This window comes from Gobio gobio (assembly GCF_949357685.1).
Source record: "Gobio gobio genome assembly, chromosome: 17".
Classification (NCBI taxonomy): Eukaryota; Metazoa; Chordata; class Actinopteri; order Cypriniformes; family Gobionidae; genus Gobio; species Gobio gobio.
The window spans coordinates 41,230,916-41,292,381 of NC_137110.1; the positions used below are offsets into that span (position 1 = coordinate 41,230,916).

The following is a 61,466-nucleotide window of genomic DNA, read 5'->3' on the forward strand; positions in this document are numbered from 1 at the left end:
GGAAGCATTAAATTGACAATTAAATTGTCAAAAGTGAGAGTAACATTTATTATGTTATATAAGATTTCTATTTCAAATAAATGCTGTTCTTTTAATCTTTCTATTGATCAAAGAATCTTGAAACAAATGTAACAGTTTCTACAAAAATATCAAGCAGCACAACTTTTTTCAACACTGATAATAATATAACATGTTTCTCAAGCACCATATCAGCATATTAGAATGATTTCTGAAGGATTGTGTGACACTGAAGACTGAAGTAAAGATGCTTAAAATTCAGCTTTGCCATAACAAGAATAAATTATATTTTAAAATGTATTCAAATGGAAAACAGTTATTTTAAATTGTAATAATACTTCACAATATTACTGTTTTTACTCATCAAATAAATACAGCCTTGGTGAGTGTAAGAGACTTCTGTCAAAAACATTTTAAAAAACTCTTACCAACCGCAAACTTTTGAACGGTAGTGTAATAATTTTGAGCATGCAATAAGATAACAGACATCAGTAAACTGCACCTTTGTTACATGCATAATTTGTTCTACAATGATTTAAATCCATCACAAACCTTTCCACTTTGATTGTACAAGGTTTTGTGAACAATATCAAAAAGAATGCCAGAAAACCCAGCCTGAAATAATACTATACTCAACAAACTAAGATCTAAATTGCACACATCCTTGCATACTATTTAAGATAGATAGAATGTGAATTGTAATACATGTATGTCTCACACAATGCATGTGAAACAGGTCATTACTCTGAACACATACCTGTTTAACAGCTAATACTAGTACTCAGATGTTTAATAAGTCTGCAGCTAATCCACTGGCTTTAGACTGCATCCTTCATCCTCTTAGTACAATCACAACCATGCCAAGGCTGAACATGCTCTCGACATAAAGCCTTAATCCTGCGTTGTCATACAGTAAATAAATGCCTTGCACATTTTTGTTGTCGTTATTAACCTCCTCCTCTTGGTTCACCTCTAGGTCACATGTGTGATCAATAACTTCAAGCAGACCCAGTCTTTTCTGCCCCCCTTACCGCCCCCTGTGCACCCTCCGCGCCCGGAGCCCTCGCTCAACATGCCCATGGTGGCCATGCCCTGCGTAGAGAGTCCACTCGAAAAGTTAAGTGGCCCTCAGGTAAGGGGTGATGGGTGGGTGCATTGGACACCAGGATAGGGAGGGGAAGTGTTGGAAATCTAACTGCTAACTGTACTGTATAATAATGTGTCTATTCTTCAACTGAATCAGGTCTGCTGCCCACATACTTGTGGTTTTTAAATAGCCACGAATAATTGGATCATACACTTTAAAAAACACTGGGTTATTTTTTCAGCTTAAACGCTGGGTTGAGTGTGTTGTGTGAAGAAACTGGGTTGATTTGACCCAATTTAACCCTATTCGGAGCGGATTCGTTTTACATGGGTAGATGGAGTAATTTAATTTTACCACAGGACGTCTGTAATATTAATGGCCAATTCACACAGGATAAGAAATCTCAGTAAAACTAGCAGAAGTGGGAGGGATAACTTGATTTACGCACTGACGTCATCTCCCTGTCGCCATGTGCGTATTATGTTGCCTCCTGATATCACTTGCGAAAACACACATAATCTATATGCACCAATCAGGCATAACATTATGACCTAATAACTTCCTTGTGTTGGTCCCCCTTTTGCTGCCAAAACTGCCCTGACCCATCGAGGCATGGACTCCAATAGACCCCTGAAGGTGTGCTGTGGTTTCTCTGGCACCAAGATGTTAGCAGCAGATCCTTTAAGTCCTGTAATTTGTGAGGTGGGGCCTCCATGGATCGGACTTGTTTGTTCAGCACATCCCACAGATGCTCGACTGGATTGAGATCCGGGGAATTTGGAGGCCAAGTCAACACAATGTGCTCCTCAAACCATTTCTGAACCATTTTTGCTTTGTGGCACGGCGCATTATCCTGCTGAAAGTAGCCACAGCCACCAGGCAATACCGTTTCCATGAAAGGATGACATGGTCTGCAACAATGCTTAGGTAGATGGTCCATGTCAAAGTAACATCCACATGGATGGCAGGACCCAAGGTTTCTCAGCAGAACATTGCCTAAACTAAAGCATCACATAGTGCTGCATAGCATCACATAGCTTCCCATAGTACATCCTGGTGCCATGTGTTCCCCAGGTAAGTGACACACAAGCACCCAGCCATCCGCGTAATGTGAAAGAAAACGTGATTCATCAGGCCACCTTATTCCATTTCTCTGTGGACCCGTTCTTATGCTCATGTGCCCACTGTTGGCACTTTCGGCAGTGGACAGGGGTCAGCATGGGCACCCTGACTGGTCTGCAGCTATACATCCCCATATGCAACAACCTGCGATGCACTGTGTATTCTGACATCTTTCTATCAGAACCAGCATTAACTTCTTGAGCAATTTGAGCTACAGTTGCTTGTCTGTTTGATCGGACCACACAGGCCAGTCTTCACTCCTCATGTGCCTCAAAGAGCCTTGGCCGACCATGACCCTGTCGCTGGTTCACCACTGTTCCTTCCTTGGACCACTTTTGATAGATACTGATGACTAACTGCAGTTTTGGAGATGCTCTGACCCAGTCTTCTAACCTTGAGGACAAAATGTTCACTTGCTGCCTAATATATCCCACCCACTAACAGGTGGCATGATGAAGAGATAATCAGTGTTATTCACTTCATCATAATGTTATGCCTGATTGGTGTATAACCTATTGCACATCATGCAATTTCAAACGGTTCAAGTTAAACTTCGCCTATCTATATCCATGCGCTCATGAGAGGAATATAGAAGAAAACTAATCAAAGCGGAGAGAGATCTTCGAAACTGCCAGAGGAGTGTGTTCTTTTAAAACTGGAAGGTTTTGTCGGAGTGTCTTCTTTCACTTGAACGTTGACCAGTGACTGATGAGCGGTAGCTGATAAAGCCGGAAAGGGACTTGAGAGGAGTGATTGAAGTGCCACTGTTATGTTTTTTCGAATATTATGCAGTGTGTAATATAGCGGTTTGAGAATGTAAAAGGTCTGCAAAATTTCAAAGATCAAAATGCACGATTGTCTCTTAAAAGACAGAATCGATTCTGAACTGCCAAAACAAGTCATCAGCAATTCCAGTCTCATACATATCTATGTAGGTTTGTAACAAATGTGCATAATGCCAGCCTATGGTCTTCATTGGCTGCCTGTGAACAATGTCTACTTTGACCCTCAAACACTGTAGTTTTAGCTGAGAAGTGACATGTTGTAGCAACATGTCGTGTTGTCGACATGTCAAGAAGACGCTATTTTCTGCAATGCGAATCCACTTTGCATGCTCTTCCAAAGTATGAGGACATGCACTGGAATTGAGACAGTAAAACCGACTGTGATAAGGTTAAAGGATGAGAATACTTTTCACATGTATTTATTAAGCAACTCAAAAACTCATGCTTCCAGATCACATCAACTCAAAGAACTTTCATTCAGCTTGACTGAACACAGGTACGCCTATCTCTGTCCACCCAGTTCTGCTGGTGTCTTATATATTGTCTTTCCGCCAGTTACTAGAATCAGAGACAGGTGTTAGTTATCATGCACTAGACCCACTTCTTACCGGTCATCTCTGCACTCGCTCTCCCGTTGCAGACTCCGCTTTACCACTCCTCCCTCGCCACATCAATGCCATCGTTACTGTTAGTATCACTGTGTACTGAGGAAGACTCTAGACCATAGACTGTAAAATGATATGGACGTAGTGTCCGTGACGTCACCCATAGGATTCTGAGGAGTGGTTTTGAAGCCGTTGCCATCTTGGTGGCGCGTTATCACGCGTCACTCCTGGATAACAGAAAATGGGCAAAAAGGCGGGACGTGGCTGGAGCTGAGGTGACGTGAAGACTAACAGACAGCAGACAAGTGATAATCCACCCCTCAAAGTGGCCAAGCCCTTAATTATGCAGAACTTTTAAGGCTTTATATAATGTAAACGAATGAGTTGTAAAAAAAATTAACCCCCTCACAGTTGTCATGAAGGGCAAAATTATCCGTATAGACCAAAACCACAATTTGTACCAGGCTGTAAACATGTTTTTTTCTGCTGTAAAGTTGGCCATTTTAACATGGAGCTCAATGAGATTCTGCTCCCTTCTGGAGCCTGTCCCTAGCGGCCAGTCGATGAATTGCAGTTTAAGTCACTTCCGTATAGAGACAGAGCGACACGTCATAATCTGAAGACCACGCCCACCGGAGGGGAAAACAATCAAACGCTCTCCATTGACTTTGCATTGTGTGAGGCTGCCTTCTTGTCATTTCGGACTTATAACAAAAAACAGAACAATGTCTAAAAGCGCATATGTGACAAAGTGTACAGCAAACAAGCTAAACATAACCCAGAACCAAAAACCAAAAACAGAACCAAAAAAAGTTTTTATAAGCTGTTGCCCCAAAAAACGAGCTTGGAAAGGACACAAAAGTGGATACAGGCCATTGAGACAGAGCACGACACGTTATATTACATTGAGAACTACGCCCACTGGAGGGGAACGTAATCGGCGACAGGAAATATAATATATAAAACTGACATTTGGATATTTGACTAAATGTTTACTGCACACATAGGCATACTGAGTGTCAGGATCCCAACATGTTCCCATTCTTCCTGCTGAAGCTTCACGTTTTATTGCCTTTATCCACTTTTGTCTCCTTAAACGCTCGTTTTTTTGGGTTGACAGCTTATAAAAACTTATTTCTGTGTTTTTTAGCTTGTTTGCTGTACACTTTGTCACATATTCGCTTTTAGACATTGTTCTGTTTTTGTTATAAGTCCGAAATGACAAGGAGGCAGCCTCAAGCAATGCAAAGTCAATGAAGAGCGTTGGATTGGATCCCCCCGGTGTGGGCGTGACCTAAATACGCTCTGTCTCTATTGGCTTCAAGAGAAACTGGGGGAGGTTGCCACTTGCTCTAGACTAGAGTTGAAATTCAGATATGGTAATGTATCTTTCGTTTCTGAAACGCGCTGTTAGCAGTAGACCAATCACAATAGACTGGGCCGTCTGACCAATCAGAGCAGAGTAGGCTCTCAGAAAGGAGGAGTTTTGAGAGACTGGATCCTTGATTGAACCGTTTCAGACTTTGTGAGAAAAAGGATGATGCTGCAATGTATGAGAAAATTAAAGTTTTTTTTTATTTATTCTTTTTTTTTTTTACATTGGATGCGTGTAAACCTATTGTAAAAGACCTCTAAAACAAAATTAGGAACCTTTAAAATAGCATAATAGGGGCACTTTAAAAACACTTTAATCCTATTGATTCAGTATAATACACCGTTTATGCTCACTGTTTAGTGTTTATTACAAGTTTTCAGTGTTTCTTGGTAGCACTCAAAGCCTGAGGCTTTGGCCATAGTTGGACTATTTTACATTAAAAGCATTAAAAAATTATAACTGGTCACATTTAGTCTTAAAGTCAGCATGAAGCAGAAGTTACGTTTGTATTTTCTTCCTGTGAAAGGGCCTCTTAATCCAGAAAAAAATGTAGGGCGGGACTTGATTTTTATCCATGGGGAATTGATTGGATTGTTGGATGGTTGTGGTTAGCTATTGCTGTGATGTCATGTGAATGACAGGTTGTCCTGCCCTCATGTCCCACCAGAGGGAGGGGAAGTCATTTTGATTAAAGATTACGCGGGCACATAAATTAAAACAATAATGTGCACCGATAAATCATTTATAATAAATGCTGCAACATTCCATAAAAAAAACAAGAATTGTATAAAGTATAGTTTAATAGTATAAATTGCAACTTTATTTAACTGTATAAGCTATATATTTTTCTTTGCCATTTTCTCACACACTACCCATTGTACACATTGTTTTTACTTTTGCCTATATTTTTGTCCTGTTCTAGGTGTTCTTACTTAATACAATTCCCCTTTTGATTATTACTGTTGCTTGTGTTGTTCCTGTAGTCATTTCACATGTTAAAATGATTTTAATGTGCAACCCATTTTAACCCAACAGTAGTTATTTTTAAACAATAGTTTGAGTTGGGTCAGACGTTTATCGGAACCCAGCTGGGTCAAAACAATCTAGCTGGGTTCGTCCCATTTTTGACCCAGTATTGCCAAAATGACCCTGTTCTCTCCCTCTCACACTCTTTCAGAAACGCTTTGTTTTCTATGCTCCACAGGTTCCAGGGGTTTTGTACACAGGCATCACATGACCATCAGCCATACCTGGCCCCCGCCCCTCCCGATGTCCTTATCCACTCACGTCGCTCCATCTCCAGCGCAGTCTAGACATGCCTTCAGAATATTCTACCTGCGCTCGCCCTAGACCCTCTCTCACAAGATCATACTCCACTCAGGTCTAGAGGCTCCTGTACTCACCTCTACTGCCCCCTACCAGCTGACAGAGACAATGACAGCAATATCCTCACATTTCAATCCGGAATATTGTTTTTTAATGAAAGCGTTTCATGTTTGCCTGAATCCTTTTGGTTTCCGTCTCTTGTCTTTTGGGTGTTTTCGTTTAAGGAAAGTGTTCCAACTGATAATAATCTTCCACCTCTGTATTACCATTATTAATGGAAGACATTGACATATGAACATTTTATGTACATTCTAAAAAGATTTCCTCATCTAACAGCCATACAGAAACTGAATATCAACTGTGAAATTTAAGATTTAAATGAACATTTAAGAGTGAAAAGTGGAAAAAACAATTCTATTTTTGGAAATATAGATTGGTAGAATGTAGCAATCTACTAGTAAGCGTATTTGAAAGATAATAAATAGATTATTAGCACTATTTTTATGGCTAAGTATTTCGGTTAAGTATCCATGGAAAAAAATATACTATTCAGAAATAGGGTCAAATGAATCAAAACTATAGCTGTACAGAGACAGTTTTCAAGATTATAATATATTTAAGTAAATTTCAGCACCAGTAAGCTGGGATGTAAAGGAGAAAAATATGTACAGGATGTAGCAAATGTTTTATATCTTACATTGTATAAAATGTGAATGTTTTTCCCTTGGAAATTTCCTGTTAGAATTATTGACGTGTTGAGTCAATTTAGTGATATAATCCAGAACCAAAAATCCAGAGACTAAGGAATTACCTCAGGTTTCATCCTAAGGTTAATGGGCTACATCTGCCGACTGTCTCACCATAAGATTATATCATTTTTGTAAATAACTGTATTTTTCACATAATTTTTTGGCATTTTACATACAAATTGCTGTTATCATTAGAATTTATTTATTTGTTTTTTGTTTTTTTTAGAGAGAGAGAGATTGTGAAAACTGACATTGTGAAACCGAAAACAGAGGGAAATATTCTGTTAAGCTTGTTATCAGACATTTTGTCTATTGATGTTATTGGCTATTTCGTAAGCCAGCATTTTCTACATAGTCTGTTCTGAAGAAAGTGAGATAAAGCCTCTGTATGTAACATGGTGCTTGAATGTGACTGTTCAGGTATAGCTCCCCTTTCATTTTGTAAAAAAAAAATTACAAAAATGTTCAATATGACGACAGATGATTCTTGCAAAACTGATTGTTAATTAAACATTTAATTCAAAGGAAATGCCTTGAACTTTTAATGGCAGATCGCCCTCTGGCAGTGCTGGGTAGTAACTGTAACTGGATTATGTAATCAGATTCCAAAAATGAAGTACTTGTAATTAGAATATATTACATTTTAAAATACTCGTACTGTTACTTTTCGATTGATTACATGATTACATATTATTCACACGATGGCAATAAATTATTCAGAATTGATTGATTCTCTCTTTCATCTTTTTAAATGCTCATTTCTAAAAAAAATATCCTACTGCTTATATATGTTCAAGGTCTTCCAGGTTTGTGGAATTGCACACTGAAAACTGAGACCCACACAGCATTTGATCACTGGATTTACAGAAATCATTTCACTTTTAAGAAGTTTTTTTCCCCCAACATAGAATCTACTAGAAACATAAAAACTACTGACGGACACATTATTGATTATCTCTCAATAATTAAATTATCACTGAAATGTAATTGTATTAACATGCACAAATTCGCTAAATGTATTGTTTTCATGTAATCCAGGGATTTGCGTCAGTCACTTTTTGACCTAATATATTTACTTGATATATTTTAAGGTAATAAAGTCAATAATCTAACAATACATTTGCATGTTCACATTTCTCTGAAGTCAGGTAATGGTCACATGACATGCAGTTAACCAAATAAAAGGGTAAGGGTTTTATTTTGATTGGTTTTATTTGAACAGGATTTACTTTAATTTAACATTTTTGTGATTTAATTCCTTATTAGCTTTTCATTAAACTCACAAACCCCCTACAGTTCCTTCATGAACACCAGGCTGAACCCCTGACATAATGTTTAATGCACTTTGTTGATAAAGAATGGAATTTCTCTCTCTTTGTATTTTTATATCAATGGTACAAGGTTATCCTATTCAAATCAATGTGATAAACGAGTTAGGTCGAAAGTAGTCATGTGTAAACCTAGATGTGTAATGTAATGGATTACTAACTAAAGGTTTTGTCATGTATACTTGGAATCAGTAGGCTAACTGACTACAATTTGTAAGTAATATAGCTACCCAGCACTGCCCCTGAAGAACGTGATCACATCACCCATATAGGCTGAATCCGAGATCGCCCCCTAAACCCTCAATCACTATTCCCTACTTAGTCCACTAATTCAGTTCACTTGAAGGAGTGAATGAAAACAAGTTAGCTAATTCGGACAGCCGCTGTGTGTAGGCCTACATCAGCTGTACACTCGTTATTGCGGTGCAATGTGGGATAGAATGAGTGCATTCAATAACGTCCACTATGAGTTCGGACACCACTACAAATGGCTGTCCCCTCAAATAGTGCCCTATTTAAGGGTATAGGGGGCGATCTCGGATTCAGTTTATGTCATCTTTCTCAGGGATTACAGATTACAGGATTACAGATTCTAGATTACAAATTACTGAGGCCTCAATTGGCCTCTCATGTGAACGTGCGTAAATATTTTACACTAAAAGTTTAAAAGTTTGGAACCTTAAAAATGTAACGTTTTTGAAACATTATGAAACATTACAAATTAAAAGTTATTTTTTTATATTATAAAATGTAATTTATTCCTGACATGATAAATGTGGTGATAAAGTTGAATTTTCAGCAGCCCCAGTGTCACATGATCCTTCAGAAATTATTCGAATATGTAGGGTGACTAGACGTCCCCGTTTTTTGGTGTCGTTACTCGGGTCATTCCTAGCATTTGGTGCCATTTGAGTCCCCGTGACATAATGTGGTATATTTTGAGTAAAAATGGGCTAATAGTTGTATAGGGGGAAAAAAATACTATAGTAGTCAATGGTTGCTCTGCTTGGTTACAAACATTCTTCAAAATATCTTCTTTTGTGTTCAGCCAAACAAAGAAACTCATACAAGTTTGGAACAACTTGAGGGAGAGTAAATGATGACAGAATCTTCATTTTAGGGGTGAACTAACCCTTTAAGATGGGGACAAAATTCCAATGAAATGTATTTTTATTCTAAAAGAAATATGTTGAAATTACCATTGTGCCTTAAAAAAACTTTTCTCAAGATAATGCTTGTTTATGAACACTTTGTTAAAACATTTCTATAATATGTAAGTATTACAATAATTAAGCATTTAAAACACGTATTAATTGAGATGAGAATGTCCGGCAACAGGATGGACATTTGGCCTTTGCATGTGTGAGGAATATTTAAGAAGTATGGTATTTCTTACCACCTGTATGCAGATGACACTCAAGTGTACCTGCCGTTGAGGTCTGGTGGTAATGATTCAAATGCCATACTCCTTACATGTCTGGAGGAAGTAAAGCTGTGGATGGCTGAAAATCTTGTTCAATTGAATGAAAACAAAACTGAAATTATTATTGTTGGTCGCACATCTGGTAGCCAAACAGTAAGCGATTACTTAGGCCCATGGAAGGGGTACCTACAGGAACAAGTAAAAAACTTGGGAGTCATTTTTGACTCATCCATCGTTTTCGATCGGCAGATAAAGACAGTGGTTCGTAATTGCTTCTTTTATTTAAGAGCAATAGCCAAATTGAAACCAATACTTTCAGCCAGCGACCTGGAAAAAGTTGTCCATGCTTATATTTTCTCTCGTTTAGACTAGTGTAGTGCACTGTTGGGACCTGTCAAACACACATTGCCCGCTTGCAGCATGTACAAAATGCTGCTGCAAGATTGTTGATGAATGGTGGGGAAAAGGACCATGTTACTCCCTTATTAGCATCTCTAGGTTGGCTACCAATATATTTTAGGATACAGTACAAGATTTTGGTTTATGTTTTTAAAGCACTTCATGGAATGGCGCCAGAATACTTAGCTGAGCTTATTAAGCCCTACAGTGCAGGCGTAAGTCTAAGGTCAGCAAACTTTTCTTTTAACCGTTCCTCATGCACGTCTCAAAATGAAAGGTGATCGTGCTTTCTCTGTAGCTGGTCCTAGATTGTGGAAAAATCTGCCGTTGGATGTTAGATCTTCCATAAATCTAAATGTTTTTAAGGACAGCTTAAAATTGTATTTGTACTCTCTGGCATTTTAGTACATCAGTACATGGATGTTTTTATGTGTTTTTGTCTTGTTGTACTGTTGGTTTCTTTTATACTGCAATGTACAGCACTTTGGAACTATGGTGGTAGTTTGAAAAGTGCTATATAAATAAATAAATAAATAAAGGAACGAACGAACGAAGAATTTGGTCAAAATTATTAAACAATAATATCCTGAGCTGGACCAATATATTTTTACTGTAGTCTAACAAGCCATTCTTCAGATAAAATTATAAAATCATAGAATTTTTTTAATAGAAAGTTACCAAGCTGAAATGGCACCGAATAGTAAGAATGACCGACTCCTGTCCCCAACTGAAAGAGACCCAAAGCATTTGGGCTGCTGGTTAGAGCAGTCATGTAGTGATTATTTTCACCATCAGAGGGGGCTGCAACCTACACTGATTAGGCCTACTTGGTCACGCTCTGCTACTTCAGCCATGAAGAACCTAGCAGAGCACACATCCATCCATGTATTTTGTTTTATGTTTGGTTACCGGCATTCTTCAAAAAGATCTTTTTTTTGGGAAGAAAGAAATTCATACTGGTTTAGAACAACTTGAGGGCGAGTAAATGAGAGAATTTTAATATTGGGTGAACTATCCCTTTAAGAGGCTTTTTAAAAAATAACATTTTGCTAAAATAAATGTAGCCGTTTGAGGATTATGATGAATAGAAAGTTAAAAAGAACAACATTTATTTAGCTGTTATAATACCAGAATTTTTTTTCTGTCTGTCACATTTGAATACTTTAATGCATCCTTACTGAATAAAAGTATGTATATACACTCACCTAAAGGATTATTAGGAACACCTGTTCAATTTCTCATTAATGCAATTATCTAATCAACCAATCACATGGCAGTTGCTTCAATGCATTTAGGGGTGTGGTCCTGGTCAAGACAATCTCCTGAACTCCAAACTGAATTTCAGAATGGGAAAGAAAGGTGATTTAAGCAATTTTGAGTGTGGCATGGTTGTTGGTGCCAGACGGGCCGGTCTGAGTATTTCACAATCTGCTCAGTTACTGGGATTTTCACGCACAACCATTTCTAGGGTTTACAAAGAATGGTGTGAAAAGGGAAAAACATTCAGTATGCGGCAGTCCTGTGGGCGAAAATGTCTTGTTGATGCTAGAGGTCAGAGGACAATGGGCCGACTGATTCAAGCTGATAGAAGAGCAACTTTGACTGAAATAACCACTCGTTACAACCGAGGTATGCAGCAAAGCATTTGTGAAGCCACAACACGCCTTGAGGCAGATGGGCTACAACAGCAGAAGACATTTTTCCAGTTTTCAACAGTTGAAAACTGGAAAAATTTTGCCTGGTCTGATGAGTCTCGATTTCTGTTGAGACATTGAGATGGTAGAGTCAGAATTTGGCGTAAACAGAATGAGAACATGGATCCATCATGCCTTGTTACCACTGTGCAGGCTGGTGGTGGTGGTGTAATGGTGTGGGGGATGTTTTCTTGGCACCATGTTTTCTTTTTCTTTTTCTTAGTGCCAATTGGGCATTGTTTAAATGCCACGGCCTACCTGAGCATTGTTTCTGACCATGTCCATCCCTTTATGACCACCATGTACCCATCCTCTGATGGCTACTTCCAGCAGGATAATGCACCATTTCACAAAGCTCGAATCATTTCAAATTGGTTTCTTGAACATGACAGTGGGTTCACTGTACTAAAAGGGCCCCCACAGTCACGAGATCTCAACCCAATAGAGCATCTTTGGGATGTGGTGGAACGGGAGCTTCGTGCCCTGGATGTGCATCCCACAAATCTCCATCAACTGCAAGATGCTATCCTATCAATATGGGCCAACATTTCTTAAGAATGCTTTCAGCACCTTGTTGAATCAATGCCACGTAGAATTCACGTAGTTCTGAAGGCAACCACAGTATTAGTATGGTGTTCCTAATAATCCTTTAGGTGAGTGTATATACACACACACACACACACACACACACACACACACACTCACCAACCACTTTGGTACATTATGCTACTGGGTTGGACCCCGTTTTGCCTTCATGGCAAAACTCATTGAACTCTTCATGGCATAGTTCCAACAAGGTGCTGGAAACATTCCTCAGAGATTTTGATCCATATTGACATGATAGCATCACACAGTTGCTGCAGATTTGACGACTTACGCAAATCTCCCATTCACATCCCAAAAGTGCTCTACTGGATTGAGATCTGGTGCCTGTGGAGGCCATTTGAGTTTAGTGAACTCATTGTCGTGTTCAGGAAACCAGTTTGAGATTATTTGACATGGTGAGTTATCCTGCTGGAAGTAGCCATCAGAAGATGTAGGGATAATAAAGGGAGGGACTTGTTCAGCAACAATCTCAGGTAGGCTGTGGCTTTAATTAAACCATGCTAAATTGGTACTAAGGAGCCCAAAGTGTGCCAAGAAAATATCCCCCACACCATTACACCAGCAGCAGCCTGAACCCTTGATACAAGGCAGAATGGATCCATGCTTTCATGTTGTTGACACCAAATTCTGACCCTACCATCTGAATATCGTCACCCGGTGTCTTCTGCTGCTGAAGTCCATCTGCTTCAAGGTTTGACATGTGCGGTTGTAACGAGTGGTTATTTGAGTTACTGTTGCCTCTCTATCAGCTCAAACCAGTCTAGCCATTCACCTCTGACCTCTGGCATCAACAAGGCATTTTCACCCACAGAACTGCCGCTCACAGCATATTTTCTCTTTCTCTGACCATTCTCTGTAAACCCTATGGTTGTGCGTGAACCCCAGTAAATCAGCAGGGTCTGAAATACTCAGCCCGTCTGGCACCGACAACCATGTCAAAGTCACTTAAATCACCTTTCTTGCTCATTCTGATGGTCAATTTTCTTCGGCAGATCGTCTTCTTCCTTCGTGTTTTATGGCATTTGGTATCCAAAAAGCAGACCGTCTTGACCATGTGTACATTAGTATTAGTATTTCGTATTTCCATTTTATTATCTCCCTTAGGAGAAATTTATCTTAGGCAATCAAGAGAGCAGATAAAGCATACAAACAACAATCAATGAAAAAAAAAAAAAAAAAACTGCCTAAATGCATGCCTAAATGCATTGAGTTGCTGCTATGTGATCGTCTGATGAGATATTTGTGTCAACATGCAGTTAAACAGGTGTACCTAATAAAGTGTCCGGTGAGTGTGCAGTATAGTAGCATGTCACATTGCAGGACACTGCTGTGTCGTGTCAATTCATCTGCTCAGTCTGCTCTCTTTCTCCCTCTGGCAGTAAAAACGACTGGATCAGGATGAGAAAAGCTGAGACAATAGACCAGCCACCTTTTTCACTTCATTATCCTCTCAAGTAACACACCCTATGTGCGCTTGGTATTCATACTCTGGATAAGATTACCAAGATGCCACAGTGTATATGAAGTAGAACACAGCCGAGCAATGTTCAAACACGAGCAGAGTTTAGAAATCTCATTCGCTGTCTGCTTATCTGGTGTGAGGTCATGTAGCAACAAGCCTATGTATCTCTTTATCGTTCATGCCACTGAGTATTTCAAGTGAAGAGGAAGAAGGAAGGTAGAGGAGAGGGTGGGCCAGTGGGATTATGGGTAATCCAAAACCTCTGCTGCTTAAACTACAGCCCATTCTTTCACTGTGTGTTTGCGTCGCTCTCATACCATATAAGGAAGAATCGACCCACCTGAGGCCTGGTAGACTCATACTTATGCTTATCAGTGTGCTCAGGGCCTCCTAAACTAGTTTTTTTTCTTCTGTTTTGCTGTGGGCATTCGTTTTGTTGCTTTCTTTTTCTTTTCAAATAAAACTTTCTTCCTTGAGAGCGAATTTATGTGTTGTCTGAGCTTCTCTGTGACCCTACATGAACTTTGCCTTTTTGATTTTTCTGCAGAGGAGGCCTGTTTACTTAGTTGACAATAACAGCAACATACAATGATCAATGCACATATCTTTCAACCCCTGATTGACACACAGAGAAAAATGCAATATCTATAAACGCCCATGAAGATAATCTGGCTGCAGTTTACAGGCCAGTTTATCATGGTGATCACCTGATCAATGTTTAATATTTATTTTATGGGTGACTCATGCCAATAGCAGTAGTATAAGTCCACTTTAGCCCCATGCTCTCTCTCTCTTTCTCTCTCTCTCTCTCTCTCTCTCTCTCTCTCTCTCTCTCTCTCTCTCTCTCTCTCTCTCTCTCTCTCCACCTTCACAGTATGACTCTTAAATATACAGAGGAAAACCACTGCAGGGTTGCAGGTACAGACAAATCTCTGCATTCCTACACCACTGACACCCTAGACCAGCCTTCCTGCACTCCAGTTCGGCTAATATTCTATAAACTCCCTCTGTACTACAAAAGATATAATCATTTTTGTATAATTATGGAAGTCATTTAAGTAATTATGCGTGTAAAGTCAATTGTATGATGTTTTTATGAACAGATGTTGTGAATAACTGACAGGCCGTAGTGAAGTCTGAGATGACTTGTAAAAAATGCTTCTATTTTGCATTTGTTTTCATTATATTTTCAGCATAATTTAAAAAAAAAAAACGTTTAGTAGAACATTTTTATTTAAAATCCTAACCCTTTGTTTATTTCCAGGATTGTCTATTATGAATCCCATATAATCATTATTTATTATATAGGCTACATTAAAAATATATTTTTTTACATTTCTTTCAACATATTTCTTGAATATTTCTCATATATCTTGTATATTTCTTGACGTTTGGTTAGGCCGTGAGGTTATTAACTCGAAATTCTAAAACTTATTTTTATTTCCTGGATAAACAAACCAAACAGCCTGAACAAACGTCACTGTTTGGCACAATAATGGACGCGCTAAATGAATGACCAATCAATGAAAGCACATGTCTTGATTGACACCTCCAAAGAATTGCTAAATCAAATGGGCGGGACATTGGGGGTTTGGCGACGTTGTGTAGCCACGCCCACACAGCTGATTTAAGAGTCAGAGGGAGTTTGCTGAGAGACGTGAGAGGAAACTAGAGAGCAGAACGCCGATGAGCAAGCAGGAAAGTATCACAAACCCCAGAGATTTTCGGATACATTTGTCTCAGCGGTGTCATTCTTCCTAAAGAAAAAGAAGAAGAAGAAAAAAGTAGAAGATTTGGGCAAAGTGGGTCTTCTCAACAAACGGCGCCTGAGAGAAAACAGGTGAGTGAACTATCAAGCGCGCACCTGAACCTGTTCTGCACAATCAGCCAGTGCACGCGCGTGTAGCTGTGCTGCTCGATTAAGTTATACAATAATTTTATGTAAACGAAACGAAGACTATGAAGTTATTAATAGTCTTTCTTTAGGTAGACCCCATGAAACCTATTACAAATCAGAATATCATGACATGTTGTTACTTTTTTGACTTCTTATTTTCTTTACTGCTACCCACAATAATGTAAATTAGAGTGCACGATGAACTCTGCTATCAGTAACCTCTCCGTTCAGGTGATCTGTCTTCTCTATGCAACACGCCCAGTTTGCTTTCTTGCAGCAGACACGACTCGATTTGCTCAATGCTCAGCCCTGAGGACACTAATTCAGGAATACTCGGAACAATAGGCCTCAACTGTTATGTAGCCATGCCAGTTAGAAAAGTTACTATAGTGTCACAATTTCATTGTGAAGTCAATTGCACTAGAGCGGTTTCACCTGGCTCTGCGTATTATGCCCTGCGCGTTCGTTCGTGAGCATTTGTATCTCCTGTGTTGCTGTTGTTGACTTCATCTCAGAGCTGTTGGCATTTGAGCTATAAGCATGGATTGAACATAAGCCAAGATCAGTGGGATGAGAGAACGTGCTGATGGAGGGATAAAATAAGGTATGGCACTGCAGGTGACCACTGAGATGGCAGGACACACTCCCTGACAAACTCACTCTTAAAGAGAATCTTATGAAAACATGTCCCACATTGCTCCCTTCACTCACAAGTTTTTGTTAGCTAATGTCATTATTTAATTTACCCATAGACTTGGTCAGGGCATATTTCACTCCCAAATTGAAGGGGAAAAAAAATAATTGGTTTAAATTTAAAACCTATTTTAGGATTAAGTGTTTTTATTGTGTAACAACAGTAAAAGAAAAATAAATTAAATGCTTGTTTTTTTTCCAACATAAAATTAGCTTTAAAATTGACATAAAATTGGCATGAAATATTTCTGTTATGCATTTATTTTGATTTTAGGTCAAATAATGGATACTTTTACCAAGTTGTGTTGGCCAAACATGCCAAGTTTTGAGTAAATTTCTCCATTGTAATAAGCACAAATAACTAGATTCAGGCTGTTTTCTGCGGTTCTTCAGGTTACTTAAATTCAGACAGCAAGCTCTAACATGTTGCCTTCTAAGGTCTTGCATTGAAGCTCTAGAGGAAGTGTCAGTGTGGTGAAGCAACTCTTCAATATCAACACGTTCCAGAAACCATTTCATTATTTTGTTGTGTCACGGATGGCTGTTTGTTCCTCTTTGCTCAACTATGATTGTTGAACTCCTTTTTTCCCCTTAAATGTAAATTATGCACTTTATAGTTTGTTCCTTTTTTTGTTCTTGTAATCAGATGATAACCCGTGGTGGGTCAACCCAACAACGGTGCTTGTCATGTGCAGGTGCACGTGCTGTCATCTGTGTTTAATCACAACGACTGTATTTGAGCTGCTAATGAACTTGCAGAGAGAGATGACACCCTGCTAATCTCCTTATCCCTTCGTCTCAACAGTACGCTAAAGCTGTGCTGTTGTCATCTATTTTCACTTTCTAGATGCCTCTCTAAGTGCCGCCACACCTTGTTTGGCATCTTTTTTGGTCTTTTTCCCACTCTAGTTGACCCTTTATCTGTCTGTCTAGTAAGGAATTGGCAGATTGAAATAAGTTTAGAGGTCACTGACAGCAAGCACATTCATAGTCTGAATAAGTAGAGAACTTTGACTCCCAGAAGCCTCTCTTTCCCTGCCCCTGAGGGACGGGTATATTGAAATACTCGCTCACCTGAATCACGTTAGAAAAATACTTAACTGTAGGGCACTTATTTAGATTCTTTTCTTCTCAGAATCATATTACTTATTTTCATCTTATTGGCATTATTTATCCATTAACCATACAAATTCTCAACTGAATTTCTGCACCAGTTTTTTGGCTTGCAACCAACCAAGAGCATGATATCTCAGATTCTATTAAAAGATGAAGTGGTGTGGAGTTGCATGGTTTTTGTATTTTTTATATTGTCTCAGGCATGTTATCTTGTGTTAGTTTTCCATCCATTACATTACTGGCTAAAATCCTCAGAATGAGCTAAAAATATAACCCCAAAGTCTGATCAGATACTGTATGTAAATTGACCATGTTCCATTAACAACCCTCAAAATGGCAGACGTCATTGAGCCGTATCAAACTGGTTTCTTCCAAACCAGTAGATGTGTGCGGTTCAGGATGCCTACTTTACCTTTATCTTCTTGAGTAACATTGGTATGATGTTCATATTTTTTATATTAGGATTTATCCATTTAAGCTCTGACAGCAGAGACATAATTAATAATTTATCTGATGTTTCTTAAGTGGGCTCTTGAGATGCAGTTATTAAACATTTCTGAACATGCATAGTGCTCTAAGCCGTTTAAGACATATTAGGTTACTTTTTTTTGCTCTTTTCGAAAGAAATAAGTGTTACTCTTAATTTCTGAGTTCTGGAGACTTCCACAGGGTGTGGCAGATAATGAAATTGTCTTTGTCTGAACTTGTTGAGGAATTGCTCCTTCAGAGCAGATGTTCTCCACTTCAAAGCAATAGGAGCTTGTGTCTTGTGTATGTTTGCATCAGCAGCACACAGTAGGCTAAGGAATTTTAATGCACACTAGCTAAATGTAGGCATGACAGCAAAAATGCTCCATGTTATGGTAATATGGAAACTGTGAGACTCTACTTCACTAATAATTGCATTGTTGCTGCATCGTTCTGTGCACAAAATTGTGCATGCACAATTTCTTCAGAATTCACAACACTTATAATATAAAATTTGAATGAAAATTATAAATGTAATTTTTTTTTTTTTATGGGACTGGGATTTTTAAATGTGTGTTTAAATTAGTTGTGGACTTTATCCTAAATTGTGAACTTGTTGCTGAATCATGATTTCTGCATGAAAATGTTTAACATGCACCAAGTCAGACTTGGTTTCTAGGCCAACAAAAACATTACCAAGCACTTGTACTTGGTAAAACACAGTTTGATGGTATTCTGAAATGATAGTGGGAATTTATGGAATTCTTATAATTGGAGGTTGTTAAAGGAATTTACCTTTTTTAAGAATGAATGGGGAACGGGAGGCAGCATTCAGAGGCCTGAGCAGGCGTGGTTGTCGTTTTATTGGACAATATTGACACATACTAGAGTCAGATGTTTGAACGAGTCACGTGTAGATGTGTGTGTACAATTGAGGAAATGCTGCTTTTTTTTCTCTTCAAAATACTCGTCATGCTGGTTTTAATTATCAGATCCTTGTCCCTTAGTCTTGTTACTGTGATATACTGCAGAACTTTTTAAAACCACAAAACAATTCAATTCAACCACAAGTGTTTTCTTTCCCTCTCGCACGTAGCCAAAATGTCAGACGCAGAGAAGTTCCTCTATGCCGACCGCAACACCATCAACGACCCTTTGGCGCAGGCAGACTGGTCCTCTAAGAAGCTAGTGTGGGTTCCCTCAGAGAAGCTCGGCTTTGAGGCTGGCTCCATCAAAGAGGAGACTGGAGATGAGTGTCTTGTGGAGCTGGCCGACTCTGGCAAGAAGATCAAGGTGAGCAAGGATGACATCCAGAAGATGAACCCACCCAAGTACAACAAGGTGGAGGATATGGCGGAGCTCACCTGCCTAAATGAAGCTTCTGTTCTGCACAACCTGAGGGAGAGATATTTCTCCGGCCTCATCTATGTAAGTCTGTCTGATATGTGTCTGAGAATTATGGATTGTTTTTTTAAAGTGCATGTTCTATTACATCAATTTGGGTAGATTTACTTTTAAACAATTTTCACTCGGTTGCTATTCTTTGTGAAATTTGCTAGCAGAGAAACGGCAAGTTACATTGAATTAAATGTGAAATTTTGAAGTAGAAAGACTAAAATGGTATTTAAGTGCTTCTAAAGTTGTAAATAAAACTGTAGGTGACCGTGCGCACAACTAATGTTGAAAATACAAAATAGTTTCACCATTACTTGCATCCTTAGACCATATTTGTCAAGATTAGTCAATCACCTTTAAACAAATTGACTTTTTTTGTGACGAATGGCATGTGTAAATCATTGTTTCAGACATACTCTGGGCTCTTCTGTGTGGTAATAAACCCTTATAAACATCTGCCCATCTACACGGAGGAGATCGTAGAGATGTACAAGGGCAAGAAGAGGCACGAGATGCCCCCTCATATCTACGCCATCACAGACACCGCCTACAGGAGTATGATGCAGGGTGAGAACATTAGCTGTGTGACATAATGCCAAAATGGCACTTCTGTTCATGCGATAGAGCACTGTTAATTCATTTCTTTATCTTTTTAGATCGTGAGGATCAGTCCATATTGTGCACGTAAGCTTGACTTGGCACGATTTTGAAATGCCAAAAAGTATTAAAAAGGCCAGCATTGTATCATCTTCTAAACTTATTCTTTCCTCAGGGGTGAATCTGGTGCTGGAAAAACTGAAAACACTAAAAAAGTTATTCAGTACCTTGCACATGTAGCGTCATCCTTCAAAACAAAGAAAGACCAAGTGAGTACAATACTTTTTTTTTTTTTTTCCTCAGGGTTGTGGCACAGTGTACTCATGACATACAAAAGTTGTGTTCACAGTATTCAGGTTTGAATTCAGGATCCCATTCCCCATCTTAACCTCCACTCTCCTGTCTGAAACCACGAGTGGTTTTACGCTGCATAAAAACTACAAATATATTGTGCACCGAGGTGCCATGAACGCATTTACATGGATTCACAGTCATTCACAAGTGAATGTTGTTTCTCATGCTGATTGTCATGGCAGAGCTGCTCATAAATAAATAACCGCATCCATTTTTAATATCAGCTATTGAAAAGCTCCAGCCCTCTTCGTGGTAAATGTTTTGTTGATGTCCGTTTTATCTCTTCCTGTTTTTCATCCTCCCTTTTTTTGTCTTCCTCCCACTTCCTTTAAGGAGTTTAATACTCCTCTTCTCTCTGCCTTTTGGACAAGGAAGTCAGAATTCTGTTATCATCACATTCCTGTCTCAGGCCTAGACCTGTTCCCACTGGATCTCTAATGACTCTGTGAATACCTGCATATTTGTTCATGTATACCCTTTTAAAAACACTTCAAGCATCCAGTTGTTGAATGTTGCCCCGTACGGTTGAAAATGTTGTGAATTTTAGTCCCCTTTATTTTTGTGTCCATATTTTGAGACTTTCTCTCTGTCATCCTGCAGAGCAGTGTCGCCCTGTCACATGTGAGTTATACGCCTCTCTTTGTGCAACCATACCATCCTTCACTTTTCCTGCCTTATACACACCCCACTTTCCTGGTCATGTGACCGTGGTTTTCTACAGGCTTAATTATATGGTGTTATGTTGCAAAGTCTCCTAACTGCTTTGGCTAATGCAAAATCTAACACTGTTGTGGAACAAGTTTACTGCTCGTATGGTTTAGCATTATAAATGTAGTGGAAGAATGTGTTTGCCTGCAAAAAGGGCCTAGCTTTTACTTGCAAATCGGGGTCTACTGTTTGTTGATGGTTTGGGGCCTTCGTTTCAAGATGTTGTCCGTTTCACTAATGCACTAACCAGTTCCTGCAACTGTTAATTGGAACTTTAAATGCACTCATCCTCCCCTTTTATCAACCATTTGTCGGCCAGGGTGAGTTGGAAAAACAGTTGCTCCAGGCCAACCCAATTCTGGAGGCCTTTGGCAATGCCAAGACGGTGAAGAACGACAATTCTTCTCGATTTGTAAGTGTGCACAGACAAATCCAGTTGACTCCTTTTTAAAGGGTCTCACTAAATTCTGACATGAATCAATATGAGCTTTTTATTCACAGGGAAAGTTTATAAGGATAAACTTCGATGTAAATGGTTACATCGTTGGAGCCAATATTGAGACCTGTATCCTTTTTATTGACTGAACCACCACTTGGAAAACTGAAATGTGTATCGTTAGCTTGTTGCCATTTTAAAGGTCTCATACAAAATGTATTTGACTTATTCTGTTAATCCCCTAACAAGCATTTTTCAGATCTGTTAGAGAAGTCTCGTGCGATCAGGCAGGCCAAAGATGAGCGGGCCTTCCATATTTTCTATTACTTGCTATCAGGAGCAGGAGACAAATTACGTGGTGAGGATCTTTTCATGGCAATAGATTTAAGCTATGAATTCTTTCAAACCATACATGCAATGTTAGGGCTTTTTTATCTATTTATTTTTTTATTTAAATTAATGCAAATGAATCTTTTCTTGATGTGAAACCGTTTTCTGAATATACTGCAAAACTGCTTTAGGAATTTAATACTGAATAAATACCTGTGACCGTGTAGTTTGCTCTAGGACTAATCTCTATGGAAAGTTTATAAAGTTTGTTCTCTACTCTACAGCTGAGCTGTGCCTAGAGGACTACAAGAAGTACCGTTTCATGTCGAATGGAAATGTAACTATTCCTGGACAACAGGATAAAGATTTGTTTGCTGAAACCATAGAGGCCTTCAGGATTATGGGCATCCCTGAGGAGGAGCAGACAGGTATAGAGACTCAAAAAGACACTCTTTCATCTGTAATCACTCTACAGTGTGTTTAATCACCTAAAGGTGTGATGGGTGAAAGTTCACCAGGTTCTCATACTGAGAACTGTTCTGTATAGCTATTCTAGTATATATTGACTGAACCTGAGGTTTGGTTTTACTTATTGAGGGGTGATGTGTTTATTGCCTCATGTCTGAAGAAATGTAATGTGTTCTGTTATTGTGTCCCAGGTCTTTTGAAGGTGGTGTCTGCTGTGCTGCAGCTAGGAAACATGAGTTTTAAGAAGGAACGCAACTCTGACCAAGCCTCCATGCCCGATGACACAGGTCTGACTCACTCTTAATTAACTTGCATTACAAATTAGTCCCAAGTTCATTTCATTACTAGTACTTGTATTTGCAACAAAAATGGCAGAATGAACAATGTTTTGTTTTATTCTTAAATGTTATACATATTGTTCATTTTAGACTGGAGTCTTTTTCTGATGTCATGTCCATTTTATTTATTTTGATTTATCAGCTGCCCAAAAGGTGTCCCATCTCTTGGGTATGAATGTGACCGATTTCACACGTGCCATTCTCACACCACGCATCAAAGTGGGCCGTGATTGCGTTCAGAAGGCTCAGACTCAGGAACAGGCTGAGTTTGCGGTGGAAGCCCTGGCCAAAGCCACGTATGAGAGACTCTTTCGCTGGTTGGTTATGCGCATCAACAAAGCTTTAGACAAGACCAAGCGTCAGGGTGCTTCTTTTATCGGAATCCTGGACATCGCTGGATTTGAGATCTTCGAGGTGTGAAAGGGTTGTGGGGGAAACACTTTTTTTTTTTTTTTACATTTTAATTTACAAAATGTATCTTTTTTTTTTTTGTCTATTTATAATTGGTCATTTTAATTAACTCTATCTCTCTCTGCAGCTGAACTCATTTGAGCAGCTCTGCATCAACTACACCAACGAGAAGCTTCAGCAGCTGTTCAACCACACCATGTTCATCCTGGAGCAGGAGGAGTACCAGCGCGAAGGCATCGAATGGAGCTTCATTGACTTCGGCCTCGATCTGCAGCCCTGTATTGAACTCATTGAGAAGCCTGTAGGTTTTATTTTCTCTTCAAACTTTGTAGAATTTTTCTCGATTCAAACCCTCCTGCATGCCTTGATGTTTATTTATTTTTCTTGATTCCCTGGTCTCTCTCTCTCCCTCTCCCCCATCAGAATGGTCCTCCTGGAATCCTGGCTCTGTTGGATGAGGAGTGCTGGTTTCCCAAAGCCACAGACAAATCCTTTGTGGAGAAAGTAGTCCAGGAATTGGGCAACAACCCAAAATTTCAAAAACCCAAGAAGCTCAAAGATGATGCTGACTTCTGTATCATTCACTATGCTGGCAAAGTGAGCGCTCTCATGTGTCTTAAATACTGGGATTAGTTGTTCATGTGTTTGTAAAGTGATACTGTGAATGTCTTATGTATAATGAAGTCATATTGGGTAAGCAATATCTGTGGAAATTGCTGAGGTGGGCAACTGAATTCATGCAACACAATGCTATAACGCACCGTATGAAAAGTGAATTTTAGACATTTACATGCTCTAGGACATTACATTTCCCTCACTTCCCCATTTAAATATAATCTTATCTGAATAGTTGAATAGGAGAATGTTTTTAAAAGTGTATCATGCATGTGTCTGTCTGGTCCCGCTACAGGTCGATTACAAGGCAACTGAATGGCTAATGAAAAACATGGACCCTCTGAATGACAATGTGACAACTCTGCTTAACCAGTCATTGGACAAATTTGTGTCAGAGCTCTGGAAAGATGGTATGTGACTGCAGATGATTAACCAATATATTGATTTACGACCCATAGACAATAACTGCTGAAAGTTTGCTGTTTCCTTTAAGTATTTTAAAATCATTTAAAATGCACTTTTTCATTAGAAAAAAAATCCCACCTTTTTACTAGTTGAACATTTACAGTAAAACTTATCAGTGAAAATAATTCATTATTCGTAATCGAGGTAAAATGTTGAGATTTTGACTATAGGTCAAATCGTTCCAGCCCTAGGTATGATTTCAGAAGTCGCTAATAATCTAAAGTGTGACGACAATCCACCTGCTGCATTGAGCTTTTGTGTGTCAGGCTTTTAGGTCGTCATAGAGAAAAGTGAGTCTGATTCTGCCAGTGTGTAATATGCAGATTGTCTGCTAATGTTCATCCTGGACCCCTAAAAGACTCCACAATTAAACATGGCAAAATCATCTTGAACGCTCTTGTGTTGGTTTCCTGCATAATGATTTTTTTTCATCAGTGGACAGAATTGTGGGATTAGACAAAGTGGCCGGAATGGCTGAATCCATGCATGGAGCTGTCAAGACTCGTAAGGGAATGTTCCGTACAGTAGGACAACTGTACAAAGAGCAGCTGACAAATCTGATGACCACCCTCAGAAATACCAACCCTAACTTTGTCCGATGCATAATTCCCAACCATGAGAAAAAGGTGTGAAGAGAGAAACTTTAAACCCCATCTCATTTTTAACACATTTGTGCAGTTGGTTCATGCATGCTTTTTTTTTTTTTTAATTGAGGCCTCTAACAATTAAGTCACTGTTCTTCCCTTCAAGGCTGGCAAATTGGCACACAACCTGGTTCTAGAACAACTAAGATGTAATGGAGTTCTAGAAGGAATTCGGATCTGTAGACAGGGGTTCCCCAACCGCATTGTCTTCCAAGAGTTCAGACAAAGGTATTTGGATTATCATGAATGCTGAGTATTTATACTGCATGTCTGACATACTGCTTTTTGTATGCTACGGTTACGTTCCCAATTAGATTTCTAGGGGCAAAATGTAAGTTATGTTTTAAAGAAAAGGTTTGTAGCGGCAAAGGTTTGAATTGTACTCAGTACACAAAGTTTTCCAATACATCTATTTACAATAAGCAAGTGATAGAGCAGTGCAAAAAGAACTCTAAACAATTCCAACATAAAGTGTTTTCTTCAGGAGCGAGTAAGACCAAAACGACAACAGAAAAAGATTGCTACCTGGTAGTAGGAGGTCTATCTTAACCTGTAATGCATACAAATAAACAAAATAACTGTTACCTTACTTCCTAACTGGCAAACACAGGAGAAAGAACACAAGAAAATAGCACCTGACTCTCTAATGGTCCAACACACAATAGTGGGCAAATGACTCAACACCTAACAAAGCTGCACACTACAGCTACAACACATTTAAGCTTAAGACACACACCAACAAAAGCAACACTCTGGGTAACATCTCAGCTCATCTTCTTGGGAGAAGGAATCTCTCATTGACTCTCTCTCTGGTTCTGCATACATACTGGCTCCTATTGACATTCACGAGGAGCACCTGGTAGGTCCCCATCACCTAGATTAGGACCGGAAGCAACACCGGAAATAGGACAATGTACAACAAAAACCAACTCCCAGCAGAGAGTTGTCCATTGACGGCACACACAGTACAACAAAGAATGACACCTACACCATAATTATAAAACGCATGCGTATGTCCTGGGACGTACCTTATTCTGACAACCTGTAAAGTTGTCAGAATAATAATCATACGCTGTTTGTTAATTGGCCAGAGGAGAACTGGCACCCCGACTGAGCCTGGTTTCTCCCAAGGTTTATTTTTCTCCATTAGGTCACCTGATGGGTTTTGGTTTCCTTGCCGCTGTCGCCTCTGGCTTGGCTTGCTCAGTTGGGGACACTAAATTTTTCAACTAAATATCCAAATCTAATTATTAAACTAAATTAACCATATACTAAATTACTGATCTAATTACTAGTCTAATGCCCACATTGTCACTATGATAATTGAAATAAACTGACATCACCGTTTTCTCCAGAATGGCTAGACGGCTGAATAAAATTCTGTTGCATTATTTTCCTGTTTAACAATGTGAAGCTGCTTTGAAACAATCTGCATTGTTAAAAGCGCTATATAAATAAACTTGACTTGATGTAGCAACTACATAGCAGAGAGTTATGCATCTCCAGAATGCAGGGCTTGACTTTAGTATCTATATACTTCTTGCGTCATCTTAGCCCTTCTAGTCTGATATATTTTCACCTAATGTAATTTCAGATATGAGATCCTCACACCAAATGCTATCCCCAAGGGTTTTATGGATGGAAAGCAGGCCTGTGTCCTCATGGTAAGAGCTGATCCACACCGTTGTATAACTCTTCAGCTTTGACAATTGATACATTTAGTTTTTTTTAAAAATGGTGTAACATGCATAATTATTTTCCCTCTCAGGTCAAGGCCCTGGAGCTGGATTCGAACTTGTTCCGAATAGGTCAAAGTAAAGTGTTCTTCAGGGCTGGTGTTCTTGCGCACTTGGAAGAGGAGAGGGATATGAAGATCACTGATGTCATCATCACCTTCCAGGCCTGGTGTAGAGGCTATGTCGCTAGGAGGTAGATATACTTAAATATTCGCATTTGTACAGATCAGTTTTCCAGGACCATACAGCTAGGAGAGATTTGAAGCACTAAAATGAATGGTCTCTTTGCTTTGACTTAAGCTGAATTTTTGTTGTTGCAGTTTTTAGGGAAGCAGAAGCACCAGTATAAAAATTCTTATAAATGACTCAGAAATGTTGTGAGGATGTCTGAGGTGTTAATAAAACGGGACTGTTTGACAATGGCAACTTGGGCTTTGTTGTACGTAGATCCTTTGCTAAGAGGCAGCAGCAGCTGACTGCCATGAGGGTGATCCAGAGAAACTGTGCAGCCTATTTAAAACTCAGGAATTGGCATTGGTGGCGACTCTTTACCAAGGTATACATCAAGGTTCATAAACCTGTATGCTTATTAGAGGTCAATCAGCGAGCTAAAATAGATCTTTTCTTTCTTCAGGTGAAGCCTTTACTGCAGGTGACAAGAGAAGAAGAGAAAATGCTTGCTAAAGAGGAAGAGTTGGTCAAGATGAAGGAGAGACAGCAGGAGGCTGAAGACCAGCTGAAGGAGTTTGAGGCCAAACAAAAACAGGTATGTATGGTGTTTTTTTTTCACTACAAGATGTTTCTTTCTTGGTGTCCATAAACGTATTATTCCCTGTCACAGTTAAATACGGAGAAGATGGCGCTGCAGGAGCAGTTGCAGGCCGAGACCGAACTGTGTCAAGAAGCTGAAGAGATGAGGGCACGTCTTGCTACACGTCTGCATGAGCAGGAGGATGTCCTGCATGACCTGGAGTCTCGCTTGGAAGAAGAGGAGGAGAGAGTCGCACAGTTTCAGACAGAGAAGAAAAAGATGCAACAGAACATTTCGGTGAGAGGAGGCTTGACCTCACAAATACAAACTCTAAAAGTCTATTTCATTCATCGTTGATTCTTGTTCACTTGTAATTGTAACTGAAAAACCTAAAATCCTCTCTCAGGATCTGGAGCAGCAACTGGATGAAGAGGAGGCTGCCAGACAGAAGCTGCAGTTGGAGAAAGTCACCATGGATTCCAAGCTGAAGAAGATTGAGGAGGACATTATGCTTCTTGATGACCAAAATGCTAAACTTACCAAGGTCTGACAAGAATGTCTTCTGAAATTGGAGGACTCAATGTTGATTTATGTACAAGTCTGAATTGAAAGTCATCAAAGTCTGGTATGGTGATTTCACCATATGATTTTAGTCCCGAACAATTCAATTAATGTTACACAAATGTTGTAGTATTTAACTACGACTACAATAACTTTCTCCCCAAAATGTTTTTACTACAGGTGTCAAACTAACTACTAGGTGAAATGGCAAAAAAAAAGAACTTTGTTTCTTTTTTAATTGTTCTCAATGGTTCTCAATTTCCAACCTTAAAGGGATAGTTCACCCAAAAATGAAAATTCTGTAATAAACTCACCCTCAAGTTGTTCCAAATCTCTTTCTTTGTTCTGCTGAACACATGATATTTTGAAGAATGTTTGTAACTAAGCAGATAGAGCAGCCATTGACTACCATAGTATTTTTATCCCTACTATGGTGGTCAAGTGTTGCTCTATCTGCTTCGTTACAAACATTCTTCAAAATATCATGTGTTCAGCAGAACAAAGAAAGAGATTTGGAACAACTTGAGGGCGAGTAAATGACAATTTTCATTTTTGGGTGAACTATCCCTTTGATATAAAGTTGGCCATCTCTTCTACCTGGATGTTCTGACTGCATAATCTGCTGCAAAAAAGGTTTAGTGCTTGTCCTGATAGTGATGGTTGTATGCACACATCTGTTCTTACAGGAGAAAAAGCAGCTGGAGGAGAGGGTCTCTGAGTTCACCACTAACCTTGCTGAAGAGGAAGAGAAATCCAAGAGTTTGCAGAAACTCAAGAACAAACATGAGGCCATGATTACCGACCTGGAGGGTAGGCATATTCAGGACCCTCAAAATAATTCTATGCTCCATCTCCATACACCTTAATTGTTCACCTCTCTCCTTTACACTCTCAGATCGTTTACGGAAGGAAGAGAAGCAGAGGCAAGAGTTGGAGAAGAACAGACGAAAGTTGGAGGGCGACTCTACAGAGCTGCATGATCAGATCGCAGAGCTGCAGGCTCAGATTGCAGAGCTCCGCGCCCAACTGGCCAAGAAAGAGGAAGAGCTCCAGGCTGCACTAGCAAGGTGGGTGAAAACGTTTGTCAGCTGTAATTTGAGACTGTAACCAAAAACATCTCATGGGTTACTGCAGTATTAATACCATTTCATCTAACTGTCCATCACTTCCACTTCTATGTCATGTAACACTTTCCCTTGATTATTTTTCTTTTCGCTGTAGGATTGAAGAGGAAGCTGCTCTGAAGAATGCTGCCCAGAAAAACATTCGTGAGCTTGAGGCCCAGATCTCAGAGTTGCAGGAAGATCTAGAGCTGGAGAGAGCTGCTCGTGCTAAAGCCGAGAAACACCGCAGGGACCTGGGAGAGGAGCTGGAAGCTCTGAAGACCGAACTTGAGGACACGCTGGACTCTACTGCTGCTCAGCAAGAACTCCGGTCAGCCATGAGAAAACAAAACATGTCATTCTTATGCAATGCCGATCCTACACTTCTGGGGGTCCCAAGCAAAACTTTGAAGGGGCCTCTGTCAGTGCATTCTTAAAACCCCCAAATTTCCATAGACCTTAGTAATAATGACTGGTTTTCAGTATGCAAGGTGTACTGCCAGTTTTCTATAGGCTAATGGAATTAAAACATTAAGGAAACAAACAGCAAATTATGAAAAATATGTAAAGGGAAACCTGTTAGTGTTAAATTGGCTGTAAGAACAATTACGTATATTTTCGTTGACAAGGTTTTTTTTATTTTTATAAATGCTCTCTGGCACCATCTAGCTGTCAAAAACTGTAACACAGCCGAATTGGCATTCTAAATGTGTGATTTTATTAACAAAATGACAGGTAAATAAAGGCATAGTTGTCCACACTAATGTGGGTAAAATATGGACAAACCCAACTGTTGGGTTACTTTAAAAAAAAGTTTTACTTTTTAAATTTTGAACTCAACAGTTGGCTTTGTCCATTTTGACCCAAATCTTTTTTAGAGTGAAGAAGACTTGGGTAAACACAATGCATAAATAATTCTCTAAATGAGCTAATTTTAGAGTAATGGGCATTGTTTTTGAAGTACCTGGGTTAAGACAGCTTTTAATACCGAACAGGAATGTTTATTTCTTATAAATAAATAAATAAATAAATAAATAAATAAATAAATAAATAAATAAACATTATTATATATTTATATATATCATACATTCCTGTTCAATATTAAAAGCTGGTGTGTGTGTGTATAAAAATAATAGAACCACGCATTAGAAAGTTGATTATTGATGTATATACCAAAACAAACCGAAAGTTTTCATCACGAGGCCTTTCTAACGAAACACTGGAGACCTGGACTCTATGACTTATTAATTTCTTCTTTAGTCTTGACACAGCCATATATTCATGTTACAAAAATACATACTTTTTTCGTTCTTGTTACTTTATTTCTGTTCCAGAACTTAAGGATAGTTTTGTTTTGCAGTCATAGCCATGTCAAGGTGCATTTTATTATCTGCTGCACTGCATGATGCCCGAGTCTGAAACAGTTATTGAAATACAAATCATTATTAAAAATATTTCTACAGGACTCCGCAAATGTTTAGTAGACACCGCACCTATATTTGCATGTTATGAAGAAATATTCACATTATGGTAAATTACTCATGTTTATTTTATATAGTGATGATGAGCAAGGGGGCCCTACACAACTTGCGTAGTTTGCATGGGAAGGATCGGCTCTGTTCTTATGGGAAAATGAGGGTATGCAGTGTCCTGTATCATTTAAAAAAAGCTTATCTTCCTATCTAAAGGACAAAGAGAGAGACTGAAGTGGCTCAGCTAAGAAAGACTCTGGAAGATGAGGCTCGTTCACATGAACAGATGCTTGGTGAAGTGCGACAGAAACACAACCAGGCCTTTGAGGAGCTCAATGAACAGCTTGAGCAGTCCAAGAAGGTGAGACCATGTGCCTCTCCTAAAGCATTGATGGCTTTTAATGGTGCTGCTTTAATCATTATTTTTCTGTATTTTCAAAGATTTCTGTTGAGTGTCTCATTTAAAAAGTTGCTGCTATGATGTAAATACTTGTAATATATGGATGAAGAATTTGTTTTTCCTATTTGACCAGTTTCTTTTGGTAAGATGGTGTCGCTCTAAAACATTTACATTTTTCTTTCCATCCACAAAAGCAACCTTTTGTAGAAAAGTGTTGACTAACACTCACTGTTGTGTCCCTCAGAATAAAGCATCTGTGGACAAAGCTAAACAGGCACTGGAGAGTGAACGCAATGAGCTTCAGATTGAACTTCAGTCAGTGTCCCAAGGTAAAAATGAGTCTGAGCACCGCAGGAAGAAAGCAGAATCACAGCTCCAGGAGCTGCAGGTCAAACATGGAGAGAGTGAGAGACAGAAACAGGAACTGGCTGATAAAGTGGCTAAAATGCAGGTATTGAGACCAAAATGTTCAATTATACAAAGTATAAAAATCTCCTGTAAATGAGATCCATTTTAGAGCAAACTTGTGCCTATTTTAATACAAATCAATATAATATATTTTAATGTTTAGGTGGAGCTTGATGCTCTTCATGGAAACCTAAGCAAGGTGGAGAGCAAATCCATCAAGGCTGCCAAAGATTGTTCTACTGTTGAATCGCAACTTAAAGACACGCAGGTACAACTTGGTCACCATTTACACGCACTTATCACTGATTGATTGTACTGTTGGTCACAAGTAGTTCCTGCTTGCCCTAACATTAATGTTGAGCTAAGCACATGTTGCAGATAAAATAAGACTTCACTCTGAATTAGTTTAAATTGTTTTGCTATGGGGTTAGGCATTGCTGGAGGAGGAGACCAGGCAGAAGCTTGCATTCTCTACTCGTCTTCGGCAAATGGAGGATGAACAGAACAACCTGAAAGAAATGCTGGAGGAGGAAGAGGAGAGCAAGAAAAATGTTGAGAAGCAGCTGTACACTGCTCAAGCTCAGGTTTGTGTGGATGATAATGCTGGCCTAGGAGCAGTTTGTGTTTGAGGGCTTTCTTATTTAGATTTTTAGATTAAAAGTGTTATTCTAATTTTGTTTTTCAGTTGGCAGAGATGAAGAAAAAGGTTGAGCAAGAGGCCCAATCCCTGGAGAGCTTGGAGGATGGGAAAAAGAAATTGCAGAGAGAGGTGGAAAGCATCATGCAGCAGTTGGAGGAAAGGAATGCTGGCTATGATAAACTGGAGAAGACCAAGACCCGTCTGCAGCGGGAGCTAGATGATGTCCTGGTAGACCAGGATCATCTGCGTCAGACCGTTCAGGAGCTGGAACGCAAGCAGAAAAAGTTTGACCAGGTAGAGAACAGTATTTGTCTGTAAATGGAGCCGAGATTTATGAACGAACATTTCATAGGGTATTTCAAATGCTACTTCTCTGGGTGTTTTCAACAGTTAAAAAGGACTAAAAGACTTAAACTTATTTAAATATTTTTTTAAAGTGATTAAATACCTCAATTTGTGCAGATGCTGGCGGAGGAGAAGAGTATTTCTCTGAAGTACGCTGAGGAAAGGGATCGTGCTGAGGCAGAGGCCCGTGAGAAGGAGACCAGAACCCTGACTCTGACCCGAGAGCTGGAGGCCATTACTGATTTGAAGGATGAAATGGAGAGGGTCAACAAGCAGCTCAAAACTGAGATGGAGGACCTGATGTCATCCAAGGATGATGCTGGCAAGAGTGTATGTGAAACGCAAGCATTACATGTCTAACGTGTATTAAGACCACCGCTCTGTTCCAAAACACAAGCTCCCAGCCTAGACTGCATTAAGGCATTGAAGACACAAAGTAAGATGGCTGCTTCTGAACAAAATTTACAGCTGTGGAGAGGGTAGGTTCAACTGTTAAATTAGTCAAGAGTTAAAGAGCTACTGTTTTCAGGAACAGAGCTAATGTCTACATATAACCAAAACATCTATTCATTTAAATATTTAATTCACTTACCATATCCTTGAAGAACATTTACATCTTTAAAGTCTTCAACCCTACATTTTAATATAAAAATGTACTGATTAAAAGTTTGACTCGTGGGCAAATATAACACCCTCAGCTGGTTTGCTTTGGCAACAATCTGCTTAAAGGGAGGTCAGGATTTATTCTTACCACTTCTCTTAGTTGTGCACGCTTTTGTTCCCTTTTCTTTTAAGGTGCATGAGCTTGAGCGTGCCAAGCGAGGAATGGAACAGCAGTTGGAGGAAATGAAGACTCAGCTAGAGGAGTTGGAGGATGAGCTGCAGCTCACGGAAGATGCCAAACTGCGCCTGGAGGTCAACATGCAGGCCATGAAGGCTCAGTTTGACCGAGACCTGCAGGCCAGAGATGAGCAGGGTGAGGAGAAACGGAAGCAGCTAGTCAAACAGGTATGTGCTCACCTGCCCAATGCAAAACAATGCTAATCCATGAGATGCTGATAAATGTTGGGTAACTGGGAGAATCCTCAAAAACTACTGATGTTGTAATGGAATATTTTAGGTGCGCGAGATGGAGATGGAGCTTGAAGATGAGCGGAAACAGCGAGTTCAGGCCGTGTCTGTGCGAAAGAAGCTTGAGCTGGATCTGTCTGAGTTGGCTGCGCAGATCGACTCTTCCAACAAGGCTCGAGATGAGGCCCTCAAACAGCTCAAGAAGCTGCAGGTAAGAAACTACATATACAGTTTCTGCATCATTTTTGCATTAAATTGGTGGGGATATTTTTGGTTTCTAGAACTAGAGATCAGGTCTGTACTTTTATCTAATGAATAAAGTCACCTAATGCACTAAATTCATGAATGACCTGGTATCTGTCATTCCCTCTTTTGCTTTGCAGGCCCAGATGAAAGAACAGATGAGAGAGTTTGAGGAGCTGCGTCTATCCAGAGACGAAGTTCTTAACCAGTCCAAAGAAAACGAGCGCAAGATCAAGAGCATGGAGGCTGAGATCATTCAGCTACATGAGGTTTGTCTTGTACTTTTTTCAGGTTGGAACAGAATTGTACTGCAACTAGAAAAGATTTCTAGGGTCGTTTTGTGTTAGTTTTGAGCAAAGTGATTCTTTATGGAATAATTAGACATGTTAATGTTTCCCTTTTATCTCTGTAGGACCTGGCTGCTTCTGACAGAGCAAAGAGACAAATCCAGCAAGAACGAGATGAGCTACAAGATGAGATCAATAGCCAGAATTCAAAGAAGTGAGTTACCTGCTGTTATTGTGATATGTTGTCTGGTAGGGTATCATGCACCAAACAGTTAGTCCTAGAAAATCAAAGTGTATTGGGTATCTTATAATGTTGAGTGGTTTAAATGTGCTATTTTTTTTTCTCCCTCTCAGCTCACTGAGCAGTGATGAGAGGAGACGACTGGAGGCACGTATTGCTCAGCTTGAGGAGGAACTTGAGGAAGAACATCTCAACGTGGAGCTGGTCAATGATCGACTGAAGAAAGCAACACTGCAGGTAGAGTACTGAGAGCTTAATGTAATCGTTCTTACATCCAAAGCGGTCACATGTTCATTATGATGCTCTGCTGCTAATGGCTTTTCTTTCCTTTGAACCACAGGCTGAACAGTTTACAGTGGAGTTGACTGCAGAGCGTGGTAATGGCCAGCGTCTGGAGGGTTTGCGCTCTCAGCTGGACCGCCAGAACAAGGACCTAAAGCAGAAGCTTCAGGAGTTGGAAGTAGCTGTGAAGAGCAAGTACAAGTCCACCATTGCTGCACTGGAGGCCAAGATCCCACAGCTCGAAGAGCAGTTGGATATTGAGATGAAGTGAGTAATGGTAAAGATGGTTTGTGTAGGTTATTAGATGCAACATTCTTACTCCACAGGTACTGGTATACTATACGGATGTCTTCATGAACCTAGTAATATAGGCTATACAGCACCTCAGTTTCCCCAATAACTTTTCCATTTTAGGGTTTGCGTTAATAGCCTACCTCAGTGACTCTTGCATTGTCTCTGTGCTAAACTCATCAGGGAGAGGCAGCAGTCCAGTAAACAGGTGCGACGCGTGGAGAAGAAACTCAAAGAGGTGTTACTGCAGGTTGAAGATGAGAGACGCAGTTCTGACCAATTCAAAAATGAGGTGGGTTTTGAAGTGAATTTTAAAATGCAAGAAGCTTGTGCAAACTAGTACAAAGCCAAGGGATGATCTTCATTCACTCTTAAGAGGATAAACGTTCTTAAATTGATGTTTTGATAATGCACTTAAAAAAATAAATGTAATTCCAGGCCTGTTTTGTTGTCGTATTTATCTGAAACTTCAGTATCGTGGTAAGGTAACCTTGTATTTTGAGTGTCGTTCATAATGAAATCTTCCTCTTTGTCAGGCTGAGAAGCTGAACACTCGTATGAAGCAGTTGAAGAGGCAGCTAGAGGAGACTGAGGAGGAAGCCGCTCGAGCTAACGCCTCCCGCAGGAAGCTGCAGAGAGAGCTGGAAGATGCCACGGAATCTGCTAATTCTATGAACCGAGAGGTCAGCACCCTAAAGAACAAACTCAGGTGTGTAATCGGCTGCTTCGTGATAGTCATGGTATCAAATCAGTCTGAAACCATTTGTACTTTTCTATGCCACATATTTAGTATTTATATAAAACCTATGTGTTCTCCAGGCGTGGAGATTTCCCTGTCAACGTACGCCGTGCAGTTGGACGCACTGGTGTGGAAAGTGATGAGGAGAACGATCTGAAAAGTGGTGCATCAGAGCCAACTCCTGAGTAAATTTCACCAGTACCAGATGAGCCATTATTTTCCCCGAAGCTTGTCTGTCTAAATGAATTTTGTATGCTCTGAAGGCAACTGTATCCTTAATGGGGTTTTCACTGCAATTTTCAATGTTTTAAAGCAGATTGAGCCATAAGACTACGTTGTGTCCAAGATAAAACAAAAAAATAAGAGAAATCAGGTTAAAGAATCTTTTATGTTCAGTGATACTAAAACCATTCATTTGGCCTAATTGGTTTTACCCTGTTAAAAACTGCTTTGCAATGCATTGAATAAATATTGGCTATTTATATTTTTACAAGGGAGTATTTATCCATTTACAAAGTAAATAAAATGTTGGGAAATTTTTAGAATTGATGTTCCTTTTGCAATATAATGTAATCCAGGATTTGCAGGATCTATCAGCCAAAGAGATTAATCTTCCAGCCGTTTTGTTTCAAGAGCACAGCACTTCAGCACCAATTAAGCCTTTTTCTAATAATTTTCACTGGCACTTATTTTAAAATTAAGACTGTTTGCCTTAATTTTTTTTTTTGTGAGTTCTCACTTAGGACTTTTAATGTCACATTAATGAAAACTGTGCAAGGTTATTTCTTCTCCGCCCCCCCCCCCCCTCTCTTTAATTCCTGCATGATGTTTTGAAGTTCACACTTTAGGTGGTGGGTTTGGTAAAAAAAAATTGTCAACTTATTTTTTGTACTTTTCAATGTATTTGCTAACACTCTTCTTTTATGCGGTATTTTGCCTGCACGATACTTCACATTTTTCTGTATGTTTGTAAAGCAAATCTATAGGCCTAAAATGGTCAAACTTGTAGTGAAATGAGTGGACTTGATTGTATTTGAAACAATTGAAATATTTTCCTCTCACTTTTAATGTCACATGATTTCATTGCTTCTGATTAAAGCTTTGTATTTTGTACTGTCGATTTTTACCCTTAATGTTTCTCCAAACACAGCAGTATTTCATTAAAGACAACATCCATTTTGGAAACTGGTTCCAAGAGTTATTTTCTTAATGAATGTGTGATCTAAAGGTTGAAGTTATGTGCTGATAATTGAAAGGCTGAATAGGTTAACCTTTTAATCAGTCGATGGTTTAAAGAAGGACTCATCCATGAAATGTAAAACACCAAGCTTCTTCTACGAGGCTGTCTGTAATGTACTATACATGATTTCATACTAGTGAATGCTCATGCTTCTGAGTTTGACCAAATTAAACTGGCTTTTGGTGGGTTTTATTCATATTTAGACTAAGACCAATGCCAATAATAAAGTCCAGTCTGGTAATGGAGAGCAAACAATTGAAAATCTACATATTTTAACCATGACTTTAATTCCCAAATGGTTCCGTTTTGTTACCCAATTTATTAACGTTACAATTAAGAGCTAAACTGCAGTGTTAACCCAGATAGCAATGAGTCGGCGGACCACCGGCGGTGATCCGGCGGCTGTAGAAGCGTCAGAATTGCGTAATCGCAAACACGTTTGACGGCGCACCGCCGGCGGCAGCCGCTTTTTAAAAGCGGCAGCCGGCTTCCTACCGCCTTCGTACCGCCGCCGGCCCGCAGGCAAACCGCCGTTCCGCCGCCTTTATACCAAAAGGCGGCCCGTCGGAGGCAAACGCTATTTTCGAGCGATCTGCCTCCGCTTATTGTGTAATAAATAATATATATATTTATTTATTATTCATATATTTGTAACATGCAGTTTATGATGGATAATAATTGAACAAACCAGATAAATTCCCATTTGGCATTTTTATTCCACATTTCAAAGTACATTAACTGTCAATGATACAAGATAATATAAATGAAATATAACAGACAATAAATAAGCTTAAATAGGCCTATAAATAACAAAACATTTTTACTAAAGAACCTGCATGTTTCCAATTAAATTTTGGTTAAAAAAAAAAAAAAAAACAGCCTTACAAGCAAATTATAACACTTACAATATTTGTTAATAACAAATAGGTCAGCTCTGGGATGAAAAGAATTACCATTAAATATTATATCAAATAATGAGGATATTTGGTACCAAAGAATGTGCAGGATACCAAATAAATCGAGGTATAACATCACATTTAACAAGCCATTTCTAACAATAGGATAAATGGTAATAATTTAGAGTAAAGCTCTGGAGAAGAATAGAACAGTAGTAGAACAGAACATTATAACAAGCCTGACTATGGGTTCTCCGGTTTTCCCCGACCTCCAGAATGAGGCAGCGCAAATTGGCTTATCTTCAGTGATTTCTTGTGCGCCTATATAAAGGACAAACAACCTCGCCATCCCATATCTATCCAAGGAGCTGCCTTCAAGGCAGGGTCACAGGGAATAAAAAAAAAGTAATTTCCACAGTGAACAGTGTGGATTGGGTGAGTGTAGCCTGAAACTTCTGGCTTCTTTAGGGGTCTTGATGTTACTGACTGCAGGATAAAGAAAGGGTTCCAGGTGTCAGTAGTCAGCCTAGGTGTAAGAGGTCGGCTGTGGGTCCCTCTCAGCTGTGCGGCGTCTTTTTCCACCTTCACGATCAGATGCTCCTTTCAGGTAACGCATGGCGCTAACCTGGACCGCCTCATCAGTGGCATCCTGGGTTGCCGGGTTCTTCCGGATGGCTCCTGTAGAAAATACAGATCTGTCATTCCATGTGAATGTCATAAGGCCACACACATCTACTTAAATATATAACAAATTTATATATTTATATATATTACTTTGAACAATGGTCTTCAGGAACATGGATAAAACATGCTTTATCCCCTACACCCGTCCAGGTTGTATTAATGGAAAGGTGATTAGAGAAGATACTCTGAAGTATTCGCCACACGGTTGTCTTTAGGTCCCTCCCACATTTGATTGCCAAAAACCGAAGCTGAAAATACAAAAAAGTGTTACAAATTACATATCTCTGAAGCTTCTCATACATAAATATAAAAATGTGACAGGCTGTGGATTCAGACTGTAGAATATGCAGTGTACAATCTTAAATTTTACTTTTTAGATTACCCTAAAGCATTATAAACAAAATCAGCACACATACAAATCGTTCCTGGAGCTCTTTATCCTGCCTCAAACTGTTGTCAAGCCCCCTGGCAGGGATAACTCTCCAAAAGACACATTGGCACTGAAATGTTGCAGCATAGTGTCCATTTTGTTGTCCATGCTACGCACAACATCGCCAAACTCTCCAAGACGTCGCAGCATTAGGGTCTGATCTGCACCTACAGGGGTTCACAGAATAAAAGAATAAAGCAGTCAGTCCTGGTCCCTCAACTACTAAACTATGACATTTACAACTAGGTCTACTACATGTACAGGTGGCCCCAGTGGGAATTAAACCAACAACCACAGGTGTTGTTTGCAAGTTGTACCTGATTGCCCAGTACGAGCAAACGTCATCAACATTGTCCCAACTTGCTTCACCTGCTCATGAAGTGAGCCGCTGTCATCCGAAGCTACAAAATGAAAGGCATTTGGTAATTTTGGACCTATATCACAGTCAAAAAAGTAAAATTTAAGAAAGAGTGCATGTTCTCACCTGCTTGTGCATTGCTTTCCCTCAGGGCTTGGTTCTCATTCTGGAAATCTACATAAAAAATATTTTATTTTAATTATATTATATTATATTATATTATATATATATATATATATATATATATATATATATATATATATATATATATATATATATATATAAAACAACAACTACAGGCACAATTTTCCATACTGTTAAAGTTTCCAACATCTGCAATTTCCTGTTTGTCCATCTCAACTCCTTTCAATATTCTTCTCCTTATAGCCCAGTAACTAGACATTGTGACTAACAATTTATTTACCTTGAAAGCCGAAACGATTGTCCAACAGTAGGTCTCGTGGATGAAGATAACCGATTGTGCTCTGGTCAAGGTATCTGCAAGAAAATGTGAACAAAACCGCATTGTTAACGTTATATACAGAATATACAGTAGCTATGCTGTGGGGGGAAAAACTGGTCAGCCAAATGTGGAACAGTAAAATGTATTCATTCAGTATAGTGATTCAAGTAAACTGCATTGTCCTCAAACATAAAAAGTACAGCAGTTCAGAGAAATAACTCATAAATGACCTTAAACGCTAGAAGAACAGTAGCAACACAGCACATGTTAGCTAACACTTGCTAAAACTGACCTAGCAGCATGCTTGTTCGGACTAACTCAATCATTTAAATAACCTATATACATCATTCTGTTTTGTTAGAAAACACCAAAAGTTAAACTTAAGTCTTTCTAGATGTAAAGCTTTGGCTAACTTACCTACAGTAGCTAGATACATTTTAACATGTAGAACATGCTTGAACTCAGTGTGTAAAAAAGGCGAAACAGCACGTGTTAGCCAACACTGTGCATTGTGCACTATATCAGCGTGCGTGTCTGAACAAACTAATTAAAACAACCTACCGGTATATACATCAAAAATGAACATAATATTGTGTGACACAAAAAGGAAACATGTACTTACTTAAACGCTCGTAGTCGAGGATATTTTCTGATCTCCTCTCTTCAAATACTAAAACCATGTGATGAGCGGCCGCTGTTGGTAAATCTGTATGTTTTACCGGTTTGTCTTCCGCCTTTTTTAGGTATACTGCCCCTCTCGGCCGGTGGAGGTACTTCTCTGTTTTTTATTTTTTTATTTTTATTTAAATTAGTACATGTATAGACAAGTACAATACAAAAAGTACAATGAGAGAAAAATAAAAATAATAAAGCATTGTGGTACAGTTCCGAATATGTAGAACAAAGAATAACAACAAATGTAACACTGTATATAAAATAAATCATAAAAATAAGAATTCTGAGATAGAAAATACTTTATAATATTAAGGCAGTCACATGAAATTGAAAAGCTTTCAGGTTTCTGTTTTTGTAAGCTTTTTGTTTTGCGACCTCATGTTTGAGAGGGTTTCAAAGTTGTAAAAATCAGCTTTATAAGAGGTAATATTAGAGGGCTTCTTTTGAGTTATTCTTGTCTTATGAATGTAGAATTTTTCCTAAATAATTAACAATATATTTTTGTTTTTCAGAAAAATATGGGTTTTGAAAACAAAGTAAAATGTCATGAAGTTAGTTCAAATTTTTTGTCATGTCTATTTTAAAGTCAGTCCAAAAAGAAATAGAAAAAAAGGGCAATACAAAAATAAGTGTTATCCTAAAATGAACTTTCAAACTTTCTTAACCCTCCTATTATGCTAAAAAAAAACAAAAGTATTACATTCATGGGTCAAATTGACCAACACTGTTTAAACACACTCGACATGCAAATAATCAAGTGAAAATTTAAATGTAATTTCCTAAACCTAACCTTATCATGGAATCAAGAGTCAAGAATCTGTTATAAACCCTAATGGCTTTGGAGCAAAAAAACTAATATTTGATATAATTCACATATAGGCTATTATGATTTTATAATCGCTTCAAATGTGAGAACTAGTTAAAATGCTGTCAGTTCCACTCTATTTCCCAACAAGCCAAACATAGCCAACGTGGCTGGTCGAATTTGAGAGTAGAAATCCTTGTATTTCACAGCGGCTTGCCGCCAGCCGGCCGCGGTCCATTAGGCGGAGGCAACCGCCAGAGAAAATGAAGCCGGCGGCCCGCCGGCTAGTCGGCCGCGGCATCTCGCAAGAAATGGGAGTGACGTATTCGGCGGCAAACGTTTCATCACCGCCAGCGGGACGCACCTATAGCCGACAGCTTAGAGCCGGCGGCAAAAAGAAGCCGTGCCGATATTTTTTGCTATCTGGGAAAGGGATGGTTCACCCAAAAACGAAAATTCTGTCATTTAACTTACTCCCCTTGAAGGCGTTCCAAACCTGTATGAATTAATTTATTCTGCTGAACACAAATTATATTTAGAAAAATAAGGTTACCCATATTCTTCTAAATATATTTTGTTCAAGTATAAGAAATGTATACAGGTTTGGAACGACTTCGCGGTGAGTAAATGACAGATTGTGGTGAACTACCCCTTTAATGGGAACGCAACGCATATACCTCAGTGTTCCAGTGGGGGGCATCGAGGCTCGTGCATCAAGTGTCTCTACCCGGAGCACGTGTGACACCGGCACCGCTGGAATAATCGAGCTAAAACCGGTTCTTTCCCGTTGTTCTGGAGACTACGTAAACAGTAGGCAGGGGTTACGCAAACAACGCAGAACTTTGTTGCGCGAGCGTAGCAACAAACTCTCAGATCACTGTCTCTCCGCGGAGGAATGTCATATTGAAAACTTGTCTAACGTACGCCTGCTGTTTCACCTTGATTTAGCAGCCCTTTAACGCATTGATTGCTTGAAAGGAAACTACACAGTTTTAGACATAAAACCGACCAATTTAATGTAAGTTAAAGTTTGTTGATTTATGATGGAGTCAACGGGCACTGTTAGCATTACCGGCTAACTGACAGAAATCAGCTGACGTGCGTTGCACCACTTTGTTTCCAATATTTTCGTTGTGTTTATTGTCAGTTTTGTGTTTTACGAAGAAATCCGCATAAGACGTGTTGTTAGCCGTTGCAGGATATTTGAAATGCTGGGTCAGACGAATTAGCATTAGCGTTCACTCTTGATTTAACGTTAGTAGTTTATGGTTGCATTTGACGTTTCTTTCTGTGGTGTGCAGCACATTTCTACATGTTTAGGTAAGGTTTCAGTAATTAAATGTTGGTTTCTGTGTCTAAATTCGTCGGCGCTCTCCTTTGTACTGTTGACAGCTGTGCAGAGCCACATAAAGAGCGAGAATCATGATGAAGATCAGTCCCCATTCACTGTTTCTCTTCGGTCCTTAACAAACAGGTAAATATTAAATAGAACTTAAATCTGTCTGACAGACTCTTCTTTTATTTTAGAGGTGTAATAGACGTCTCTCTAGTTGATTCTGAGCTTGGTTTTGTGTGAAATTAGCAGTGGTTATTTAATCAATCCGGTTGGATTTCTCCCTCATGCAGCCTGGAATCTTAGTTTTGACGTGCAAAACATCACAACGGCCATAGAAGAGATAAAAAGGAGGGAGTTGAGCTCTTCCTCTGCGCAAGCTTCATCATCATCATCCTCTCCATCTGCAATGGAGATTGCCCTGGTGAGTCAGAAGTATTACTGTGTGATGAAGTTAAATATAAAATTTTTAATGTCTGTAACCTGATGGTTGATTCAGCCTGCTTTTTAATACTTTAATGGGATAGTTCACCCCAAAATTAAAATTATTCCATGATTTACTCACCCTCAAGTCATCCTAGGTGTGTATGACACTCTTCTTTGAGATGAACACAATCAAGAGTTATATTAAAAAATGTCCTGGCTAATCCAAGTATTATGTCTGGCCAAAATTTGAAGCCCAAAAAAGTGCATCATCCATTATAAAAGTAATCCACACGGCTTCAGGAGGTTAATAAAGGCCTTCTGAAGTGAATCGATGGGTTTGAGTAAGAAAAATATCCATTTTTAAAACTTGAAAATATCTAGCTTCCACCAGACCGCCTTCCGTATTCAACTTGCGAAGAAAGTGTAACGCCTCTCGCAGTTCAAAACGCTTACGCCCGTTTTACACATACTCAGTCTGCAGTGCGTATGCGATGCAGGAGCGGTATGCACTGTTGTGCTTTCACATATGCTGCTTTTGCAGTGCGCAACTGATCCGTGGTGGTATACCACAAATTAATTAATTTATTATTTTTATTTTAAATCCAAAAGTTGTTCCTGAACAGGGCTTGTCAGCATTGCAATTGTCTTTGTATAGCCATACACTCTGTCATTGATGTCACGTTTTTAAACGCACTACATTTAAACAACGTTTTATTCAATTAATTACATTATATTTATATAGCCTAATTTACATTTAGCTTGCTCACACAAGTGGCAAAACATTTAAATATAGGTTATAGCCTAAAATCACAAACATTTTAAATTAAAACTTACAACAGGCTCGACAAAAACAACCGACTCTTGTCTTTTCTTTTCTTTTTAAATCTTTTTTACAAGAAATCCTGCAGGTCATAACGAAATTAGTTTTTCCACCTCCAAGAAAGGACAAATGCTATCCATTATGTCACCTTTTTTACCTAAATGCCAGATAAAGGTGTCGTTTTCCTTGCTTTACCCAAGGAAAAAAGCCATGCGTTGACTTTGAAACAGAGTAGACTTTAAATTATATACATCTGTGGTGAAATTACTAGATTTTGCGTCAATACATGTTTATTTTAATGCGAACAATACGCTGTCACATTATTTCAGCAGTGCAGCACAGCAAAAAAATAGACTCGGTGCGGAAACGATCGCCACACCGTTCCTGGAACGGATTGACGGACAGCATCCGCATGCAGTGTGAAAGCTGTAATCCGTTAACATGGGTACAGAAAAAAAAATACTCACCGCATACGCATTGCATGTGTGAAACGGGCGTTGCGCTACAGCTGATGTTATATGTTGCGTCAGTTACGCCTTTTCCGTAAGTTGAATACGGAAGGTGGTCTGGCCGAAGATATTTTACTTTATAATGGGGTAAATAGTCTTACACAAACCCATCGATTCGCTTCAGAAGGCCTTTTTTAACCCCCGGAGCCATGTGGATTACTTTTTTTGGGGTTCAAATTCTGGGCTGCCATTCACTGCTATTATAATGCTTGAAAGAGCCAGTACATTTTTGATATAACTCCAATTGTATTCGTCTGAAAGAAGAATGTCATATACACCTAGGATGGTTTGAGGGTGAGTTAATCATGGGCTAATTTTAATTTTTGGGTGAACTATACCTTTAATACTTCAATGTCATGCTTTTATAATCTACATAGATTGATTGCAGTACATTAACGTTTGCTTGAATGTGTGACATTCTGTTCAGGAGAGAATAGTGGTTGATCAAAATGTTTTTTGTAGGGGCCGAGGCGAGGTCAACATATAATGCAATTTGCAATGATACCAAAAGAAACACACCTAATGTACATATTCAATTGAGAAGGCAGTTGTATTGAAACTGATGCAAGCTTGTGTTAACTGACCAATTAGTCATAGTCACCGGCTGATGCTGATTAACTCAAAATGGCCAAATAATTGGTTTGATCAGTAGAGAAAACTAATCAGATTTAGATTTGTTTCTTATTTATAATTGGAGGTCCAGGAGCGTATGTATGTTATGTTGACACTGTTTTCCCAGCACATAACCTATTTTTATGTGCAAATATCATACAAAGATCTTGTATTTTTTGTTGTGAACCTATGTTGGAATATTAGGATACATGCATCCAATGAATGACCCACATTTTCTCTGTCACATCTACACAAGCACACGTTAACGCACATATACATATGCCTTCAGCAACTGTATGACTCACGCTATGCTGAAAGCACTTGATCCGGTGGAGAGGAACACAAACGGGGAGAGTGAAACCACGGATGTGCATTTAGATGTAAAGGGGTGAGAAGGAGTGCGGAACAGCAGCAAGCATGGAAGCTTGTGGATTAAGCCGCTGAATCTCCTGCTGGGGGTGGGAGGGGGTTAAAGAGAGATTTCTGGGTTTTGTGTTTGAGAGGAGAGAGATGGAGGCTTACTCTGTCATGTGCTGTTAGTGGCAGCAGTGAGAGTGTGATAGAGAGAGATGCAAGAGAAAAAGGACCCTCAGCCCAAATCCACCAGCAGCCTGGGAAAGGTAGGGCAGATTAGTCAGTGGCTCACTGTATGTTTCTCCAGTCAGTGTTTGTGTGTTTTTGTGTATCTCTGCGCAGCTCTGTGTGTGCATCTTCCCATCACTCGTGTCTAGCTGTTCTCATGCTTCTAAATGACTCTCAGCGCTCCGAATAGCCTGTCGGCAGAGCTCGAGTATTGATGTGCATATCAGTATGCGTGTGATGATGCTGACAGTGTCAGTGTGTGATTGTGCATCTCCGTTGGGTGTGATTCTCTATGGTCAATCTGTTTTGAAGTGCATTTATGTGTATTTTGTGGCCATATTACAAACTTACAAATGTTATTCATTTGCATACATGTACATACATGCAAATGATACTGTGTATTGTAAGGTTTGGTGTCCATGCAGGGCACCAGATGTAGAATGGATATTCGGTGTGTGAGAATATGAGAATATCCTTTTATCTGGGGTGTCAGTGTTGGTCACTGTGGTATTTTTAGTGTTCCTGCAGTAAATGGTGACTTTTGTGTTGAGAAAATGAAGGCAGATTTTGTACCCAAGCCTGTTAAAGGGGACATAAAATGAAAAACAGGATTTCTTGCTCTTCTGAAATAAAGCTTTAACAGTGCAAAGCTCCCTATAGTCCACACAGTACATGAAAACCAAGCCACAAAAATGTTATTCATTATCAGGAATCGTCATGGTTATGACATCACAGCCATAAACAAATTAGCATATGACCGCCCATGTTTCCGCTTTTTTATTTTTCCTAAATTCATTTTCATTTTTACCGCAAATTTTTTTTTGAAAACATGTCTAATCAATTCAATTGACAGTTTAAGGAATATTTTAAAATGTAATCAAATGAAAATGTAAAAATTCCTTTACAAAGGAACATTGCATTTAAAAAATAAAATAAACTGCTGCATAATTTCATTATAAACAGCAGTATATTTCTGTCATTATTTCAAATTAAACCAAACCTTTACTTTGGTGTAGTGAAGACCTTCAAGGTTCTGTGTTGTATTTGTGATACTTTTGATTAATGAATCTAAAAAATGCCAAATCGTGTGACATGCCATAAATTCCCTTTTTTATGACACGATTCCCTGATTCTTCACGTGTTTTCCACATAGCGGAAATCATAGGGCCCTATTTACACATGAATGCTTACTTAGTATTCCGGAACTTGGTGTTCATTAAAGAACAACATTGTAAATTGTGGAGGTTAGTTAGTTAATTGTTTAATTGTTAATTTGATCAATTAAAAATGAACAAAATCAATAAAAATGGTACAATAGTGTTGAAATGGCCCCTTTAAAGTGCTTCCTGAATTGTATTTTCATCATCAGCCCTTTCCTTTCATCTCACAGTTATTTGTCTTCTCCTCTGCTGTCACCCCACATTTTATATCCATTCATTCATGCTCTTTTCTAGCTTTAACCTTTGTCTCCTCCTTCAGTCCTTGTTTTCTCAAATTCTGTCTGGTTTGTTCTCTCAGGCTCATCCTGCCCTGAAGGCCTTCATGTGCGGCTCTCTCAGTGGCACCTGCTCCACTCTGCTGTTCCAGCCATTGGATCTGGTGAAGACCAGACTGCAGACCCTACAGAACAACATGCACCCGGGGTGAGAGTGAGACGCCGCTAACCCACAGGCCTGCTGAGTTAGGCTGATGTCCTTCTGCATTGATCTTTGTCTGGTATTCGGTGTCAGTGCTGGGTTTCATGACTTGATTGACAGATAATAAACATGTCCTGACCTGCACAGTTAAAATGCATAATCATTAGGGATGCTAATCAGCCGATACAGACTACTGTTTTCTAGTCATCGTGATCAGCCGATCATAATCATTCTAGCTTTATATAATATGTCAACCCTGAAGGCATTTTTAATGATTTCACGTCTAAGTGGCATACTTAAAGGAACACGCCGACTTTTTGGGACTTTATCTTATTCACCGTATCCCCCAGGGTTAGATAAGTGCATACATACCATTATCATCTCCGTGCCATAACTCTGTCTGACACACCCACCGCTAGCCTAGCTTAGCACAAAGACTGGAGGTAAACAGCTCCAGCTAGCCTACTGCTCAATAAGTGACAAATCAACGCCAACATTTTCCTATTTACATGTTGTAATGTGTATAGTTACATCGCGTACTTAGACCGACGGAAAATGAAATGTGCGATTTTCTAGGGTTTAAGAACAGAAAACCCAAAGTGCTGCTGTTCGAGACTTTACTTGACACCGTTATCTTTGTGTCTCTGCAACGTCTGTCAGCAGGGGCGTGATTTCTCAGCCAGGAATAACATCATCCACATGAATCATGATAGTTTTCTCAATTATGAAAATGTGAACCAATATAAACACGATAACCATATACCGACTCATGTGTATATGTAGGTTCTGCACGATAACTGGCGCGCTCTGCTTTATTAGTGTTTTTTTTTCAGCTTATAATGCTTTTGTTCTTTAGGCCAATGTTTTTTTTTCACATATTGTTGAACTGAATGAAAACCTTAAGATATAACGTAAGCTTGTTGTGTATATTACCTATTCATAAGTTTGTTCAGAAATGGTAACAACTTGATGAATAAAAAAAATAACGTCTTTCTCATTTTCTTAAAGTAACGTCATTTAAATAAACACATTTTTTTTATGAGCCCAAATATTCGAATACAATATTTTAGAAAAATGCCCATCCTAGTTTTTACGTCAAGTTTTTTTTTGTTTGTCAAATTGGCCACATATATTGATTACCGGCCGAGTCATAGAATGTGATTATTGGCCAAGATAGATCAAACGATCGGAGCATCCCATTTATGTTGTCATTCTTACTTGGGCTAATTAGCATGTCATAGATTAAAACAACTTTAGTCCTTTCAAGGGAAGCACCATTATAGCCAGGTTTTACCCCGTACCAATAATTAATAATTAGTGGTGTTTGCTAAGGCATGCTTAAAGTTGAACAAACGTGATTGGGATATTTGTAATGCACATATCAATGCACTAAAAACTTTTCAGAGCACTTTACCAGCCACTCCCTAGCAACCTCATAGCAGTACCCCAGCAACTCCATAGCAATGTACTAAATCTACTCTGAACATCCTAACAACCGCATCATGACAGTGAGTTTTAAATATGCATAAAGACTTGCACTTTATTCAGAAAATATGAAAATATAGTTGGTATTAATTCTGCAGGTTTTGCTCCTCCATCTGAAACATTTTAACTTCTTTGTTCACTGGCTTTTGGTTTGATTAAGCATTTTTGTTACCCTTTTGGTTGTTGTGGAGACTGAGGGTTTAGCCTGTGTTTTTGGTAAGATGCGTGTTGAGTGTCATTGTGTGTTTATATAACTGCCCTCTCTGTATGCTGTGTGGGAGTGTCATGTGCTCTGTTATTAAACTGTCTGCCTCTCTCAGCTTTGAATAGAATAACATAGTCCCCATGTCAAATTATTTGTCCTCATATGCTCAGCCATGCCATCTAAACGCAAAGATTTTTGGCTCCTTCTATCTGTTTTCGCCCTTCTTTCTCTGCCCGTGCCTGTTGTGATCCTTTTTATTTCTGTCTTTGTCTCTCAGTGCTCCTAAAGTGGGAATGATTACAGTCTTTTGCAACGTGATCCGCACAGAGAAGCTGTTTGGCCTGTGGAAGGGGGTTTCACCGGTAAGTCTACTGCGTTGGCTGATTTCTCCATTTCCTTTGGTCCCCGCTCACTGTTTGGTCTCACAACAGCACCAGTGCTCTGACAAAGGTCTACAGTTACAATTAAATGAAGAACAGGACATATGTCTGAGATCAGAGTAGACATCATATTTTATGTGGCACAAACAAAAATAACTTATCTGAGGAATATTATTCAGGGTTTCTAAGGGGTGTAACTTCAATTTTTATCATTTGTTGTTTGCTGTTTTTAACATTAAAAACACTGACAGCAGGAAAAGGCTTCTTTCCCTTTAAGACATAATGCACAGATCCTGTACATACTGTAACACGTGAACACACATCTTTCTCGACTATTTACGTTTTACTTAAGACATAACTACTATGTTTGCTAGGATACTCGCCAAGACGGGCATGTTGACATACTCTTTTTAAGTCAAGGACAAATTCACACAAAAATGTAAGAGAACTCAATATTTGCACGCTATCTGCAATGCGCTGTGCGCGTTGCAGATGAGTGCACACACACACAAACCTTCTCTCAGCGCATGCAAGTTCTCTTTCGCGCAGTTTGAATGGAAAAGAGAAAACCGAGTATGGAAAAATATTTGTTTTAAGACTATTGTCTCTATTCAGTTTTCTAAAAAAACGAATTTATCATATAAGCAGTGTTTTCATGGCAAAAATTTGGTGATCGTTTAGTGATTGTCGAACACGACAATTCAAATTCAAGGCGTATATTTTCATTTCGCAAAACTGTTTGACTTTTAGCTAGTCTTGAATGAACTTCACTAATCGAATGTGCATGTTCCACTCAAACCAGCAAAAGATAAAGGAGCAAACACTCATCTACTTTACTATTTGGTGATAATTCAAACCATGATAGGTGAAATACATGCAGGTTATAAAGTGTTTTAGGTTCTTCTCATTACGTAACCGCATGTTATCACTTAAAAGGATAGTTCACCCAAAAATGAAAATTACCCCATGATTTACTCATCCTCAAGCATCCTAGATGTATATGACATTCTTCTTTCAGACGAATACAATCTGAGTTATATTTAAAAATGCCCTGGCTCTTCCAAGCTTTATAATGTCAGGCCAAAATTTGTAAAAAATGTTGTAAGAAAAATATCTATATTTAAAACTTTATAAAGTAAAATATCTAGCTTCCGGCAGACCGCCTTCCATATTCAACTTACGAAAAAAGTGTAACTGGCGTGATGACGTCAGAAGTAGCGTAAGTGTTTTGAACTGAGAGAGGAGTTACACTTTTTTCGTAAGTTGAATGCGGAAGGCGGTCAGCCGGAAGCTAGATATTTCAAAGTTTTCAAGCTAAAGTTTTAAATATGGATATTTTTCTTACACAAACCCAATTTTGAGCTGCTATTATAAAGCTTGGAAGAGCCAGGACATTTTTATAAATATATATATATGTGTATATGTATGTATATGTGTATATATGTGTATATGTATATAACTCTGATTGTATTCGTCAGAAAGACGAATGTCATATACACCTAGGATGGATATTCATTTTTGGGTGAACTACCCCTTTAAATAAAAATATTATTGTGAAAATAATGCTGTATGAACCATTTATGTTAAATATGGTCTGAAAAATCTACAGATAGCTTTGTAAATTTGAATCTGGAAAAGTTTGAAATGAACAATGTATAGGAACCCTGATTATTACATGTATGGATTAGATGTACACTTTCTTGGCATCTGTTTTGTTTTATATGTATCAATTAATGATTTCTGACTCACTGTTTCTTTCTGTCTTTCCTGCAGTCGTTCATGCGCTGTATCCCTGGTGTTGGAATCTACTTCAGCACATTTTACTCGCTGAAGCAGCATTACATCCTGGATGGGTCTCCGAGCGCTGGGGAGGCGGTGTTGCTCGGGGCAGGGGCTCGTTGCGTTGCAGGCGTGGCCATGCTGCCCATCACAGTCATTAAGACTCGTTTTGAGGTGAGAATCATTACTGAGACTGCATATACATTGATTTAAAATGCATGTTTTCGGCTGCATCTGTGTGTTTATTCACTGTTGCACATTTATTTCAGAGTGGGCGGTACAATTACATAAGCGTAGCTGGAGCTCTTAAAAGTGTGTGTCAGAACGAAGGTCCCAAGGCTCTTTACTCAGGGCTCACAGCGACTCTGCTCAGAGACGCTCCATTCTCGGGCATCTATGTCATGTTCTATAGCCAGGCCAAAAAGGGTTTACCACAGGGTGAGCTTCTGATCAATTGTGAAAATGTTGTTATCTGAGGATGTGGCATTGTTTAATAATGTCTGCTCTCTTTCACTCACTCAGAGATCAGCTCGTCATCCTTTGTCCCGCTGGTTAATTTTGGCTGTGGTGTGGTGGCTGGTGTTTTGGCCTCTCTAGCCACTCAGCCAGCAGATGTGATCAAAACCCACATGCAAGTCAGCCCAGCATTGTATCGCAAGACCAGCGATGCTGTGCGCCACGTTTATACTGTAAGCATCATGGGACAAAACATATTTGTTGAACTTTAAAAATCATGCTAAAAATCATTAGGATATTAAAGGGATAGTTCACCCAAAAATGAAAATTTGATGTTTATCTACTTACCCCCAGGGCTTCCAAGATATTGATGACTTTGTTTCTTCGACAGAACACAAATTAAGATTTTTAACTCCAACCGTTGCAGTCTGTCAGTCTTATAATGCATGTGAATGGTAACACATGAGAGTATGAGAACTATGAGAGTAAAAAAACATGCACATACATATCAGCGCGATCACTTCCGGTAAGTGAGGTCAATGTACACGATATGGCGTAGAGATACGCGTTGAAAGCTGTTGGACATAGTGATGTATTAGAGGTAAAACATTATATAAATACTGTTCGGTTTCTCGCACAAACCGATCGTTTCATGTCTTCAGACATCAATGTGTCATCACGAGCTGCAGGGTTTAATGTTTTTTTTTACTCTCATAGTTCTCATACTCTCATGTGTTACCATTCACATGCATTATACGACTGACAGACTGCAACGGTTGGAGTTAAAAATCTTCATTTGTGTTCAATTGAAGAAACTAAGTCGCCTATATCTTGGATGCCCTGAGGGTAAGCAGATAAACAACAAATTTTCATTTTTGGGTGAACTATCCCTTTAAGTAAAGATCATGTTCCATGAAGATATTTTGTAAATGTCCTACAGTAAATGTATCATTAGTTGTAATATGCGTTGCTAAGGACTTCATTTGGACAACTTTAAAGGCGATTTTCTCAATAATGAAATTTTTTTGCACCTTCAGATTCCAGATTTTAAAATAGTTGTATCTCAGTCAAATATTGTCCTATCCTAAAAAAATGTATGTTAAAAATGTATCTCTACACCTATAGTGACTATAGATGCAACTGACTTATAGTATGAACTCATAACATACCCTATCATTATTCAGTCAAATCTTCATTGATAAAAAAAAGTCCCACCCAACATTATTTATAACATTATTTTCTTGACATTACAGAAATTAAATGTGTTCTGAATGTTGTTTTGTATTAGTCACGGGTTTGTTAAAGTAACATCATTTTCATTCTTTTCTCTCGGTGTCATTTTAGAAGCATGGCTTGAGCGGGTTCTTTCGTGGGGCGGTTCCTCGTTCTCTGAGGAGAACCCTGATGGCCGCCATGGCCTGGACTGTGTACGAGCAGCTGATGGCACGCATGGGCCTGAAGTCCTAAAGACACCCAACGCACTTTTTTGTAGACTTTTCAGACACTGGCAAAAGATGACGTTCTGTCATCCTTGAAGAGTTGATCAAAACGAAAGCAGCTAGTGTTGGCTGAGGTACCGGTAATAGAAGGGTGGGTTGTGTGTATATGTTTGTGTTTTAAGTGCAGTGAGTCTTTACCCCATGACACCTCTGACAGTGACATTCCTAAATTGCCACATTGTGAGCTTGCCTGCCTTGTTGATGCCTGCGCATTGAGACGGGTCCGCACTGAAGAATACCAATGAGAGAAAGACTGCTAAATCATGTGCCGTCAGCTCACAAGAAATCACTCCTTTTACAAAAAGAAACCAGTGAACTCAATTATACATGTGACCGTTTCATTAAAAAGAGCCCACCCTTGCAGGTTTTTCAGATATGCTCGACTCTGTGTCTGAGACAATTAACCTTAGTCCACTGAGTTGAAAATCCCTTTTAGTCGAGGATGAGCCAAGAGGCATGTTGGCATAATACTCCAACGCTCTGACAATCAGACCGAATTACTCTAGGGCTGAGAAACTGAACTGACAGCACATGACTGTCTCATCAACATACTCCGTTCCGACTGATAATTTCCCGTCTCTATGCGATGATTTGTGCTGTTCTACTGATCTCCTGTGTTATATGACTGGATGGATTTATCTTTACTTTCTTGAACACTCACTGCTGGGTACAGACAAAGCCAGGATTTGGATTGAATGAGGCTTTGAAGATTTAGGCCAGGAGAAAAGCTTAATATTTATTCAAGAAACAGATGGAAACAAGTGTTATAGTTCCTGAGAAAACGATGTTTGAAGTGGAAAGGCAGTGAGAAATGACCATGCTTAATTTATCGTATTTGCAAATGTGTTGTCAGACAATTTTAATTGACGTTTTGTCGTATTTAGGTATTGTGTAATAACTGCTGTAAGATGCCATAGTATCATCAGTGGTGCTCATGTGAACACAATTGTTTAATGTTAATTCTACATGATCCATAAAGTGAATTTTAGGAAATCTGCCAAGAACATGTCCAATTAGGCACATTTTCTTCCCAAATTATCACTACTTTAATGTGATTTCTTTAAAAAATATATATTTATCTATTATATTATATTTATATACTTATTGTTTACACCACGGTAGGCTTTGTTGTACTGCCTTTAAAATATATATATATATATATATATATACCCCCCATTTTAAATCAGCATATTACAGTACTTTTTACTGTAAAACCTTTGGGAAAAATGGAAAAAGTTAAATGCAGGGATGCATTACAATAATGAGAATTTAGGGGAAATATGCTTAATTGTCATGTAAATAATATCACAGCGCAACAATCTTAATGTATCTAAATAGATTTCAGTCCCTTTAAGCTAAATCTTTCTTTTTAATTATTATTATTTATATATTGTTTTCAATTCTTTGATCATTTTGGGGTAAACGTCACCTGGACACGTTTTCATGAATTCAGCCCATAAGCCTTTGGGTTTCTCATTCTCTCCTGCATTCTGTCTTGGTGATAGTGGTCATTTGCCACTTTATATACTTTGAGGGTTCATATGTGCACTGGTCATTGTTTTGATTAAGTTAGTTTGACCGTTTAAATTCAGGAATGTGATGTAATTGAGTCATAATTTAATTTAGTTAGCTTCATTCAATTCAGTTCATTGTTTGGAATGGTCTTGATTGGCTTCTCCCTTACAAAGCAAGATTATCTACTGCAGAATGCAGTTTAATGCCCATAGTCTGAAGGCATGGAGCCAAATGATACACTAGTATTATATGAATTAAGAGGATTTATAAGTTTCGATCACACTGCACACTACATACATAGTTTGTGAAAGCACTTTAAATTTAGTAAAGTTGACTCCATTCAAACGTGTGTGTGTGTGTGTGTGTGTGTGTGTGTGTGTGTTGGTCACATGTTGCTATGTAAGCCATTGTGCTCTGTGCTGTACTGTGGGAGATATTCTTTTGCCTTCACACAATCAGTATTGTCTTTTCAGCATTATTGTTGATATTTTGTCTGTGTGTGAGAATTTTTGCACATGCAAATGTCGTGCCTATGTTAATATGTGAATAAATTTGCCCCCGTTTTATAAATGCTGGTGGTAATAGTTTGTTTTATGCCTTTAGTTTTGTAACCTACACTAAATTTCCAGCTTTTGTCACTGAGCTTTAACAGACAAAGGATTGAAGATGCATACAAATCATTAGTCTTTTTGTTTTAATAGATAGAACAATGTTCTTCTAGTATACTGTTAACGTGGCACAAGGTTGTCTTGTGTCACTGTGATGCTGTGCTGCTGATGGCACAAAAACTGACAGTCTGATAGCCATCAGTGTCCCCAGACATCCAGCCAGACAGAATAAATGGGGTCGTGTATGATGAGGACACCTGGAGGGACTAAATCACTGCAATGACACAAATCAAAAGGGCTCTAACTATAACTCAGACACCAGACCTCGTCAGCTCTTTGAGTTATGAGAGACTCCTGTCAGCTTTTATTTACCTAACTGCATCAGAAACTTGAATTTTTTATGGTTTTAGTTTTAAGGCAACTGACTAGAGTCCGCTCACATGTGATATTCTCCTCCAGTAGGGGGTAGTATGCTAATGTCTCGATTAGACAGGAGAAATTCAGAGAGCAAGAAACCTCTCTAATATGATTGGTGGCCACCCGAGTATATAATCAACGTCATTTCCTCATCCCGCCCTCTTTTCGCCGTGAGGTGCAGAACTCCATACGGCGTTGTCTCGTGGTGAGCAAAATTTGTATAATTTTGACGATTTAAACGTCTATTTGAGTCAGATTATTTTTAAAATAAAGCTCATAATTGTTAATACTCATCAAATTTTATGTTAAACGAAGTATGCGCCACTTCCCTTAAAACATAAAGGCCTTAACCGCGGCGTGTGTTCTCGCGCAAGGAAGCGCGTGTACGACTGTAGCGCGCGCGGTGGTCAATCGTGAGATTAAGCAACGCTCGAGTATTTTGATTGACATTAAGTCTCTGCATAGTTTATTATAGTAGTTTGTCAATTTTAGTTAACTGTTGGATTAAGTTCCACATTTCATCAATGAGTTGGCGCGAGTATGTGCAGCATCTCGCGTGCTAATGAGAATGCAATCTGTGAACATCACGCACACTGTTAAAGCCTGGCACTGATGTCGGTGTTTGGGTGTCGGATGTGTGCTAAAGTGATCATGCTGGGTTTTCGCTAACACCATGAGGGCTGATGGCGCCCTATGACTGGGGTTTGATAGTGACCAGAGCTACATTCATCCAAATTTAGGTTAGATATACTCACTCCACCTGTCCACAACGTCTTGACTAAACTGCATGTTCCTGTATTTCCTCCCAGCTCTCCCACTAAACTCGTTACGCAGGGAAAGTGGTCACGATGTCCGGAGGTCTGGATGTCCTTCAAATGAAGGAGGAGGATGTGCTGAAGTTCCTGGCCGCAGGAACCCATCTGGGAGGAACCAACCTGGACTTCCAGATGGAGCACTATGTCTACAAGAGAAAGAGTGACGGTAAGAAGCGCAAGAAGACTTGAATGCGGCTTAGAAATGCCTTGCAGTTTTATATCAGTCTTTATAAATAATTTACAGTTGATTATTTGGAATAAGTTGCGTGTTTCCTCATTGAGTTGGCATCACTCAAAAATTAAAATTAGCCCATGATTTACTCACCCTCAAGCCATCCTAGATGTATGACATTCTTCTTTCAGAGAGTAAAATTGGTGTTATATTAAATGTCCTGGCTTATCCAAGCATTATAATGGCAGCCCAAAAAAAATGCATCCATCCATTATAAACGTACTCCACATGACTCCGGGGGGTTAATAAAGGCCTTTTGAAGCAAATTGTTTGTGTATGAAAAATATTCAGATTTAAAACTTTATAAAGTTAAATATTTAGCGTCTTCCAGACCGCCTTCTGTATTCTACTTACGAAAAAAGCATAATGTCAGATGTAGCTCAAGCGTTTTGAAACGGTCTGGCAATAGTTATATATTTTACTTTATACATTTTAAAATATGGATATTTTTCTTACGCAAACCAATCAATTCATTTCAGAAGGCCTTTATTAACCCCCGGAGCCGTGTGGAGTACATTTTATAATGGATGGATGCATTTTGGGCTGCCTTTATGCTTGGATTAGCCAGAACACTTTCTTTTTAATATAAGTCCAATTGTATTCGTCTGAAAAGTCATATGCACCTAGGATGGCTTGAGGGTGAGTAAATTATGGGATGAGGGAAAATCTTTTTTGGGTGAAACCCTTTAAATCTGTAAATATAACGCACACTGTTAAAGCCTGGCACTGATGTCGGTGTTTGGGTGTCGGATGTGTGCTAAAGTGATCATGCTGGGTTTTCGCTAACACCATGAGGGCTGATGGTGCCCTATGACTGGGGTTTGATAGTGGCCAGAGCTACATTCATCCAAATTAGGATTAGTATTGCTATACAGTACAACTGTATTAAAACAGTATTTTTTTATAATAGTTAAATATTATAAAACGAATGGTTTAATTCCATGTGACACTAACTGACACCAGATAACTGAAAATATGGATGTCTAAAATATGGAAATATTAACTTAATCTCAGGGGGTTCAAGAGCATATATTTTTAAAGCTGTTTAGATGATGGCTGTAATTGATCAGACTTTTTATTTTATTTCTGCAGGCGTGTACATCATCAACCTTAAAAAGACCTGGGAGAAACTGCTGTTGGCTGCTCGTGCTATTGTTGCCATTGAGAATCCAGCTGATGTCTGCGTTATCTCCTCCAGAAACACTGGCCAGGTAAAACTCATTGACTAGACAATGTCAGCAGCATTTGTCTTAAAATGCCATGTTTTAAAATAGAGACGGGCACTCTATTAAAACCTGGCACTGTTGTCGGTGTTTGGGTGTCGGAAGTGTGCTAGAGTGATTTGGCTGGGCTTTCGCTAACACCATGAGGGCTGATGCGCCCTATGACTGGGGTTTGATAGTGACCTGAGCCACAATGTTTTTACTGTATGTATTTTTTGTGAACATGACTCTTGGTGACTTAAGTGATATTAACTGTCACTGTTCTTTCCTGTCAGAGGGCTGTGCTCAAGTTCGCCTCTGCCACTGGCTCAACAACCTTCGCTGGTCGTTTCACTCCTGGAACCTTCACCAATCAGATTCAGGCTGCTTTCAGGGAGCCCCGCCTCCTGATCGTGACCGATCCTCGTGCTGACCACCAGCCGCTGACTGAAGCCTCTTACGTCAACATCCCAACCATTGCCCTCTGCAACACAGACTCCCCTCTGAGATACGTCGACATTGCCATCCCATGCAACAACAAAGTATGAATGAGAAGCCTAACTGTTAATCCATGCAATGTTTGTTCTGTGAAGCTTAAACGGCAGAGCATGGCGCTAGCAAAGCCAAGGTCATGGGTTCAATTTCCAGGGAAATCAAACCCATCTGTTTTCTAAATGCATATTATAGATCTTATTGTTAACACATAATTCAGGTTTCTATTCCCAGGAAAGGAAAGCGTCTGCCGAATGCATGAGTTCTAAATATCTTGTGTTTTAGGGTCCCCACTCTGTTGGTTTGATGTGGTGGATGTTGGCCAGAGAGGTGCTGAGGATGAGGGGCACCATCTCCAGAGAGCACCCATGGGAGGTCATGCCTGATCTGTACTTCTACAGAGATCCCGAAGAGGTATGATGTGGCCCTTAAAGGGTAACTAAACCCTAAACCAACTTTTTTTAGTTAATGATCTGTAATAATGGGGCTTTATTAATGCTGTTCATTGATTCGAGTAAATGTTTTGACATTTGAGTATAAAGTGTTTTAATTCTATAAAATATGGTGTAAAACCGCCAAAGTGCTGCCCTCTTAAGGTTGAACGGTGGCTACTGCAGTTGAATTTTCCTATTGGACGTTGTGGTACATCGTGACGTAGGATGGTACCTCCAACGGCTCACTATCCGCGCCCCTAGCACGAGCTCACCACGCCCTCAGAAATGTTTCCCCCAATCACATGATGAGAACGGCTTCACTCCAGTATGAACTGTCATATTACATGATGTAAACATTATGAATGAAACTCACTTGACACTTGCTTTAACATTGTATTGAAGGAAATACGGTTAAATAATGCAGTTGTCAGTACACGTCAGGCTTTTCTTGAGATATTATTGCCGCCCGTCATGTGTAACGTACAGATAATTTTCATACATGAGACGCACTTTCAAACCCTAACACGCAAGTGGTTGCCACGGACGCAGATAGATTAGGTCAGTTCTCTTGCGCGGCTGCTTCACTAGTATCGGGAGTTAACGCAGTTTGAGCAGCGGCTCGCATTGATAAGGCTCCGGGTTTGTATCTACAGACAATCCACCCTCCTCCACTTCAGGTGAAGGTAGGAGAATGACCGCTCTGTTGCAAAGCTGGCGTCACTCCAGTCATTCTCCATCTCTGCGACTCGCGAGTCAGACAGCTGTCAATCAACCCGTTACTGCGGGTCTCAGGTGCACGCCCTCCGCTCAGCCCCGCCCTCGGTTCGTCCCCTCTGTGTCCGCCGGGCTCTGCCCACTTTTCCAGCATTTTTTGAAAATTGCCAGTGGGTGGAGTTAAGCTCTGAGCAGGGGTTTAGTTACCCTTTAAATTGTTGACTCAGCACATGAAAGTGTAAAGTAGATGTTTTAAGTTTACTGCAAAGCAGTTGTACTGAACTGAAAAAAATTTAAACTAAGTATATAACTCTAAAATTGGTGGAAAATCAAAGCAGAATGTTTAAGTTTCAAATCTGAAGTTCTCACGAACTGAGCCAGTTTATAAAATATTTAATCGGGATCAAGGCAATAAAGCATGGCAAGTGTCTTAACATGTAACATGCTAATGTCATTAGAAACTTTATCAGTACAAAAAGGACTTCTTTTGTGGTCGACCGAGGAGTCTTTTATAGTTGTGTACAAAATTGTTTAGCGCCGCCCCCCTAAATCGAATCTTAAAATGTTTAATATGTTGTATCTATCTGCCATGTAATAGCCTGTGAAACTGATATAACAAATTGAAATGCAACCAACCAGTATTCAGAATCTTTTCCTGTGTAGCCATTACATGTTAACTATTAAAAATGTGCTAATTGTGACTGATTTTGCTCCACCTCTAGATTGAGAAGGAAGAGCAGGCTGCTGCTGAGAAGGCTGTTGGTAAGGAGGAGTTCCAGGGTGAATGGACTGCTCCAGTCCCTGACTTCAACCAGCCTGAGGTTGCTGACTGGTCTGAAGGTGTTCAGGTTCCATCTGTGCCCATCCAGCAGTTCCCAGCTGGCATAGAGGGTAAGCTGCCTTTTGTACTTTCCCCACAAACTATAGGCAAAGCATTTTGGGTGATCAAAAGTGTTTGGGCAATAAATTAATCAACTTTTCTTAAACTTCAGCTCCTGCCAAACCTGCACCAGCTGAGGTGTATGCAGGTAAGCAGCGGTTTCCCTTTTATATATCAAATTGACAGCATAGTAGAATAGATTGCCCAATGTAAAATATTAGTGTTTATGTAACATCCGAGGTAACTTTGTATTTTTCTTTCTCTTCAACAGAGGACTGGAGTGCTCAGCCCGCCACAGAGGATTGGTCTGCTGCCCCCACGGCTCAGGCCGGAGAATGGGGCGGCACCACTGCTGACTGGTCTTAAGAAGCGTTAACCTAGTTTGATGCTTGTGAATCAATAAATTTGATTGTTTAAAAATCTTGCTTCTGATAAATTCACTGTTTGAGGGTTGATTTCTGAATAAGCAGTCAGGGCTCAAAGCTTAGTGTTTTACTCCAGCTGTAATTTTAATCACATCACAAATGTAGATGGACATGCTTTGTCTTGTGAAATTTGATGGCTTAATGAGGGGATAATGTAGTCGGCTGAAAAGTATTTTATAATAAATCCTAATGGGATAAAATGTGCGCCAGTTTGTAGACACGAGTGACAGGTTGCATTGGTAGCAGTCATTTATTATTGAGCCATGCAATAACATGCATATTGTGTCAAAGAAGCAGAAAACAAAGTCAAAATAAGATTTGTTGAACACAGCTGCTGCAACTGATTCTTTCTCTGGCCTGGGAGCCATTCTTATATTATCCCAACATTTCTTATTGGCTCTTTTGGCAATGACCATACAACTTAATTTTCTCAAGATTCACCCCTCCTGTTTCCCACAGTTACGTTTAAATCGTCTTTCTCTTTAACTGGAATCCTACCAGTTGATAATAGACCCTTTCTCAAAGGCAAGATGCCTAAATCTTAACATTTTCCAAGGACAGTCGTTCTTTTCCAATATGAAAGATGCCTCCAAGAGACATTTCTTTCACACCCTGGTTTGATATCTTCATTTGTCTTTAACAGTCGTCTGACTTTGATTTGACTTGGTCACTGCTCAGTGGGCCACAAGACTTTGTCAAACCCATCTGACCTTTATAATTTCTCAAAGCTTTGTAGTACTGCTGTCAAAATTATTTTTTATATATTGAATAAAAATGCTACACAGACGGGGTTTAAATTAATCCAGGATTAGGCCTTAGGTATTAGGGAAAAAAAACTACCAATGTGCATTTTGATGGCATAATTATGGCAAATAAGAGATAAGACCGTATTCACAAGCCAAACGGATTTAAAATGCGAAATGTCGGATTCAGATTTCCCGTTCATGGATCAATAACCTGTTTTGCCGGTTATC

The 61,466-nt window shown here is 39.2% G+C and overlaps 5 protein-coding genes across 8 annotated transcripts in view; 4 read left to right on the top strand and 1 right to left on the bottom strand.

Moving 5' to 3' along the window:
* Positions 1–7,785, top strand: part of plppr2b (phospholipid phosphatase related 2b) — a gene marked incomplete at its 5' end in the record, with an annotated part of 13,694 nt that extends 5,909 nt beyond the window's left edge. Inside the window, 2 exons of the mRNA XM_079840037.1 lie at positions 995–1,150; positions 6,197–7,785. Of these exons, the coding sequence (XP_079696163.1) occupies positions 995–1,150; positions 6,197–6,229 (189 nt within the window). The 3' untranslated portion in view covers positions 6,230–7,785. The remainder of the gene's footprint in view (positions 1–994; positions 1,151–6,196) is intronic.
* A 7,818-nt stretch (positions 7,786–15,603) lies between these two features.
* On the top strand, positions 15,604–36,888 carry myh9a (myosin, heavy chain 9a, non-muscle). Of its 2 annotated transcripts, XM_079839958.1 has the most exons (41): positions 15,604–15,819; positions 19,250–19,581; positions 19,959–20,115; positions 20,205–20,232; positions 20,321–20,414; positions 21,100–21,120; positions 21,527–21,619; positions 21,709–21,772; positions 21,903–22,001; positions 22,258–22,401; positions 22,633–22,728; positions 22,922–23,193; positions 23,318–23,491; positions 23,614–23,787; positions 24,101–24,215; positions 24,706–24,896; positions 25,021–25,142; positions 26,509–26,578; positions 26,683–26,843; positions 27,098–27,206; positions 27,285–27,416; positions 27,492–27,698; positions 27,808–27,945; positions 28,649–28,772; positions 28,858–29,029; positions 29,184–29,396; positions 30,754–30,898; positions 31,182–31,388; positions 31,509–31,613; positions 31,777–31,929; positions 32,031–32,279; positions 32,448–32,660; positions 33,126–33,338; positions 33,451–33,612; positions 33,785–33,913; positions 34,057–34,145; positions 34,286–34,409; positions 34,513–34,721; positions 34,929–35,037; positions 35,282–35,454; positions 35,565–36,888. In XM_079839958.1, the coding sequence occupies exons 2-41, from the start codon at positions 19,255–19,257 to the stop codon at positions 35,671–35,673; spliced, it is 5,886 nt and encodes a 1,961-aa protein (XP_079696084.1). In that variant the 5' UTR covers positions 15,604–15,819; positions 19,250–19,254; the 3' UTR covers positions 35,674–36,888. The 2 variants fall into 2 exon arrangements, with proteins under 2 accessions (XP_079696084.1, XP_079696085.1); XM_079839959.1 differs by lacking the exon at positions 21,100–21,120.
* Positions 36,889–37,418: 530 nt separating this feature from the next.
* On the bottom strand, positions 37,419–41,735 carry LOC307140480 (uncharacterized protein; the record flags this gene model as incomplete). The annotated part of the gene is made up of 7 exons (XM_079840038.1): positions 37,419–38,298; positions 38,395–38,552; positions 38,721–38,901; positions 39,052–39,135; positions 39,219–39,266; positions 39,517–39,653; positions 41,713–41,735. 5 exons carry the CDS (start codon positions 41,733–41,735, stop codon positions 38,750–38,752), a joined length of 444 nt encoding a protein of 147 aa, XP_079696164.1. The 3' UTR covers positions 37,419–38,298; positions 38,395–38,552; positions 38,721–38,749.
* Positions 41,736–41,869: 134 nt separating this feature from the next.
* On the top strand, positions 41,870–53,795 carry slc25a38b (solute carrier family 25 member 38b). 3 transcript variants are annotated; one of them, XM_079841582.1, is made up of 9 exons: positions 41,870–41,955; positions 42,428–42,509; positions 42,662–42,792; positions 46,836–46,960; positions 48,922–49,006; positions 50,798–50,977; positions 51,073–51,241; positions 51,326–51,492; positions 52,604–53,757. In XM_079841582.1, the coding sequence occupies exons 3-9, from the start codon at positions 42,778–42,780 to the stop codon at positions 52,724–52,726; spliced, it is 864 nt and encodes a 287-aa protein (XP_079697708.1). In that variant the 5' UTR covers positions 41,870–41,955; positions 42,428–42,509; positions 42,662–42,777; the 3' UTR covers positions 52,727–53,757. The 3 variants fall into 3 exon arrangements, with proteins under 3 accessions (XP_079697708.1, XP_079697706.1, XP_079697707.1); XM_079841580.1 differs by having other exon boundaries at positions 41,872–42,053; positions 52,604–53,795; XM_079841581.1 differs by having other exon boundaries at positions 41,880–42,133.
* Positions 53,796–55,449: 1,654 nt separating this feature from the next.
* On the top strand, positions 55,450–60,487 carry rpsa (ribosomal protein SA). Its single transcript, XM_079840072.1, has 8 exons — positions 55,450–55,503; positions 56,108–56,279; positions 57,438–57,556; positions 57,844–58,089; positions 58,325–58,453; positions 59,910–60,078; positions 60,180–60,215; positions 60,339–60,487. Exons 2-8 carry the CDS (start codon positions 56,147–56,149, stop codon positions 60,431–60,433), a joined length of 927 nt encoding a protein of 308 aa, XP_079696198.1. The 5' UTR covers positions 55,450–55,503; positions 56,108–56,146; the 3' UTR covers positions 60,434–60,487.
* The last annotated feature ends 979 nt before the right edge of the window (positions 60,488–61,466 follow it).

Coding starts and splice junctions, on each gene's coding strand:
- rpsa (XM_079840072.1), top strand. CDS start 56,147: ATGTCCGGAGGTCTGGATGTCCTTCAAATGAAGGAGGAGGATGTGCTG. Junction 56,280..57,437: donor CTACAAGAGAAAGAGTGACG/GTAAGAAGCGCA, acceptor TTATTTCTGCAG/GCGTGTACATCATCAACCTT. Junction 60,216..60,338: donor ACCAGCTGAGGTGTATGCAG/GTAAGCAGCGGT, acceptor TCTCTTCAACAG/AGGACTGGAGTGCTCAGCCC.
- slc25a38b (XM_079841582.1), top strand. Junction 49,007..50,797: donor TGTGGAAGGGGGTTTCACCG/GTAAGTCTACTG, acceptor TCTTTCCTGCAG/TCGTTCATGCGCTGTATCCC. Junction 51,493..52,603: donor CTGTGCGCCACGTTTATACT/GTAAGCATCATG, acceptor GTGTCATTTTAG/AAGCATGGCTTGAGCGGGTT.
- myh9a (XM_079839958.1), top strand. CDS start 19,255: ATGTCAGACGCAGAGAAGTTCCTCTATGCCGACCGCAACACCATCAAC. Junction 33,613..33,784: donor AACAGCTCAAGAAGCTGCAG/GTAAGAAACTAC, acceptor TTTGCTTTGCAG/GCCCAGATGAAAGAACAGAT. Junction 35,455..35,564: donor ACCCTAAAGAACAAACTCAG/GTGTGTAATCGG, acceptor TGTGTTCTCCAG/GCGTGGAGATTTCCCTGTCA.